At 35.1% G+C, this 60,948-nt stretch overlaps 3 protein-coding genes and 2 long non-coding RNA genes across 6 annotated transcripts in view; all 5 read left to right on the plus strand.

Moving 5' to 3' along the window:
* The window catches only part of LOC127904008 (uncharacterized), a 6,220-nt gene extending 196 nt beyond the window's left edge, over positions 1-6,024 (plus strand). Inside the window, 5 exon segments of the mRNA XM_052445408.1 lie at positions 147-903; positions 1,063-1,364; positions 1,506-2,113; positions 2,523-3,045; positions 3,047-6,024. Coding sequence (XP_052301368.1) covers positions 147-903; positions 1,063-1,364; positions 1,506-2,113; positions 2,523-3,045; positions 3,047-5,842 — 4,986 coding nt within the window. The 3' untranslated portion in view covers positions 5,843-6,024.
* A 13,921-nt stretch (positions 6,025-19,945) lies between these two features.
* Positions 19,946-20,383, plus strand: LOC127903971 (uncharacterized). Its single transcript, XR_008056769.1, has 3 exons — positions 19,946-20,056; positions 20,151-20,219; positions 20,312-20,383. It is a non-coding gene; the product is annotated as an uncharacterized LOC127903971 (long non-coding RNA).
* Positions 20,384-27,015: 6,632 nt separating this feature from the next.
* On the plus strand, positions 27,016-28,416 carry LOC127903973 (uncharacterized). The gene is made up of 3 exons (XR_008056771.1): positions 27,016-27,066; positions 27,143-27,184; positions 28,114-28,416. It is a non-coding gene; the product is annotated as an uncharacterized LOC127903973 (long non-coding RNA).
* Positions 28,417-32,934: 4,518 nt separating this feature from the next.
* LOC18108679 (probable LRR receptor-like serine/threonine-protein kinase At1g07650) lies at positions 32,935-35,584 on the plus strand. Of its 2 annotated transcripts, XM_052445204.1 has the most exons (8): positions 32,935-33,067; positions 33,386-33,406; positions 33,490-33,618; positions 33,768-33,886; positions 33,981-34,191; positions 34,307-34,550; positions 34,646-34,796; positions 34,890-35,584. In XM_052445204.1, the coding sequence occupies exons 3-8, from the start codon at positions 33,564-33,566 to the stop codon at positions 35,301-35,303; spliced, it is 1,194 nt and encodes a 397-aa protein (XP_052301164.1). In that variant the 5' UTR covers positions 32,935-33,067; positions 33,386-33,406; positions 33,490-33,563; the 3' UTR covers positions 35,304-35,584. The 2 variants fall into 2 exon arrangements, with proteins under 2 accessions (XP_052301164.1, XP_052301163.1); XM_052445203.1 differs by lacking the exons at positions 32,935-33,067; positions 33,386-33,406 and having other exon boundaries at positions 33,429-33,618; positions 34,313-34,550.
* A 5,814-nt stretch (positions 35,585-41,398) lies between these two features.
* Positions 41,399-60,722, plus strand: LOC18103176 (probable LRR receptor-like serine/threonine-protein kinase At1g29720). Its single transcript, XM_052445409.1, has 27 exons — positions 41,399-41,542; positions 45,204-45,396; positions 45,503-45,574; positions 45,816-45,887; positions 45,985-46,056; positions 46,182-46,253; positions 46,354-46,425; positions 46,495-46,566; positions 46,651-46,722; positions 46,866-46,931; positions 47,024-47,089; positions 47,565-47,627; positions 47,730-47,795; positions 50,958-51,011; positions 51,452-51,496; positions 52,006-52,049; positions 52,493-52,881; positions 52,975-53,050; positions 54,176-54,525; positions 54,641-54,766; positions 55,450-55,506; positions 58,893-59,055; positions 59,228-59,346; positions 59,463-59,673; positions 59,778-60,015; positions 60,125-60,299; positions 60,435-60,722. Exons 1-27 carry the CDS (start codon positions 41,443-41,445, stop codon positions 60,720-60,722), a joined length of 3,393 nt encoding a protein of 1,130 aa, XP_052301369.1. The 5' UTR covers positions 41,399-41,442.
* Positions 60,723-60,948: the final 226 nt, after the last annotated feature.

Here is a 60,948-nt window from a genome sequence, read left to right on the forward strand (position 1 = left end):
AAAGACCCCATACGAGATACCCTTCAGAACAACTGCCACCGCTACCCATGCCTTTGAAGGACATGTACGTCAAACTGTTGAGCATTGGGCACATAGCTCCTATCCCTACACTACCATTACAACCACCATTCCCAATTTGGTACAAGCCCGAGTTAACTTGTGAGTACCATGCGGGTAATCCCGGGCATGGGATTGAAACCTGTTACGCTTTCAAGAAAAGATTGCTGGAGCTTATTAAGATAGGATGGGTATCCTTTGAGGACAAGCCCAATATTAATTCAAACCCGTTGCCTAAACATGCCTCAAGTAGTAGTGGAATAGGCATGATAGAAGTTGGAAATCAATGCAAGGTGCTGAAGGTGTCTATGGAAAAGATGTACTACATGTTAGTACGATCAGGATTTCTAGAGGCAAATATGGAAGGCCATTCGGAGGGAGGTAGTTATTGTGAGTTCCATGGAAGAGATGGACATTATATTGAGGATTGCATCGAGTTTTGCGAAAAGATTGCAAAAATGTTAAAAATGGGGCAATTGAGAATTGAACCCATGGAGAACAGGGGTGAGGTGAGTATGATGGAAGATCAGATGGAGATGACAGGAGTATGCAGGGTCCAACAAACAGCTAATGGTCCCCCAAGGCTAATCTTGGTTAAACCGTCCTACACAAAAGGGAATCACAATGTCATGCCTTATAATTATGGTTATGCCTCCAACGTTCAAGCTCCTCTTCCTTTGTTCCAGACTGAGATAAGTGGGTTGACCAGGAGTGGTCGTTGCTTTACTTCCGAGGAGTTGAGGAAGGCAAAGGGCAAAGAAGTGGTAGATCTGGACCAAGCACTAGAAGTTAATAAGCCCGTAACGGAAGAGGAGTCGAATGAATTCCTGAAGTTGATCAAGCATAGTGAATATTGCATAGTAGATCAACTAAAGAAGACTCCAGCTAGGATCTCCCTTATGTCCTTGATACTCAGCTCTGAGCCGCATCGAAACGCCTTGCAAAAGGTATTGAATGAGGCATATGTACCCCAAGACATTGAGCATAAAACCATGGAGCATCTAGTGGGGAGGATCCATGCAACTAATTACCTATACTTCACAGCAGATGAGCTCGATACTGAAGGTACCGGACATAACAAGCCCTTATACATTACGGTTAGGTGCAAGGACTGCCTCATAGGAAAAGTACTCATTGATAACGGCTCGGCCCTTAATGTGTTGCCAAAGCACATGTTGGAAGAAATGCCGATCGATGAATCCCATATAAAGCCAAGTACTATGATGGCCAGAGCGTATGATGGCTCACCTAGGCCAATAATTGGGACTCTAGAAGTGGAGCTATATGTGGGACCACAAATGTTCCTAGTAACACTTCAAGTTATGGATATCCATCCTTTCTATAGTATGTTGTTAGGAAGACCTTGGATTCATGCAGCGGGGGCAGTAGCTTCATCATTGCACCAATGCCTGAAATATATCATGAATGGGATGTTGGTAACTGTCAAGGCTGAGGAGACAGTATCCATGATAAAGAATGTAGCTGTGCCTTTTATCGAAGCGAATGATTGCAAGGATAACAATATCCATGCCTTTGAAATTGTGAACACTGACTGGGTGCCGGAGAACACAGTGCTAAGAAGGCCAAGGATCTCAGAAGCAGCAAGGATGGCAAGTCTATGCTTTTTGAACCGCGGGATCCCATTTCAGTATAACTTTATTATCAGGATACCAGAAGGGGTTAATCTGGCAAGGATGAAAAGTGCTGCTCAAAAATTTGGGTTAGGGTACCAACCTAACCAAAAGGATTATCAGTGGGCTGCTGGTCGGAGAAGGGCAAGAAGGATGGCTAGAATTAAAGGAAGAGAGCCTGATGAAGAAAAGCTAGAAATCCCTCCCCTTAGCGTGTCATTCCCAAAAGCTGCATACATAATGCAACATGATAAAGAAGCCGAAAGCCTTGATCAAGAGCTGTCAAGCATGAGCATAAATACCTTGGGGGAAAACAAGGTGGAAGGAGATGACATGAAGACAGTAGCAAGAAAGGGAGACGAAGCACTCCCACAACTGACGGTCTACACCATAGAAGAAGTCTCCGCCAAGACCTTTGTGCGCAAGTTGGCTCAAGACGAGAAGTTTCAGAATTGGGTGACCCAAGAAGCTCCAGTGGTTTTCAAAATGTAAACCAATTTTGTTTGTCTTAACATGCTTTTGTCATTGCTTTGTTTGGTTTTCATTTATTTTCACTAGTCGACAATCAAGGCTCAATTGTCGGTTAGACTTTATGTTTGTCATGGAGCCCACTTTTTCTTTAAATAAATTGTGAGATCATGCACTTTTCACAAATTGCCTTCTTTTTTTTATGCATTTACACCAAACACTTCCCGCTTTCAGGAATCCTGAAAGCGGATCTCCTACAACATCACATATATTTAGCATCAAGAATAAATGGCCAAACTTGAACGAGCATGTGGTAGCTATGGAAGAAGAAGAATGGGATGAAAGCAATATTAGTGAATTCACCAGGCTAGTAGAACAACAGGAACAAACTTGGAAACCTGCTGCAGAGGAACTCGAAACCATCAATGTGGGTAATGATCAGCTCAAGAAAGAGTTGAAAATAGGTACCTTAGTTACTTCTGAACAAAGGACAAAAATGATCGCCCTGTTACAAGAATATGCAGATGTCTTTGCTTGGTCTTATGAAGATATGCCCGGTTTGGACACAAATATTGTAGTACACAAGATACCGTTGGAAGAAGGTTGTAAACCAGTCAAGCAGAAGCTGAGGAGGGCCCACCCGGATGTCTGGATCAAGGTTAAGGTAGAACTCGAGAAGCAATGGGATGCTGGCTTTCTAGAAGTAGTTAGATATCCACAATGGGTATCTAACATTGTTGTGGTGCCTAAGAAGGAGGGGAAGATTAGAGTGTGCGTGGATTTTCAGAATTTGAATAAAGTTAGCCCCAAGGATGATTTTCCTCTACCACACATAGATGTTTTGGTGGACAACGCGGCCCGGAGTTCCATATATTCCTTTATGGATGGTTTTTTCAGGATACAACCAGATAAAAATGGCTCCGGAGGATAAGACGAAAACAACTTTTGTCACACCGTGGGGAACATTCTGCTATAAGGTCATGCCATTTGGATTGAAGAATGCAGGAGCAACCTATCAAAGAGCAATGGTGACTTTGTTCCACGACATGATGCACAAGGAAATTGAGGTGTATGTAGACGACATGATTGCCAAGTCTAAAAGAGGAGAGGATCATGTTGAAGTTTTGAGGAAGTTGTTTGAGAGATTGAGGAAGTATGAATTAAGGCTCAATCCTGCAAAATGTTCATTCGGGGTTAAATCGGGTAAGCTGTTAGGATTTGTGGTAAGTGATAGAGGTATAGAGGTGGATCCAGATAAAGTAAAGGTCATCCAAGCTATGTCATCCCCTAAGACAGAGAAGGAAGTAAGAGGATTCTTGGGAAGGATAAACTACATTGCTCGGTTCATAGCTCAGTTAACAACGACGTGTGAACCAATATTCCGACTACTAAGGAAAAAGAATCCCGGAACCTGGAATGAGGAGTGTGAGGAGGCATTCAATAAAATCAAGTATTATTTGCAAAATCCACCTTTACTGGTCCCTCCGGTATCGGGAAAACCTCTAGTATTGTATCTAACAGTGACTGAAGCAGCTATGGGATGTGTATTGGGTCAGCATGATGAAACCGGGAGGAAGGAAAGAGCTATTTATTACTTAAGTAAGAAATTCACTGAATGTGAGTCTAGATACACGGAGATAGAAAGGCTTTGTTGTGCATTGGTGTGGGCAGCAAAGAGGTTGCGGCATTATATGTTATACTATACCACTTGGTTGATTTCAAAAGTAGATCCTCTGAGGTACATTTGTAACAAGCCATTTCTCTCAAGTCGAATTGCAAGGTGGCAAGTTCTATTAGCAGAATATGACATTGTATACATGACAAGGAAAGCTGTAAAAGGAAGTGCAATCGCGGACCATCTGGCCGATAATGCTGTTGAAGATTACGAACCTTTGGATTTTGACTTCCCTGATGAAGATATATTGTTAATAGAGAAAGAAGAAGAGAAGACAGATTGGTGGACAATGTTTTTTGATGGTGCAGTGAATGTATATGGTAACGGGGCTGGTGCGGTAATAATCTCTCCTAATAAGAAACAGTATCCAGTTTCGGTAAAACTACATTTCGAGTGCACCAACAACACAGCTGAGTATGAAGCTTGTATCCTTGGTCTAGAAGCGGCATTAGAGCTGAAGATAAAGAAGTTAGATGTGTACGGAGATTCAATGTTGATTATCTGTCAGGTTAAGGGGGAATGGCAGACCAAAGAGGAAAAGTTGAGGTCGTACCAGGAATACCTGTCCACACTAGCAAAGGAATTTGAAGAAATTAGATTCACCCATCTGGGAAGGGAGGGGAACCATTTTGCAGATGCTTTGGCCACGCTAGCTGCTATGACTACCATTGATCTCAAGTGCAAGGTACAACCGCTACACATTGATATTAGAAACGACCCAGCTCACTGTTGCTTAGTTGAAGGAGAGATGGACGGACAACCTTGGTATTATGATATCAAGAACCTTGTGCAAAATCATGTATATCCGGTGGGAGCTTCCAAAACGGATAAGAAAACCTTGAGAAGGTTAGCTGTAGACTTCTATCTAGATGGAGAGATTTTGTACAAAAGATCATTTGATGGAACCCTGCTAAGGTGTTTGAATGAGGAAGATGCTAGAAAGGCATTACGGGAGGTCCATGAGGGGATTTGCTCAACCCATGCTAGCGGGCATATGATAGCAAGGAAAATCCAAAGGGCTGGTTATTTTTGGATGACACTAGAGAAAGACTGTATCGACTATGTCAGGAAATGTCATAAATGTCAAGTTTACAGTGACAAGGTCAATATGCCACCAGCTCCGCTGTTTAATCTAATATCTCCTTGGCCATTTGCAATGTGGGGAATTGATGTAATTGGTCCGGTTAACCCAAAAGCTAGCAATGGGCATAGATTCATCCTTGTGGCTATTGACTACTTCACCAAATGGGTGGAAGCTAATTCGTATGCCCATGTAACACAGAAGGTAGTGAAGAGGTTCATAGAAAAGGATTTGATTTGTCGATATGGTCCTCCGGAAAAGATAGTGACAGATAATGCACAGAATTTCAATGGCAAAATGATAGTGGAGCTGTGTACTAAATGGAAAATCAAGCATTCGAATTCCTCACCATACCGACCAAAAATGAATGGCGCAGTAGAAGCCGCCAACAAGAACATCAAGAAGATTATTCAGAAAATGGTAGTCACATACAGAGATTGGCATGAGATGTTGTCATTCGCTCTTCACGCATACCGCACTACAGTTAGGACCTCGACGGGAACCACTCCATATTCTCTGGTGTACGGTATGGAAGCAGTGATGCCTTTGGAAGTAGAAATCCCGTCGTTAAGAGTATTGATGGACTCCGAATTAGAAGAGGCCGAGTGGGCCAAAGTGAGATATGAGCAACTGAACCTGATCAGTGAAAAGAGGATGGCCGCAATATGTCATCACCAACTGTACCAGAAACGAATGGCCAAGGCATATGATAAGAAGGTTAGACCACGGTTGTTTCAAGAAGGGGATCTAGTATTGAAGAAAATATTGTCACTACCTGGAGACGATCAAAGCAAATGGGCACCGAATTACGAAGGTCCTTACATAGTAAAGAAGGCATTCTCAGGAGGAGCACTGAAGTTGGCTAGAATGGATGGAGAAGACCTAGCTCGACCTGTGAATTCTGACTCTGTAAAAAGATATTATGCTTGATGTAGGCTCCTAAATCAATAAAGCAAAGTTTGGCCATTGACTTCTTTCTCTTTTGCATTGATCTCACAACAGTCATTTTTGCATTAATCCCAACAGTGCATGTCTTGTGTTATCTCATTTAAAAAGTTTAGCATCGGCTGAACGAATTTCTTCTCTCTATAAAAGCCTAGACTAGAATCACACCCCTACACTGGGGGCAATAAGAGATATTTTCATGTACGAAAGCCTATAAATTTTAAAAACCAAGCTAAAACATTTGACAAAAGCATGACAAAGAGGCAATGACAAGTCATACATTTTGGAAAAAAGACTATTTGAAGAAAGTCAGAGATTTCTTCTCCAAGAATATGATCGGAGGCAACACGAGAGAGGAATCCAGCATACGACTTCAAAAGCAAGCTCATGTTAAGAGGGAGTCTCATGAACTCGAAGAAGATGATGGGGCCTATGTTTCAAAACCAGGTACGAATGCATGCATGGCATCTAATCATAAATCATTGCATATATGTTTTTTTTTTATCGTTACAGGAGGAGACCTTAATACATTCCAACAAAATTGGAGACGAAGAAAGAATCATTGAGTTGATTCTAGAACAACAAGAAGAGAAGATAATAATGTTCAAACCCTGCCATCGGGAAGAGCGACATCGAGCAATCGGTAAAAGGGAATCGCTAGAAGGGATTCCAGGTTAACAGATTTACAAGATAGATTTTTTGGTTTTTGATTAAAGGAGATCGCCAGAAGGGATCTCATTATTTCAGCTTCGAATAAAAGGAATCGCCAGATGGGATTCCAAGTTGATGGAGATCGCCATAAGGGATCTCATACTTCGCTATTTGGAGGTCGCCAGATGGGACCTCATATTACCTGTTGAGATAAAAGGAATCGCCAGATGGGATTCCAAGTTGACTAAAGGAGATCGCCAGAAGAGATCTCGTGTTTCACTATTTGGAGGTCGCTAGATGGGACCTCGTATTACCTGTTGAATAAAAGGAATCGCCAGATGGGATTCCAAGTTGATTTAAGGAGATCGCCAGAAGGGATCTCGTGTTTCATTATTTGGAGGTCGCCAGATGGGACCTCGTTTTTCATTGAATAAAAGGAATCGCCAGATGGGATTCCAAGTTGATTAAAGGAGATCGCCAGAAGGGATCTCGTGTTTCACTATTTGGAGTTCCGTTTAGGGTTTATCTTTATAAAACTTACTGCGCAAAACCTTTGCTCCGTAAGCATTATAAAGAGGGGGCATCTGTTGTAACCCATTTTTGGGTCCCCACAAAATATATATAAAAATATGTATATAGCCAAAGGAGGTTAAGAAAAAATAACAGGAGGCAGAAGCGCTCAGAAAATGATTGGAAAATCGATCAATAAGGTTAAAAATACAAAGATTGGATTTTTGACAGTATATTCTTGAAGGGGGAGAGCCCTGTTGAGAAGGAAAATTTGAAATTTGAGGAGAAAAGCCCAAATTTGGATGTTTATGGACTTAATTTGATTTTTAAAATGAATTTATAGGGGATTTGATTGCAAGAAAAATTGATTTTTAAGTCAATTTGGGCTTTAATTAGAAGAAATTTAAGTTCTGGGGCCAAAATATATTTTTTAGGAATTTATTAGGTCAAATCAGGGGCCTAATTGCATAAATATTGAAGTTTAAGGGCCAATTGGGGACTTAATTAAGAAAATTCGAAACCAGGGACCAAATTGGAAGAGGCGCGTAAATGGAGGGGCTGAAATTAATTGATTCAGGGGCCTAATTGAAGAAATTAGAAGTTTTTGATCAATTAAGGGCTCAATTGCATAATTCAGAGGCCAAGGACCAAAGTGAAAAACGCGGCCAAATATAGGGACGGGGTTCGAATTCGGCAGGGATGCAATTGAAGGGACAAAAGATAATTGAGGGCTGATTTGAGATTTAGCGCATTTTTGGCGCCACATTTAAATGAAACGGCGCGTTTTCGCCAAAACGACGTCGTTTCATGCATTAAAAAAAAAAAAAAAGAAGAAAGAGCAGAAACGGTGTCGTTTTGAACGACACTGTTCATCTTCTTCCCCCGATCACGCAGCGGGGAAGAAGGGAAAAAGGGTTGCTTTTTTTTGAATTTTTTGCCGGCCACTCTCGCCTGGAGCCCACCGACCGGACACAATGGCCGACCAACCACCGCGCACCACCCACCGAACCTCGGCAGCCGCGCCCAATGGCCGACCAGCCGGCTGCCCCCCATGAGAGCTGTAAAAAACAGCGTCCTTGGCCTCTATAAATAGAGGCCAAGAACGCTGAGAGTGGGGGGAAGAAAAGAGAGGAAGAAAGGAGAGAAGAGAGACCGGGAAGAAGGAGAAAAAAACAAAAAAAAAACAGAGGAGAGAGAGAGGAAGAACCGACAGAAGAGAGAAACCGAGAGGAGAGAAAAACGTAAAAAAAAACAGGGGAGGGAAAACAGACTGAGAGAAGAGAGGGAGGGGAAGAAAAAGAAAAGACCGAAACATAGAAAAAAAAAGGAAACGGACGTCCGGAACAGCTGCAGCGCCGCCTGGAGCCGCCGTCCGTGGGCTACGCCACCGCCACAGCCTCCGCCAGAAACGACAGCGCCACCACCTCCTCCGCGCCAGGTACCCTTCTCCCTCCCCTATTCTGACGTTTCCTTATTTCCTTCTCTGCATGCAGAACGAATAGCGTTCTGCATGCAGGGGCGGGGGAGAAATTAATTCTCCCCCCGCCCGTTTTGTTGCTGGGCCAGGCGGGTCCTGGCCCAGCCCAGTCTTCTGGGCCGGGTTTGGCCCAGAAGAGAATTGTTTTTTGGGCCGAGATCGGCCCAATACGTTTTTGGGCCGACCTCGGCCCATCATTGTCCAGCCCAGTCTTCTGGGCCAGGTCTGGCCCAGAAAAGATTTTTTGGGCCGACCTCGGCCCATCATGGTTTTGGGCTGAGTCCGGCCCAGTGGTTTGGGCCGGCCCAGCCCGATTTAATATTTATTATATATATATATATATATATATATTATATTTTGTATTATTTATATATATATATATATATATATATATATATTTATATATATATATAAAAAATTATAAAAATTTGCAAAAATTATAGAAAAATATATGTGATTTTGTTGTAATTTTATTATTATATTTTGATTAATATTGGTTGGTATTTTATTTTGTAAAGATACAAAACTCGGTATTAAAATACCCGGTTTCCATCAAAACATCAAAGATTTTCAAAAACAAAAAATGTCTTTTGCTTTCAAAAATTTTCTAAAAATATCTTTGAAAATATTGTTGATTTTTCGGCATTTATTTTATCAAAGTGGATTAATATTTGGTTGTATTTTTTACAAACCCAGTATTAAAATACCCGATTCGCGTCAAAGCGTACAAAAATACATATTTTTTAAAAAAATGTTTTGTTTTAAAATACGGCCTAGTCTCTCCAATATATATATATAAATATTATAACATCATATTTTCACAACAAAAGAAATTTCAAAACAATATATGTATTAGCACGCATTTTGGCTTTAATAACCAGTTTATTCAAGTCATGAGAACTAGGCCAATATTTCAAAAATTCTAAAAAAAAATCTTTTTGTCCTTGGGATTACTAATTTATACATAAAACGTTTTCCTGATATTAAAAATGTTTTTTTACATAGACATTAGAACGGTTAGGTTTTACCCGATAAGATAAGGACCTCCTTATTGAGGAGGACTTTTCTTGAACCATAGACGGACCAACAACTAGGAAACACAACGAAACCTTAAATTTTATCAGACAATAAAACGATGCAGCTTACCTTAGGTAGGGCGTATTTGAGGTGCTAATACCTTCCCTTTACGCAACCAGTCCCCGTACCCGATCTCTGAGACCAGTTAGGGTTCCTAGTGACCAAAATACTAGGTGGCGACTCCCACACCATTTTTCACTGCTAAGAGACAACGAATTCCTTGTCTCCCCACATTGACCAGATATATATATCCCCCATATTATTTATAATACATTTTTGGGTGGACGATCGCCGCAACGTCGCTCACGTGTGACAACGTGCGACAGTAGTCTATATCAAAACTGCCTTCATAAGAATATTTTGTTTTGTCGATACATCATAAATCAAAACCCCAGAGAACTACAACTGTGTCAAGTTATCAATCAACGGTCGAATAAAAACATCTATATTTTGGCCCAGACTATTAGGCATAGTTTTTAAACCCGACCCGGTGGCCGGCCCTGTCCAAGGCCCGGGTTCCGGGTTTTGACCGGGTCCCGGGTCGGCCGGGTCAATCCCTATTTTAAAAAAATTCAAAACGTCATCATTTTAATAAAAAAAAACAAAAGTCAACAGGTTGCAACTGGGTTTGGCCGGGTCACCAGGTCAACCCGCCGGGTTGGCCGGGTCACATCGGGTCATGACTTTTCCTATTTTTTATCAACCTGACTCGGTTCCAGCCCCGGGTCGACCCGCCAGGCCAGGCAGGGTTTCAAAACTATGCTATTAGGACCAGGTATGACCATAGAAAAAAACATGAACTTTAGCCTCACACACATAACTTTGGTTCTGGTTAAAGGTGACCGCCAGATGGGATCTCAGATTAACCCAACCATGCATCGATTTAGCTTTGGTTAAAAGGAGTCGCCATATTAGATTTCAAGTTATTCGAGCTACACATAGACAGATTATGATTCTGGTTAAAGGAGATTGCCAGATAAGATCTCAGGTTAACCCAACCACACCATAAAATTTAGCTTTGGTTAAAGGAAGTCGCCAGATGAGATTTCAGGTTGACCGAGCTGTACATAAAATTTCGGTTCTGGTTAAAAGAGGTCGCCAGATGAGATCTCATGTTAACCCAACCACACATAGAATTTAGCTTTGGTAAAAGGGAATCACTAGATGAGATTTGTTTTGGAGTTTGTATATAGCACATTGGAAAGCCGACCTTTCAATGTAAGTTTGTTTTGGAGTTTGTTTTGATTTGAGTTGGTTTGTGTTTAACAATTTGTGAACAACTAATATTTAATTAATTGTATTGATTTTCAGGTTCATAAACATTGAGGCCGCCTGAGTAATAACATCGGTGTTTAAATTGTCGATAGAAATTCTATTGTTTCAATTGAGCCAGGTTTGCAGGCATCCTAATTGGAAACCTTATATTGATGCATGGTTTAGAAGATTTAAGGTTAGTGTTAACTTAAAATTTTAACTATTTTTTATGTTATATTGAAATTATTGATTTATTTTTTATAAATTTTTTATACACAGAACAAATTCGAGTGGGATAACATAAATGATAATCTTGCGAGGACAATGTGGGAGAATCACGCTGCAACTCGGTAACATAAAAAACAATACAATATATTTTTTTTAAACAATTTATATATTAAAATCTAATTTGTCATTAACTTATATAAAATACATTTGTATCATGTAGGTTGCATGACTTTTGGTATAAAGCGCAAAAAAAGCTAAAAAATATGCTAGAGATAATGCTCTACCAGACTGGAATAACGTGGTGGTTTGGAGGAATTTTAGGTTGCCATATATCTCGGAGGATATATGGGCGTAGTATATTTAGCACATGATGTCCGAGCGGTTCACAAGACTCTTACAGTCTAGTGCCGAGAACCAGAACCAAAAAATTCACGGTTCGGTTACCACACACACCAACAACTTCGTTCCATTCATTGCACATGTGAAACGGATAGTAAGATTAATTTTAATGACATCCTAGATATTTGCTCCTGGGTATATTTGTTTATTTTTTAAGATAAATATCTTATAATTATAAGATATTTAATACATCCTAGATATTTATAAAAATATGTATAACGTACAAAATACCATATAGGCTTAATTGGACTTGATATTAGAGTGCTGTTGATTTTATCAATAATTTAGGCTGATCAAGGAAAAGAGAAGTGGAGAAATTACAGTGCTGTTGATATAAGATGTTTCTGATGCTTCAGCCTCCGCATGGACTTCTTCAGTTTTGCAGAGTGAAAACATTTTACATTCACAAAGTATTTTCTGAAAAATAACATTCGACTATTTTTTTATAATACATGCGCAACTCACTGGTAGGTAGGTAGACAACTATAATTATTATTAATTTTTATAATACATGCACAATCCACGTGTCACGAGACTAGATTATTTTTGTGTTATAACGAGAGTGTGTCACAGTGATATTCAAAGCAAATGATGACTAACAGAGGCATTAAAACCGAAGTATGAAGTGTTTTTTAAAATATTTTTTATTTAAAAATATATTAAATTAATATTTTTTATTTTTTAAAAATTATTTTTAATTTAACAACATCAAAAAAAATCTAAAAAAACATAAAAAATAATTTAAAACAAAAAAAAATAAAAAATATACTAATGGGCACGAATATATTTCTCAGTACTCTTTACAGCAGTATGGAATGGACTTCAAGCAATGTGGGTCTCTTTGAGTAATCACTTCTGTACAATAAATTGACTTTTCCCATGAAAATGCTTTTTAGCAGCCGACGCTATAGTGATATTAATCATTCAACATAATAGCTTGTAGTCAATAAATTTGTGGCTCAAATGCCTCTATACGTGCCTGCCTCCTTATCTTTTAAATTTCAACATCTTGCAACCTGCAACTAACTAGGAGAACCCAAGAAAATACGAGGTGAAGATTTATATGAGAATTATTATTTTGATTTTCAAAAAAAATTTGAATATTTGAATATATTACATTTAGTAATTAATCAAGTAAATCTAATAATATTTCATTTAAAAAAAATTCAAAGTTAAAAACTATTTATGAGATAATCATCCACCAAATCAATACCTCTCTGTAAATTTTAGAGTGGTTTTTTATACTTGTCAGACAATATATATTAATGTAGTGATTAATTACACTAGTTGGGCCTGCTTTCTTCTCACATTTCTTCCTCCCTTTCCTTCTCCCCTTCTCTCATTTATCATCTCTTCGAGTTTGGACCTCTCTTCTCCTCTCTTTTCTTTCTCATTTCCTCTCCTCTTTCTCTCATTCTTCCTTGTTTGAGCTCGGTTGAACCTGCCTTCTTCTCTCATTTCTTTCTCTCTTTCCTCCTTTTTGAAATATTATTAATGGAGTATTTTTGCTAACATTCATTGAGAAAGTGAATGTAGGGTTTTCTATTCTGTGTAGATTTCTTAAATAAATATAGGGTTTTTGTCAAAACATTAATGTGTTCAATTATTAAGTATAAAAATAAATAAAATTAGAAGAGGATAAAAATAAAATCAGAATAAAATAACTAAGAAAGGTTTAGTGAGAGAGTGAACGAAATTAGTTGCTTACTGGGACTCAATTGATTGTGATTTTAAATTTGAATCTGGGTAATTGCGTGATATTATTATTTCTTTTTATTTATTTATTATTATTATTTTGAAAAATAAATTATGTTTTTTATTTGTCTTTTGATGTGATTGTTTATTTGTAAGTGTCTTCTAAACTTTTTAATAGGTAAGAACAATAATTTAGCTAGTATCTAGCTGAAATTGTTTAGCTAGAAATATTCAAAATGATATTTTTTTTTGTAAATATTAAGAAAAAAAATATTAGATTGATTTGGATTAACTCGGATTAACTTGTCAAATTCCCGTCCCGGGTCATGAGATCGTGATAACCCCATAAAAATAAAAATAAAATAAACTCAATTCTTAATCAGCTCAATCTTGAATGATGAAATTGAAAACAAGAGTCAATAAAAAAAATAACAATTTTTTTCTGCTATATGCTCAATCTGTGGACCATTACTCTTAAATGCAAATATGTTGTGTAATGCTTTTTATTTATTTATTTATTGTTGCTAAATAGAGTAAATAATAAAAGGGTAAACAAAAAGAAAAAGGCATAGAAAAATTGGTTCTTCTTCATTAAAAATTCAAAATTTCACGAACTTATTCATTGACGTCAAAGTTAGGAATATCATATTTTTTTTGGGTTTGTGCAATATTTACCAATCCCAGAGTTGGAAATATTTGCGGGCACTATTTATTGACGCTAGAGTCAGGAACATGATAGGAAAAACGAAAAAAAAAAGGAGGACAAAACACTTAGCAATTTTAGACAAAACCAGCAATGCAGTCTGCCTCAAGGAGATACTTAAAGGGTGATAGCATCTTCTCTTTCGCATAACTAGTCCTGGATCATAGAATCTCTGTTAACCAATTAGGGTTTCTAATGATCATAATACTAGGTGGCGACTCCTTAAACGAGATCGTTTTTCTAAAAGAACAAGATGCTAGATATTTATTCTTTTTCCATGAAAAATTGTAATGGTCGCTGCGATGTCCGGGTGATACAAAAGTTGTTTGTGGGTGTAGCTTTGGGGCATAGCCATAGACATAGGGCATCATCGTGGGTGTTTCCTTGGGTGTAGCCACTAGCATAGCCATATGGGGCGTAATCTATGGGCTTAACCGCTGGTTTAGCTGTTGGCATCACATGTCATTGGCTTAGCTACTAGCATCATGTGTTGTTGGCGTAGCCATAAATATATTGTCAGCTATGAAAAAAGTTTTTAAAAAACATGAATGAATTGACTTTTTATTTATTTTTCACAGACGATGCCAATTGATGAGGCTGGAAAAATCCTCAAGAGAAATATTGTGGACGCTTTTCATGGGCTAATAAAACTAGATCCGGAGGACTTGGTGGGCCTGGTGACACCTACAAGAAAACATTTTAATGCTTAAGTCAGTATAGTGTTTGTACAGGTGACGTGCAGGAAGAGTGAGTATTCTCTAGACTGGAATGTTCCTTAAACTTTATTTAAGTTTTATATTAGAGTTATGTTGTCTAGAGAGATTGGCTCTGGCCTTCTAGCCTCTTTTGTTATGCTTCTAGGGATATTTGTTTATATAAACTTTCTTAAGATAAATATTTTATAATTATAAAATATTTAATATAAATACCTTAAAAATATCCTAGATATTTATAGAAATATTTATGAAAGTATAGATATTGTATAAAATATATACCATAAGCTTGATTGGACTCGGCCAAAGAATTATTATTACCGTGTTGTTAATATTTATTCTTTTTCCATGAAAAATTGTAACGGTCACTGCGATGTCCGAGTGATACAAAAGTTGTTTGTGGGTGTAGCTTTGGGGCATAGCCATGAAGCATAGCCATAGACATAGTTGTGGGCATCATCGTGGGTGTTTCCTTGGATGTAGCCACTAGCATAGCCATATAGGGCGTAATCTATGAGCTTAACTGCTGGTTTAGCTGTTAGCATCACATATTGGCATAACTGCTAGTATCACATGTTGTTGGCATAGCTGTAGATGTATTGTCGGTCATGAAAAAAGTTTTTAAAAAACATGAATGAATTGATTTTTTATTTATTTTTTATAAACAATGTCAATTGATAAGGCTGGAAAAATCCTCATAGAAACATAATTAATTACCTGTTGGGCCTGAGGACACCTTAAAAAAAAACATTCTAATAAAATTAAACTTATCCAACTCATAGTTAATTACCTGTTGCGATATTTACCGGTTGGTAACTTCTAATCAACCCTAATCGGTTCGGAGAGATAGAAATGAAAAGGAATCAAATCTAGTGGCGAAAGGTCATTCTCACCAATTTAAGAATTTGTCCCCACGTACGTCCAGTATAAATCAAGTACGTACCTCATAAAATGAAAACTTATTCAAGCTTCTTTCCTACTCCTGCATGGACTTCTTCAGTTATGCCGAGTAATGGTGGTCGTGATCACTCTTTTCAGTTCAGCTACTTTGGTTGTCTCATATCAGTTACATCCAGACGAAGGTAAGAGAGTAAGCTTTGTTTTTATTGCAATAATGGAGTGTTGTAATTAATAATCTGAGCTAATTAATTTCCACGACTTTCCATTCATTGGCGTGCTAAGTCACATATCCACAGATTTGCTTACAGCTACAACCTCATAATTTAAGATTAAGAAATTCATTAATGTAAATTTATAGTTCATTGCTTATTAATTACTTTATTGGAGAATCATTTCATCACTTTACAGTACAGCTACAGAAAAACAACTCATGGGGTAAGAACATAAAAGGAAATTCTGGAAAAAAAAGGGCTCAAATCCGTACATTCACTCTCAACTGTGCATCCAACAGGAAGTAGCTCATGTGGGGATGATATTAAAGATGAATAAATTATTTAATGTGTATCAGATTTCTTTTTTCTACAAATTACAATAATTCTCGAGGTATTTGGAAACTACAAAGAGTATGAAAAAAAGTTTGAATATTTAATAAAACGTCTCACTTTTAAGAAAATATTACAAAAACCCTTTTTATACCAAAAAAATGCCCTTAATTATTATTGAACTAAAAAAAAAGACTTAAGAGAAAACGAATATAAGAAAATGGGGCATGATTTTTCAATATATGAATAATATTAATATTATTATTTAGTTCAAGTTAGTTTTTAATTTTTGAGTTTCCTTGTTAGTATTTTGTCCTCTAATTTTTAAAATTCCCTTATTTAACTATTGTTATTTATTTATTTATTATTACTACCTTTAATAGGTTAGTGTTTTCGTAGGTAAATTATTTCCTTCCTCGTATACACAATCTCACAAGTCTCTCGTCTGTTGTTTTTTTAAAATAACTTAAAAACGAGAGTTTTCAACCCTTTCATGAAACCCTTTTTATTTATAGGTTTTCTAATTATTAAAGTTTAAGTGATTTTTTATTTTTGTGTTTTAATAAAAAATATTATTTTAATATATTTCTAAAATAAAAACACTTCAAAAAATAACCGTTATCACACTTTAAAACATTATCCTAACTTCTTACTTCTTCAAGCTTATATCATCCTTAAAAAGACTATAATATTAGGAGGTTTTCAATAAGATAAACCTAAAATTTAATCTAAATTAAAAATTTATATTTAAAAATGTAAATAACAGTGTTTAGAAGGATTGTATCACATTAAAATACTCAATCAAAAGGGAAAAAATTTTATACATGAAATTTAACAATAACAGTGTTTAGAAGGATTTTATCACATTAAAATACTCAATCACAATCAAAAGGGAAAAAATTTTATACATGAAATTTAACCCTAATCCTTAAATTTTTTATGATTTTTCCTTTGAAACTCCTGATTATATATATATATATCAATCGGCTATATTTCAGAACTTAAACAAAATGTTAAATATTTTGTTAATATTTGTTATATCTAAAAAAAAAATCCTAACTTTTCTAGAGTTGATTGGGTTTGATTTGAACCCAATGTAAACAACAAAAATTATTATTTTTTACATAATAATTTGAGTAAATAAAACTTAATTTTGATGATTTAATGTTTGATTTTGAAAATTCTAATTGAGAAAAAATTGGTTGGTTATAAATTTGTAGTGCGTGCTATCCATCAATGGGAATTTCTAATTTCTAATTGATTTTATTAATATAAGTTAATTTTGTAGGTTTTCATCAAATAAAATGGAGTCATGCTCACTAATTCGTTCTGCTCTCTTTGTATATCTTGCTGCATAATCATGATTCAATTATAATCCGGAATTTGGCTTATGATCATAAATTTTGGTCCAACACTAATGGGTATACTCCACTCATGTATTTTTTTTTAAAATTAATTTTAGTTTCTTGTTTTAACTTTTTTAGTCTTTTGTTTTTTATGTATCTCAAACATACATATGTATATATGTTTTTAATTAAACAAAGTGGTAATGTGGTCATAAATAGCTTTTATCTTTATAAAAAAAATTCCAAAAATATGGAATGTTAAGTGAAGTTATATATACAAATTACAGGAATACATGATATTCAAGGTAATTTATCTTGCATTTAATCATGTTATGACATTTGCCCTCGACTGATGGTAAATAAAAATATTCTACTACTAATATTATTGTTAACGGAAACAGACGGAGTGACCATGTTAATTTTTAACATTACGGTGGGCATGGATTGTCCTAAAAAAAGAATTACAGATCATATAGAGAAAAACCCTGAATTCGGAATATTAGATTTTTCAAGTTGTTTTTTTTTAATGTATTAAAATAATATTTTTTAAAATTATTTTTGATATTATTATATTAAAATGATATAAAAACATAAAAAAATAATAATTTTTTAAAAACTTTTAAAATACAAAATAAATCAGGCTCCAAAGCACACTTGTCGAATCACACCTCTTATCTTTTTAACCCGAAATGGCTGTTGAAAACAAGGTTGCCATTCATTTGATAGCCACAATATGGCCATACCTCTATGAAATATAAAATTGCTTTTACAATTTTGGATCCAATATTAAAAGAAAAACAAACAATACGTATTTGATATTAAGAGTAAACAAACAAAATTAATTTAAAATAATAAGTGGGATTAAAAAAATTAAAACATATAAATGAGTTAATAAAAAAGTGTTTTTTGATTTCCAATTCTCCTAAAATACATGCAACAAATTGAAAAGGAGAACTTTGAATTATTTATAATTAAATTGTGGAGTTAATATACAATCCGTTTACTTTATTTATATATTTTCATTATTTATATCTATTTTTACTGGATTTGTGCTCAAGATTCCGACCATTTTATTGTGTTAGAATACCACTTGAAAACGATTAGTTTTTTTTTTGGGTGATATGAGTTAACATTAACCGATGTTATGTTATGGATATGGATATTTTGATAAAATTTTCCGTGGATTGATCCTTCGAGGTGGGCGATGCTTGCAACCAACCAGGAACTCTGCACGATATGAATCTGTCGAAAGATTCACAAGCCAATGGCACCGTCATGTGCAATTGCACCCTCAACCTCAATAATGATGGTTATTGTCATATCACGTCACTGTAAGATTTTTCTTCTTCTTTTTTTTTTTTTTTTTTTTTTGTCTTCTATGTCTATTTGAATACTTGATGTTAAAATATATAAATGTTTTGGTGTTGAATTAGTTGCAGTATGCAATAGATTGGATACATTGCTCATACATTGCTCCTATGTTTAAATTAATTGTCTGAAAATATCTCTAATCTTAAAGTTGTGTTTGGTATTGGATGAAAATTAATTGTTTAAATTTTAAATCTGAAATGTTATTACGCCAACCCTTCGAGGGTTGTAGTTTTGAGTTTGTTTTTCAATCATCTAAATATTTGTTTATATATTGATGGTGTTTTTTTCTTTCAATAACAGATATCTAAAAACGCTCAGTTTTTCAGGCGAGCTCCCGCCTGAAATAACCAACCTTACATATCTTGAAATTCTGTAAGAACCTTTTCAGGATATATTTTATTTGTGTTTCTATGTGTATTGATTTTAGAATCTCAAAGTAACTTTTATCAACTAATTTATAAATTGTGGAATGGAAATACCTTAATAATAATAAAAAAAAAGGAAGCATATTTGACGTAGCTGAACCTAACAAATAAGAATAAAAAAAATATATAATTTTTTAAAGACATGATCACACATAAATCTTAATTCATTGTTTTATTATTGAATAATTTCTTTCTAATAATCTTAATAATTAAAAACTCAATATTACAACTCTTAAGGCTATTTGTATACTAAGAAAAATAATTAAAGAGTTAAACATTAATAGGTTAAAAAATTCTAAATTAACTAAAAAAATATAGTAAATCTTGAAAAATAATGTTTAGGTTTACTATGTTGTAAAAGAAACTTTACTTTCAACAAGCAAGGTTTATACTCCAAAGCAATGTCTACTTGACGTTTTATAAAGTTGAACAAGTTAAATTCTCAAGTATTGATGCTAAATTATCTGTTACAGTGACCTAACTCGCAACTACATTTCTGGCAATATTCCTGAGGAATGGGCTTCAATGAAACATTTGACATACCTGTAAGTTCATTCACCTCATCTTTGCTTACCAGTTCATACACAAGGCAGAATTCACCATAACTAGATAACATTTTATGCATGCAGCTCACTTACATCCAATCGCTTGTCAGGAAATATTCCTGGGTACTTGGGAAGTTTTCGTAGCCTGACTTACTTGTATGTATTGAAGTCATAAATATATGTTCTGCCGATTTATCGTTTGTTTGTTTTCTGTTTCTGTTTTTGACAATGCTAGCTTACTTTGTTCACTAATTTTATTTTTGTCAATTAATCAAATACAAATACATGAAGGTCCCTTGAAGCAAATCAGTTTTCTGGTACTATTCCTTCTCAGCTTGGTAATCTTGTCAACTTAACAGACCTGTAAGACATTTACCTGCTCATCATTATTAAACCAACGCAAGCTAGGCATTTTAGTTGCAATCTTTGATGCTGTGCTTTGAATTAATGGTTGCAGGATACTTTCCTCCAATCAGTTGGAGGGAACCTTGCCAGAGACTCTCGCTAATCTAAACTTGACTAATTTGTAAGCAATCAATTCCTTTCTTCTTTAAACACATGCAGTTTTTGATAATTCAATAGCATCTGGTTTCCTTAATTTGGTTTTGCAATGTGCAGTCGTGCAAGTGATAATAATCTTAGTGGCAGAATACCTGATTTCATTGGTAACTGGAGTAATCTTGATAGACTGTGAGGATCTTTATCTGCATGAGATTTTCATTTCTCTGCTACATGTTGCACAATCTGATATTTTGTTTTTCCTCTTTGGACTAACGAAGTGAATTATACGCAAGTGGACTAGAAGGGCCCATACCTACTGCCATTCTTTCTTTAGAGAAGTTGACAGACTTGTGAGTCAAACTACTTCCTCAGATGCATAGCAATATATAAATACAATAATTTTGGTGTTTCCTCTTTGAAGAAGACAGAAAGAATAAAGGGAACTATAACACATTCTTTTCTTTTCAATGTACAGGAGGATCACTGATATGTCTGGACCAGAGTTTAATTTAACCAACATCCCTCCCATAGTGAAAAAATTGTTCGTCAACTGTCCGTAAAATGTCTAAAATAAACTTGAGAACATGTTCTATTGAGAACTAATTAAGCCTATCTTTAATTTCTTTGAAGGGTTTTGCGAAACATCAATTTAACTGGAGTGATCCCAAGAGATGTGTGGACATCGGGTTCTCTGACAACGCTCTAAGTCTTAACACCTTCACTCATCACTTTATATGTGGTGCAATGTGATACAAGTTAAAAACATGAATATATTTTAATAACACCGCAAAATTTGCCTCACTACCTGGTTATGATCTCCATGCACTGTATGGGAAGCAAATTTCTACGGAAATCCTCTCATAACTTGCTCAAAGGTAAGAAACAAGCAGAAATCTATTCGTCGGGATATGTTACTGATGGGTTTGAAATTCTAATACACTAACCATCTACTACGAGACATGTGGCATTAATTCTCATAGCAGGAAGTTTGAGAGAGCTCCATACGACTATACTCTCTATCCTAACCAAATGCTCTTCTGGACTATAGCCAGCCACCATGACCAACAGTCCTGTGATCATTTTTTTCCCCCTTTTGATAATTGCCTGTGAATCATATTTACTACACTGAAAAGGGCTTAATTCATGAAACATGTTTCTCAGACCAACACTCGTACATAAATATATAGTTTCTTGAAGCACAATCCCGATACCCTTTGCACCTCTGAAATTCCATTCTGTTTCTTTAAGAAACCACCATCAAATTCTCGTAGGTGGTCTATTGCATTTCGTTGATCAAGTTACTCAGCCTACTGGAGATTAATTAGAATCAGGACCTATTTCAATCCAACCCTGGTTGCATGCATCGGCTAAAGTGCTACAAGTGGCCTAAAGGGTATTCACTTAATAATCGCCCCCCCATTTCATCAAATTCTTTTTTTTCCTGGTCTGGGACTATCATCTCCTCAAGTTTATCCTCTCTGTCACTCCTATTCACTAAATGGAAAGAAATTGCTGAACAATTTTATCTTCTTGTATTACAAAGATTTTGAAAAGAAAATTGTGGTTTAGTGTTGAAAGTAAAACATCTGTGGAATAGGATCAATGCAAGATCAAAAACTCAAGAACAAGAAGAAAATTGAGAGGAAGAAAAACTTTTTGTTTAATGTGTCTCTCTATGTTCTTTTAGTTATTCTCAATACAGTAATGCAATCTTGTAATGCATGTGTGGTATAGGATCAATATAGTAATGCAATCTTGTAGATAATGAATTCTTATGTCAATATGTTTACTTTTATCATGAAATATTAGATTCTTTGTCAATGCAATAACTAATGAGTTATTCACATAAATTTCAGTAAGCTTCTCTTATGGCATTCACAATTCCTTCAATAATCTCCTTAGCTATATGGAATGACAATGACATGTTGTAGTAGCTACATATTCATCTTCACGTGTTAACAAAATTACTATAGATTGCTTCTTTGAATTCCATGTGAATGTTGTATCTCCCATGTAGAAAAAAAAAACTCGTAATGCTATTTCTATCATCCACATCTCTAGCCCAATCACTATCACTATAATCTTTTAAGTTCAAAGCTATTAGAATAATCATAAAATAAGTCAAAATCAACAACACCTTTGATATACCAAAGAATTCACTTAAAAGCTTTGAAGTGTGTTATGGTAGGTGTCCTCATAAACCTTCTTACAAGTCATACTCCAAAAAAAATATTCGGATGAATGCATGCCAAATATCTCAAACTCCCAACTAGGCTTTTGAATGTTGTAAAATTTATCATCTCATCTTCATCATTATTTGAAATTTTTACTCCATACTCAACTGGAGTATTCATTTTTGTACAATCCTCCACCCTGAACTTCTTAAGAACCTCTCTTACAAACTTCTTCTAATTTATAAAGATTCAATCTTTTTCTTGTTTGATATCAATCCCTAAGTAGTAGGACATGAGACTAATATACGTCATCTCAAACTCCTTGATCATTGCTTGTTTAAATTCTTCAAACATCATTGGATTATTTGCAATAAAGATTATATCATTTACATACAAACATACAATAAGAGTATCACCATTTTCTTTGATCTTTACATAGATATCATATTCATTAGGGAATTTAACAAATCCACTTTCTAAGAAATATCCATCAATGCGACTATAGCAAGCCCTTGGGGCTTTAATCCATACAAGACTTTGTTCAATTTTAAAACCTTATTTTCATGTTCCTTTACTTCATAACTCATAGGTTGCTTAATGTAGATCTCTTTCTCAAGAAAACCATTGAGGTTAATTTGACATATATTTGATAAATTCTTCTTTTTTGTTGGGCAGCAATGACAATGATTAATCGAATGGTCTTCAATCTAACAACGAGGGCAAATACCTCATCCTAGTCAATCTCATGCTCTTACCTATAGCCTTTTATCACTAACCTTGCCTTGTAACTCTTCACCTCTACTTTGACGATCTTCTTTTCTTTGTAGATTCACTTGACACCTATTAGCTTTTCCTATTTGGTCTAGGAACCAATCTACATGTGTCATTCTTCTCAATTAAGAAAATCTCCTTATCCATAATAATTATTCATTATATATCATTTATTGCTTCTTCAAACACTATAAGATTAAATTTAGCAAAGTGACAATATAGTTTTATATAATCAATAGGATTGACTACCTCATATAAGTCATCAAGCTCCTCATCTTTCTTGGTGGACTTGGTGGAGAGTCGCTACTTGAGCTTCCACTAGAGGAAGAAGAACAAGGACAAGTTCAGCTCGTTGGTGTTTGTAGAGGTGTGACTATAGATTCTTGATGATCTTCATATCTTTTCTCCTATTCATCAAGAATCAGTAAGAAGTCATATTACTCACCATCATTTATCTTCCAATAACATGCTCTATTTTCATTAAACTTAACATCTCTACTAATCACTATATTTCCTTTATTAGGGCTGTAAAGCTTATATTCTTTGGACTTTTGATCATAGCCCACAAAGATCATCTTTTTACTCTTGTCATCTAGCTTGGTTTTTACTTGATAATCTATATGCACATAACCAATGCTCCCAAAAACTTTCAAGTGAGAAACACTTGGCTATCTTCCACTCCATACTTTTTGTGGAGTTATGGCATTCAAGCCTTTAATAGGACACCTATTTAAAAAGAAGATAACACAATCTATAGCTTCGACTCAAAACTCTTTAGGCATCTTCTTGGTTTTAAGCATGTTTTTTGCTATGTTGAGGATGCTTCTATTCTTTCTATTCACCATACTATTTTGTTGTGGAGATCTAGGCACTGTTAGGAGTCTCTTAATATCATGATCTTCACAAAACTCATTAAAATCATTAGAACAAAATTCACCTCATATCTATCTTAAGTGATTTTATAGAATAACCATTTTTTTCAATTAATGTCTTAAACTACTTAAAACAACTAAAAACATTAGACTTTTCTTTTAATAAGTATACCTAAGTTGTTCTACTATAATCATCAATCAAAAATAAAAAAATATAAATTTTTACCAAATAAACATGGTTTGATAAGACCATAAACATTGACATGTATTTCTTATAAGGGTTAACTTCCTCTTAATGTAGATTTCTTTAGAAAACTTTTATGAAATTTCTAGCCCACTAAACATCATTCACACAATTGATTTGGATGTATAATGAATGGTAGACCTTTCAACATCTTTTTTTGTGTCATCATTTTCAAGATATGACAGTTTACATGCCCAAGTCTTATATGTCAAAGTCAAGTTTCATCCTTCACACATGTATTTAAGCATTTAGGCACATCTGTCTCTATGTTTAGCAAGAACATTATATTCTTTGTCATGGCTACCTTTACAATCATAGCTTCTTTAGTATTAAGTAATGTCAAAGTACGATATTTCATCTTTATCTCATACCCATTCTTCAACAATTGCCCTAAGCTCAATATGTTGTTTTTCACCATTGGTATATAATAGACATCATCAATAAATTGATTACTTCAATATTTCAATTTAATTAAAATTCTACCTTTTCCTTTGATGACAACTTTTAAATGATCCGCAAAGTTGACATTGCTTCATCAAGCTTTATGAACTTGTCTTTGTCTTCACACATGTGGTTGCTAGCTCTATTTTTTAGATACCATCTGTTCTATTTGTCTTGTATTCTCTCATTATGCACTTATAGTAGAGTGGCTTGCTTCTTTTCTTCTATTATAAGATTTGCATTCTCCTCAACCCTCTTGGTTGGACTCTAGCAATCCCTAGTATAATGACTTGCTTTTTGACAATAATGTATTTAACTTTTGATTTGTCAAACCTAGATCTTGGATTGCCATTATTAGTGTAACCGATCGACTAATTTGTTTTTTGGGGTCGAGCGATTTACCTGTTGAAGCTGCCTCGACCTTCTTTTTCCAAATCTGTCTCTTACTCCTTTTCTTTTGCTTTGTCAACATTCTCTACCCCCTTGGAAAAATCCAGAATTATCTTGCTTTGAAATAAGTGCTTGTGCACTCACATCCTTTTAAATCTTATTGACTTTTTCCTCATGGGCTTGTAATTTTCCTATGAGACCTTGTATTGAGAGAGCATCCATATTTTCCTATTCCTCTATCGCGATAACCACATAATAGAACTTTTTTCGTAGTGAGAGTAGGATCTTCTCTACCACACGTGTCTCTTCCATCTTCTCTTTATACCTCTTCATTTGATTGTATATGGTCAATACTCTTGCAAAGTATTCTGAAATATTCTCTGATTTAAGCATATGTAACTTTTCAAAGTCACCACGTAGCTTTTGGAAACGTAACTTTCTTGCCTTATTAACTTCTTGATTTAATTCTTGCAAAACTTCACATGCATGCTTGGTGGTGGTTGCCTAGGCCACTATCTTAAAAATGGCATCATCCAGACAGTGGTGGGTGATTGTGAGTGCTTGTTGATTCTTTCTTCGTGTCTTTTGCATGACCTTCCTCTAGGTTGAAGTCAACGTTGTTCAATCTATAGGCTCCTCAAAGCCTTTTTCAACTGTCTCTTATACATCTTGGGAACCTAACCAAGTTTTTACTCGAATACATCAAGTTTCATAGTTGTCCTTTGTCAACCTAATTAAAGTGAGAAGTTTGGATAGACCATGTCAAATAATCAAACCTAAGATCTGAAATCACTTATTGGAAGTCAAACAGGTGTGTTATAAGATCAACACAATAATGCAAGGCTAAAAACTCAAGAACAAGAAGAAGCTTGAGAGGAAGGGATATTTTTATTAAGTGGTTCTCTTTAAGCTCTCTTAGTTATTCTCTCTCTTTCTGTACTTATAATAATGATGAATTACAAGCCTTTTTATTGGTATAAAGTCCTAAACAATCAAGGAATTAAACTAATACAAGGAAATCCTAATCTGAACAGGAATTGTATTCTACCGACTAAACTGGTTGACCATCTTTCAAACCGGTCAACTGATTCATTTAATCCAACCAGTCGCTCTGTCTCAACCGGTCAACCGGTTCAACTAATTTCCAGCAATTAGTTTACTTTCAACATTTAGAATCTTATCTCTAAACTTTCTTCCTAACATTCTACACACTTTTACATCCTTGACATTTAACTTGGTTTGTGTTTAACCATGAACCAAATGAAACCTAAGTAAAAATAATGCAGGTATTTGCATTTCGCAGAAGCTCCGGCTTGTCTATTGCAAAACTACTTACAAAGGTGCAAGGGATATTCTGAAAACTAAAGCTGGAAAGTCTTTTACTGTAATCTTTTGCAGGGATTTAACTTTCAACAAGTTGGAAGGAGAAATTCCTCGAAATGCAAAAACACATAAATTTATGTAAGTATTTAAATTTGAATATTTGAAATCTGACCATGGATGGAGTGAATTATGCTGAAAGAATCTATCTGGCTTTTGAAAACCAGGTTTTTGAGTGGAAACAATCTGACTGGAAGTGTCCCAGACTCATTTCTCAAAAAAGGCAAAAATATGTACGTATGTCTCTGAAATGTATCACTGGTTTCAGTTATTTCAGTTTAGATATTCTGTTCAACTTCTCTGCTCTCTTGTGAAGATATAACTGCTGATGATTGATCAACCATTAATATTTATAAAGTGGTCTTCTGAGTGAATCTTGATAATCTAAGGCTACATATATATTCATGCCATATATAGGGCCTCAACGAAAGCCTAGTTTCTGAAAATATGTGGGTTTTTTTAATCTTGCTTAGCATTTCATTTGTTCCACTTATTTTTAATTTTTTTGAGGTTCATATTCATATTTATGATTCCCTTGGCTTCTTGCAGTGATGTTTCCTACAATAACTTTTCATGGCTGCCAAGCTGTCGCGATGCCCTGTAAGGATATCTATGTTCTTAAATTTGGGATACTCCTTATTGCTGCGAAACTTAATGATTTGAATCTATAAACCAGGCGTATAAACACGTACAGGAGTTCATTCATCAAGAATAACTTGTAAGGCTCCTCTTATACACTCTGGAGAGCGATATTTTTGGTATTTCATGTTGTTGGAGATCCAATCTGGTAGTTGTCAAACCAAGTCCAATAATCTTGTTCCAAGGAAAAAGAACCACAACTGATACAACCTAAAAGAGGTGTCTATATGCTTAGCAGAAATCTAGGATGAAATGAGGTCCCCATGGATAACCTTAATTTGGAAATGGAGCTCTTACAGGATATTTTAAAGGAATTTCTTAAATGCAGACAGGGATACCTGCGTTAACAGAATATGCTGCTAATCATGTAATCCATGTCATGTTCATATATAGTTTTCAGGGGAAAAAAATACATTATATATCAGATGCTAAGCAGGATTTTAACTGAATATCTTTGGAGTTGAATCTGCAATTTATATTTATATCTTTAAATCCTATCCAGATTTTCTTTCTCAGCACAAACATGGTATCCTAGGATCAGATATACCAGGCCATGTCCTTGTAGCTTTTATGCTCAAAATATTTTTACTATTTCAAATCAGTTATGCAAATTTTATATGTTTTTAAATGCATGTAGGAGTGAAACATATATATGCTAACTTGTGCATTTTGAACTTTTTAATTTAGATCTTCCAGCATATATCCAATAGAAAATCATCAATTATATACGTTGCTGATTAATGCTGAATGAATGAAGAACATAAGAATGTGACATGCTTTATTATTCATTTACCCCAAGATATAAGCACAAACACTCATGAAGAGGGAACAGCCATGCACCGATTTTCTCAATGAGCAAACATAAAATGAATATTTTACTTGAATAGTATGATATTTTTTATGGTGGTGAAATAATGCTAATAATATGATAAAGTTTTGATATCTGATTCTTATATTGCAGTTTGCAGAACCATTTGAAATTCTTACTAAAATTTCCATGTCTTACAGAAGCGGACTTCTTCCATGCTCAAGCATACATGAGTGCCCCAAAAGTATGATATTCCTTTCCCTCCTTAAATGAGAAGTAACGAAGTTCTTTAAAATCAAAGCACATCTGTTTCAAATTTATCAACATACCGAAATCAGTAATCTACGATAATATCAGTGTCTGTGTATTTATTTGAGCACGAGTACTAATTTCAATGTAGATTTTTTTGCCTTAATTCTACATTCTATTCTGCACACAGATTTATTAAGGATGTATTCATTCTCAGTTTCGTTGGACAAGTAAGGATTTATCTGTAACCAAAACATGGCCTCCTCACGTTTTCACCATCAATATCACTAATCGGAAACCAAAGGTTGATAGAACAGCCTCCATCGACTCGAGTGGAACACTGATTGTGACAAGCCACTTGGAAAAGTATTAGCCAATGACTAATCGATTTGAAGCTATATAGTAGAGTAATAGCTCTTGTTGTAGAGCAAAGGGATCCAAAAATTTCAACACTTACACGCCCCTACGATATGAGAAGAATATTTGCAACTGTTCTAATGGTGTACTGATTTGAGCATTGTAGATTGGTGTATTAATTTGACGTATTGCAGGTTATCGTTCATTCCATATAAACTGCGGTGGACCGGATTTAACCAGTGAGAGTATCTTGTATGAAGGTGACGGAAGCTTTGAAAGCACTGATGCTGCTACGATTTATTCCAAAGAAGGATCAAACTGGGGATTCAGCAACACAGGAGATTTTATGGATGATAATGAAGAAGGCCCCGGATATATACTTCGTTCAAACTACTCGACTGAACCGTTGTTTTCATGAGCAGAAGATTGTAAAGCGAAATGGAGATAAGGCCATCGAGCATGCCTTACAAGCAAAGTTGTCTCTCAAAAACAGATATGAGCAAGGGGAGACTTCAACAAGTGGATATACCACTCAAGCAGGAAGTCAACAATCCAGAGGAGGATTCCAGAGATTCCAAGGAAGAGGTTCTTGGAATACAAGCTTTAGAGGAAGAGGTGGTAGAAACACCACCAGAGGAGGTAGAGGACAACAAGCATTCACTCCTAGAGGAAGAGGAGGCGGTTACAATAACCGTGACAAGAGGAATATCCAATGTTATAGTTGCAATCAATTTGGGCACTATAGCACTGAATGCAGAAGGAAAGCTCCGTTGGAGATACGTGAGCAAGCCAACTATGCAGAGAAGGATGACATAGAAGCTGCATTTCTTGTCCAACAAGAACTTGGCGAGAAACAGGAAAATATATGGTATCTAGATACTGGAGCCAGCAATCGCATGTGTGGCTACCGAGAGTTATTTAGTGATCTAGATGAGACCAAGCAAGGTCTAGTTACTTTTGGAGATACCACAAAGGTTCCATTCAAAGGTAAAGGCAGCATCCCAATCAAGTTGAAGAACGGCGATTCCAGCTACATCGCCAATGTCTATTATGTCCCAGCCATAAAGCAGAACCTGATCAGCTTAGGTCAACTTTTGGAGAGAGGATATACTTTTTACTCGAAGAATTGTCATCTGACAATTAGAGACAACAATTGGAGATTAATGGCCTATGTGAAAATGTCCAAGAATAGGATGTTTCCTTTGAACATCCAGTATGATGCAGCAAGGTGTTTGAGTGCCATCACCAACAGTGAAGAATGGCTTTGGCACCTGAGGCTTGGACATCTGAATTTCACGAGCTTGAAGATGCTAGCAAGCAAGAAGATGGTCAAAGGTATGCCTCACATTGATCATCCAGATGAAGTCTGTGAAAGTTGTGTCCTCAGCAAACATCACAGATCCAGTTTTGCCAAAGAAGTCAACTGGAAAGCAAAGAGGCCACTGGAGTTAGTACACACAGATGTGTGTGGCCCAATAACGTCTATGTCGACTGGACAAAATAGGTACTTCCTCACTTTTATTGATGATTTTAGTAGAAAGACGTGGATATACTTTCTGAAGAGGAAGTCAGAAGTATTCAATTGTTTTAAAGATTTTAAAGCAATTGTGGAGAAGCAAAGTGGCTACATGATCAGAACAGTGAGATCTGATCAAGGTGGAGAATATACAGCAAATGACTTTGAAGCCTATTGTACACAACAAGGCATCAGACATCAGACAACACCAGCTTATACACCACAGCTGAATGGTGTAGCTGAAAGGAAGAATCGCACGATTCTTGACATGGCAAGAAGTCTGCTCAAAGCAAAGAAGTTGCCCAAGCAATACTGGGCTGAAGCTGTATCATGTGCAGTGTATCTACTGAATCGCTGCCCAACCAGAAGTTTGCAAGGAGTCATTCCAGAAGAAGCATGGAGTGGTCACAAACCAAGTGTTACTCATCTACGAGTCTTTGGTTGTGTGGCATACGCAAAGATCCCAGATGCAAGAAGGAGAAAACTCGATGATAAAAGCGAGAGATGCATCTTTGTGGGATATAGTGAGAGAAGGATGGGATACAAGCTGTATAATCCCATCACGAAGAAGGTGATTATGAGTAGAGATGTTATCTTTGAAGAAGATAAATCTTGGGAATGGACTGATAATAAAGAAGCAGTCAAATGGATCACCACTGATTTGATCCTTGAAGGTGAAGAAGTACCAACAGTACTTGCAGAAGAACAGATTGTGCCAGCAGCTGAACCACAAAGTCCGGTACACAGATTCCCTGTATTCAACAGGAGGAACACACCAGGAGCATCATCATCAACACCACCATCAACATCCTCATCAGAAGGACCAAGAAGGATGAGGAATCTTGAAGAGTTGTACGATACCACTCAGGTCATGGAAGATACAACTCTGTTTTGTTTCTTTGCAGATAGTGACCCACTAAGCTTCGATGAAGCTATCACAGAAGAGAAGTGGATAGAAGCAATGGATGAAGAAATACATGCCATTGAGAAGAATGATACCTGGAAGCTGACTTATCTACTAGAAAACAAGAAAGCAATAGGTGTCAAATGGGTCTACAAGACGAAGAAGAACGCCAAAGGAGAAGTGCAAAGATACAAAGCCAGATTAGTGGCTAAAGGCTACAAACAGAGAGAAGGCATTGACTATGGAGAAGTATTTGCTCCAGTAGCCCGGCTAGAGACAATCAGACTGATGATCTCACTAGCTGCACAACATAGATGGAAGATCTATCAACTCGATGTGAAGTCAGCATTTCTGAATGGCTTCCTAGAAGAAGAGATCTATGTTGAACAACCACTTGGATACATTGATGCTGAAAATGAAGGCAAAGTATACAAGTTAAAGAAGGCTCTCTATGGTTTGAAGCAAGCTCCGCGTGCTTGGAATACCAGAATTGACATGTATTTTCAAGATAATGGATTTGAGAAATGTCCATATGAACACGCCATATATGTGAAGAAAGGAGCAAATGGCAGCATCTTATTTGCGTGCCTGTATGTTGATGATATTCACCGGCAACAACCCTACCATGTTTGACGACTTCAAACAAAACATGGTACATGAGTTTGAGATGACTGACATTGGTCTAATGTCACATTTTCTTGGCTTGGAAGTAACGCAGAAAGAAGAAGGGATTTTTGTATCCCAAAGCGGTTACGCCAAAGATATTCTTGAAAGGTTCAAGATGGAAAGTTGCAATCCGGTATCAACTCCAGTTGAGAATGGAGTGGAATTGAGGAAAAGTAAGGTTGGAAATGTTGATCCAACTTACTTCAAAAGCTTAGTAGGAAGCTTAAGGTACTTGACATGTACCAGACCGGATATACTCTACGGAGTCGGACTCGTTAGCAGATACATGGAGACGCTAGACCAGTCTCACTTGAATGCAGCCAAGAGAATTCTTCGCTACATCAAAGGCACAATGAATGAAGGTATGTTTTATACCTCAAGTAAAGACTTTAATCTTGTAGGCTACTCGGATAGTGATTGGGGTAGAGATTTGGATGAAAGGAAAAGCACAACAGGGTTTGTCTTTTTCATGGGAGACACATCTTTCACATGGTCATCCAAGAAGCAATCGATTGTAACATTATCAAGCTGTGAAGCTGAGTATGTTGCTGCCAACTCAGTCGTATGCCACTCAATATGGTTAAGGAATATGCTGAAGTTTTTGGGATTTCCTCAAGAAAATCCTACGGAGATTTATATTGACAATCGATCAGCAATCGCATTGGCAAAGAACCCAGTGTATCATGAGAGGAGCAAACACATTGATACACGTCATCACTTTATCCGGGAACATGTGAAGAATGAAGAAGTCCAACTGATATCTTGCAACACAAATGATCAAGTTGCTGACATCTTCACAAAGCCATTAAAAGGAGAAGTATTTATCCGATTAAAGTTCATGCTTGGCATGACATCCCTCGATTGAGTTTAAAGGGGAGATTTGTTGAATATTAAACTCAATCTAGATGGTCAAGGAAGGCAGCCACCAGCTGTCACCGCCCAGCCACCAACCGGCCAGCCGCCAGCCGCCAGCCACCAGCTGTTTTCCGCCACAGCCGCCAGCCGCCTTCACACTTGAAGGTTGAATTTTCTTGTTTCGAATTCGTGTATAAATAGCAAGCTAAGCTTATGTTATTCTGTGTGGAGAGAGTAGAGAGAAACACTAGAGAGAAAGAGAGAGGGCATGTATTGTGTTAAGCTTTTGTGTTAATTGTTTGTAAGCTTTTGTTCTTGAAATAAAACAGTGTGTTTTATCCCCTCCGAGTGTTTCAAAGCCACCACCAGTGGTTTCTCCCACCAACACCTTTTAACTTGGGATTTGTTTTCCAGGGGAAACTAGAGGAAAAAGATTTTAATATTGAGGAGGCTGCTACTGGATCTAACAAAGCTTCTATAGTATTCAATGCCAATGTAACAGACACTACCTTGGAGATCCGTTTATACTGGAATGGAAAAGGGACTACTTGCATTCCAAAAAGAGGAAATTACGGTCCTCTTATTTCTGCAATAACTGTATGCTCAGGCATGTTTTATATATATATTCCCAGAATTTCATTTGAAAGTAACTGACTTTGCGATTTCATTCATATACAATGACCTTTATCAATTAAGTTAAAATGAAAACCGAGCAATGATATCATAGCTTTGTTGATCAAGAACTTATGAATTCAAATCTCATCACCCCTTAGACTTAGCCTTGGTCATTTCCCCCACCGGTTACATAATTAACAAACAAATTCTTCCTTGTGAACCAGGCTTTGATTTTCATCATAACTGTATGTAAGCTTCTACTCAGTTCATTATACCATCTAAGAAGCACTTTATGGTTTGTTGTTTTCAGGCCAGAGAACTTATTGTCCAGGTGAGAAGTAAACTGCTGCCCTACAGTGATTTATTGTCCCATTGGCTTTCTGTGTTTGTACGTGTAACTTTGTTTAATTTCAGAACCTGGAGAAGCAAGTAAAAGACCTATCGTGGTTGGAGTTGTCACTTCAGCCTTACTCCTTGTTTTCTTGGTAATGGGTGTCATTTGTTGGAAATTCTATTTTAGAGACAAGTTCATGAGAGAACGAGGTACATTGAAATCAATCATCTGCGTGCTAAAGCCTTTTCCTTAATTAGTTAATTAGCAGCTATTACACACGCAAACATCTAGAATATAACACATCCGCGCATTGATGATGTTGAAGCATTTCCCTTGTGTCACCAACAATTATGTGCAGATCTCAAGGGGCTAGATCTGAAAACTGGTTCCTTCACTTTGAGGCAGCTGAGAGCTGCCACTAACAATTTTGATTCTGCTGGCAAAATTGGAGAAGGTGGATTTGGCTCCGTATACAAGGTCTGTCACTCTAATATTCTCTTGCATATTATCCCAGTTGATCATTGGACCCTTTGTTTTATCATGCAAAATGTCTACGATAAATTCAATGCAGGGTAAATTGTCAGATGGAACTTTCATTGCTGTTAAGCAGCTATCTCCTAAATCCAGGCAAGGAAACCGAGAATTTGTGAATGAAATAGGCATGATATCTGGTTTACAGCATCCCAATCTTGTAAAGCTTTATGGATGCTGTATTGAAGGAGATCAGTTGCTTCTAGTGTACGAATACATGGAAAACAACTCCCTCGCCAAAGCACTTTTTGGTAACCATAATGGCATCTGATTAATTTCCAGTAAAATCTTCTTCTTTTTTCAATAATAGCATCGACTAGCAAAGTTGAAGTCATTTTATTTAGTGCACCTCCTTTACTGGATTAGCTACAGGTTCAGAAACAAGTTTTCTGATGCTGGATTGGCCAACAAGATATAAGATATGTGTTGGAATAGCCAGAGCTTTAGCATTTCTCCATGAAGAATCTGCAATCAGGATTGTTCACAGAGACATCAAAGGTACAAATGTATTACTGGACAAAGATCTAAGTGCCAAGATATCAGACTTTGGACTAGCTAAGCTCAATGAAGAGGAGAACACTCACATGAGCACTCGTGTTGCTGGAACCATGTAAGTTTTAATCAGACTTAATTTGCAGCTTCCTTTATTCAGTGATCGCAATATACTCCGTTAGAGTCACTAATCTGGCATGGTTCTTATTTCAGAGGATATATGGCTCCAGAATATGCGCTGTGGGGTTATTTAACAGACAAAGCAGATGTTTATAGTTTTGGAGTTGTTGCTTTAGAAATTGTCAGTGGAAGAAGCAATTCGAGCTACAGAACAACAAATGAATTCGTATGTCTTCTTGACTGGGTAAGTTACGAGTATGTTCTTGTTGCTATCTTGAATCCATGATGCATTAGGCACTACTCCTCTCTGCAAATACTTTACTTTTTGCTTTCACAGGCCCATGTACTGCAAAAAAAGGGAAATTTAATGGAGATAGTGGACCCAAAGCTGCAGTCTGAATTCAACAAGGAAGAGGCTGAGAGGATGATCAAATTGGCTCTCTTATGCACCAATGCATCTCCATCTCTAAGGCCTGCAATGTCAGAAGTGGTGAGCATGCTTGAAGGACAGACCAGCATCCAGGAGATGATCTCAGATCCTAGCATTTATGGTGATGATTTACACTCCAAACTTCTCAAAGGCCACTATCAGCAGGTCATAGACCAGAGTTTAAACAGCACACAAGACCTCTTTCCTCCATCTGATAAATCATGGATTGGAAATTCCTCTGCATCTGCCCATGATCTTTACCCCATCAATCCCGAGTCCATAAATTTAAACATCAGTGAAACCTCGACTTTAATTGAATAAAGCCAAAGACATGCTTGGAGCTTCGTTTGTAATCATATAATGATGATGCTGAGGATCAAGATTTAGACGTGTACACAACGTCTTGTTGCTTACCATCCATCTTGGTATGCTTATGGATTTATAATTCTATATAATGTAAACGGTCTATGGAAGCTATCTCCGTGGTTGTGAGAATTCAGGACACTTTTCCTGGCCAGTGATTATTACTTCCGATTTATGGGGATGGATATTATGAATATTTTTAATAAAATTTAAATTTAAAGAAGGAATCAGCTTGTTTTTGTATGAGATTTTTGAATTTCATATGACTACGGACTCTTGAATTATAAATATAGACTTCTGTATAAAGCTTGGGGGCCAGAAAGAAATACGCATAAATTATGTCCAGCATTTAATTCCAGCCCCTTTCTTGCCGAATCAGCCCTTCCTCACAAACACAGCCCTCCCCACCAGCACCATCATCTTGCCTCCTCCATTCACTTCCTCTCACCAAAACCTGCCGTAGCCAGCCATTAACCCACACTGTACACTCATCTTCTCCACAAATGGTGATTTCTTATCCATTTTTACATTCTAAACTTCATTCGTAATGTCGGGTGCGAAATCGACATTAATTGAAATTGAAAAAATTACACTTTATTAAAAAATTTGGAAAAATTAAATTAATAAAAGAGACAATTGGATGCGAGCCATAATGGGGTCAGAGGGGCAATTGCCCCCTTAATTTTTTTTTAAAGTATTTATTTACATTAAAATATTATTATAATAGCTTTTCAAGGTTAATTTTTTTTTTTTGTTAACTACTAATTAAGCTATACTCATTTTCTTTTTTTACTATTGCATATTTTTTCTTTTCTACAAAATTTCTCTTCATTACTTAAGCTATTAATTAGTTAAGCAAGCAACCTCTTATGCTTTATGCTTTAGGGAAGTTTCCTTCATCTTTTCTATTTGTTTCATTATCTAATTTTAGTTTTATTTTTTTATAATTAGTTATTGAAAATGTTGGAGTTTATAATAATTTATGGGTTTGTTGAATTAATATGTGTATAGGTAATATTATATGCTAATGGATATGAATTGAAATGAGTTTTGATGAATTGATAATTATTTTGCTATGAATTTCATATGAAAAATAATAATGATGAATTTACTAATTATTAAAAATAAAGTACAAGAAAAATTAAAAAATTAGGGACATAATAGATAAATTAAAAAAAATACATTTAATAATTATATTTAATCCACTTGTACAAAACAACAAGTCAGCAAGAATAATATCAATTTGCATAGAATTGTTGCAAAAACTTTCTTAGTCCTTGGAAGATTTAGAAATAGATAAATAAAAGTTTGTTGTATATATTGAGAAAGATAATTTTAATGAGATTAAAAATAAAATCATTATGAAACAGTTTTAAAATATAAAATCTCGAAGAGAACAATTATAATATAAATTTTTTTTATTTTAAAAGTATTCTTAAATTAATTTTACTTGACTTGAGTTGGTACATATATTTTAAATTAATTTATTTATGTAACACATGTTTGTATAGTATATAATATCAATATTTGTTAGTAATTTGTTCTTTTATTTAAAAAATTATGGCTCCACTATTTATTCGATAAATAATAAAAAAAATTATATTCACAAAAAAAAATTACACTTTATTGAGAGTGTGTTCATCTGATAAAAAATTTACATTCACAAAGTATTTTCTGAAAAATAACGAGACTATTTTTTATAATACATGCACAACCCGCAGGTAGGTACGTAGACAATTACAATTATTAATTATTATTATTTATAATAAATGCACCATCCACGTGTCACGAGACTATTTTTGTGATATAACAAAAGTGTTCGTTTGAGAAATAAATTTGCTCACGGTGATAGTGTAGGAAAAAAACTCAATATATATTCAATTAGCAAATGATGGCTAGCAGAAGTATTAAAACCGGCGGCTTTATAAGATATAAACAAATGATGGTTTTGTTTAAAAATATATTAAAATAATATTTTTGATATAAATATATTAAAATGATATAAAAATTTCAAAAAATATTAATTTAAAATAATAAATAAATAAATAAAATTTTAATTTTTTTCTAAAACCATTCTTCAAACATAAAAATAATTGCAAGTATGAAACTGTCAATTATGCACCAACCAGCTATATAATGGAGTCTATCATAAACTTCAAATAGCTTGTCGTTCTTTAGGACCAGGTGGAAAAGAGATTGGTCATCAGTAAGTATTTGCGAAAAGAAAAGGAAAAAAGAAGAGCAGAAAATTCTACTTTGAATTAGTGAACAATTGATGATGAAGTCCTTAGTGCACTTTACAGCATTGAAAGAAAAAAAACCTTTCTGTTCTTAGTGCACTTTATAGCCAGTGGTCAACAATCACGGATTATAATTTAATTGTGGCTTTGCAGGGTGCTTTTTACAGCTTTTGATTATTCCTCTGCTTTTTCTTTAAGTTGCTTATATATATATATATATATATTAAAATGCAAGGGAAAATGATGAAAACCTCGTGAACACATGGTCTCGCAACCCACACGCAAAGACATCAATTCCTGAAAAACTAAGTAAATCAGGTTTTATAGGAATGTGACACAAAGATAACTCGTACTTAGGCATTAATACTATTGAAAATGGAAAACCCTCACCCAACGAATATTGATTCGTAAACGAGAAGTATAAGGATGACGCCACGAAACCAGTTGTTCTTCAATAAGTTATTTTCAGTTCTTTAGAGAACCATGAAAAGAAGATTATCTCACCAACACATACACACAAAGTGCGGCAAACAAGAAGTTTTATTAATCTGAATTGTCTAACTTACATGTCTGATTATGCCTTTATTTATACTAACTCTAGACTTAAATAAACCATAACGGACCCCTCTTAGGTGGACTTATATGAGGCCTACTTTCAATTGACCCAAATAAGTAATAATAACTCAAATATTCAGATGAAAATAATAAAAATCTGAAAATTATTATCCTAAATATGCTAGAATCAGATTTGTCACCAATAAAAAGTTCCAAATAGACTAGGAAATCTAAATATGAAGGTACAATTAATTATGAAGTCTTCTTTCCTTGTTGTAGCTAGGATGAATAAGGAATCCTTATAAGAAAAGGATTTTGAAATATTTATGAATCCTTACCACACTTGGAAACTATATTGCGTCCCATTAAAGATCTTTGTAGAACTAGAAGATTCCCAAAACAAGCTGCCACATCCTTTTAGAAAAAGAATACTAGCCAAATAGAAAGTCCACAAGTCAAAGGAAGTAAATAACAAAATTCATACAGCCTCTGTTTACCAGTATTGCGGTGCCTTTCCGAACTCCGATTGATATGATATTTTAACCCAAGGTAGGATAATATGTTAGGAGACTCCACATAAAATTTCAGCCTGATTCAACGATCGGATTGAGAATTATGACTCTTGCGTTAAATTGCATAGTTGCACATTTTACATCAAAATCCGAATTTGACCTTGTCTGGATCGTATCAGAAAAATATTGTGCATTTATTATGGGCACAAACTTATTGCATCGTGGACGACAATATAGACATAGATTGTTTGCATTGTAGCGCGTTTGCATTGTAGCGCCTATGGGGAGCATTGTTTTTTATGTTTGTAAGTCAGAAAGGGTTTCTAGGTCGTTGTAGCAAAACTCAATAGTGTTGGGTCCTGCTGCCACCAGGATCCAATGGAGTTGGGTCCTGCTGAACCCATTAGAGTTGGGTCCTGCTCAAGACTTTAATTTTTTTTTTACTTTCTCATATGGTAAAGAGAAAATAAATAGATGATAATTTTTTTTTTGCATTTGAGGTTGGGTTGAATTTCGTTATTGAAGCATGTTTGCTTTTTCCTTTAAAAAATGCTTCTAAAAATGAAAAAAATATTTTTTTCTTTACTTCAAATTAAGATTTTTATTTTTTTTCCTCTTGAATTTTTTTTAAAATAAAAGCATTTAGAAAAATTATAATTATAATATTGTCATATTAAAGTTGATGAATCTCAATTCCTAATAAATTCAATGCTGAATGATAAAATTAAAATAAAATAATTAAAAAAAATATTTTGAGTCAACCCGAATTAATCTTTCAAACTTGTGTCACAAGGTTTGCATAACTCCATAAAATATAAAATAAATTATGAAATCTAATTCCAATTAACCTAGTGTTGAAGGAGAAACTGAAAAAAAAATATTCAATGAAAACAATGACAAAAATAAAAAATAAATCAAGTTAATCATATTAATCTGCAAAACTCATGTTTCAGGTCATAAGAATAGAATAACCTCATAAAAAAAATTAAAACAATTATAAAACTCAATATCTAATAAATCTAATGTTGAAAAATAAAATTTAAAATTAAATAAAAAAAATCATCATTCCAATTAACTATGAATTCTAAGGAGAGGTTAGTGAAGAACCCTCCTTTTTTTTAGTACTTGTTAATTATTATTATTATATAAAATAATATGAATATATAACTTTTACAAATAAAGTTTACTAATGGTGTGTTTCTTGCATTAAACTTGAAGAGATTAGTCTATCGTACAATTAAATAACATTAACCAAAACTTTAAAATGTATGGTGAATTCACTATAATAATAGATTCAGTTTATTATAAATTGCTATAATGAATTTATCTTTATATCCCTCGTTGGAAAAGTTTGAAGACTAGAAGACAGAAATATTTTGATCTTTTTAAATTAATTCATTAGTCATTAAAAAATTAAACATAGATATTATTATATTTACAAATTATTTTGTATAATAAAAATATTTTTCTATTTCTAGAATCAATAAAATTTAAACTCGTTAACCAAAAATATTTTTGACTTTACACAAACTTGAAAATCAATAAAATACATCTCCTGTAGGTTAAGATAAAATAGCATCTATGCGAAATTTTATTTTATATAATTAGGTTCATTTATAGGCATCTGAATTTTTTAGCATCTAAAAAGTTGTGATTTTGTTTTGTATCTAATTCTTTTTCAAGAAATGACATCCTCACTGTAGAATTTGAACTCATGATTCCTTTCTTTCGTTTGATCATAAACCAATTAAGATACATCTACCGGTACAATTAACAATAAAATACTATTTATACATAACAAATTCTTGTCATCATTCACTTACTTATAGTAATAATCCACCAATTCTAAAATATAGTTTTTAAACACCATTTTATTAAGGAGTTAACCTGGTAATCAATAACTACAACATTTTATAATTTTATTGATATAATTTTTTTATTGGCATAAAATTATCATTTTATTAATAAAAATTTTACTAACTAATTTACTGATGGAATAACATTCATCAATAATTTTATTATTTGTCACTAATTCTATCAGTTAAAAACAAAATTCAATTTCTTTCTAAAAATATTTTTCAAACATAAAAATAAACCTCTGCAAGTGTTTAACTGTCAATCATGCACCAACTAGCTATATAATTGAGTCTATCATAAACTCCAGATAGCTTGTTGTCCTTTAGCACCTGGTGGAAAAGAGATTGGTCTCTGTCTACATCAATCAGTATTTGCAAAAAAAGCAAAAAGAAGAGCAGAAAATTCTACTTGCAATTAGTGAACAAATTGATGATGAAGTTCTTAGTGCAGTTTACAGCAGTATTGAAACAATGTATACAAGGATAAATCCTTTTTCTTTCTCTCTTTTCTGATTGGAATCTCTCTCGTTTTCAGTACGTTCTTAGCAGGTTTCAAGTGAATAAACTGACAAGTCGGGTTTAAATATCTGAGACGTTTTCCATGAAAATGCTTTTTGGCAGCCGACGGCGCTAGTGATGTGAATTGTGAATCATTCAACATAATAGCTTGTAGTCAATAAATTTGTGGCTCAAATGCCTCTATATGCGCCTGCCTCCTTATCTTTTAAATTTCAACATCTTGCAACCTGCAACTAATGAATTCAAATATCACCCAAGTAATAACGTAGGATACAAGTACGCGCGTAGGCACATGGATAGTGACGTTTTAAGATTTGGCAAGTATAAATCAAATTAAGTAACCTCTCCTTCCCTGCCTGTCTCATCACAAATACAAAAACTTATTCGAGCTTTTCTAGCCAATTTTCAGCACAAGATGTTAATGATGTTTCAGCTTTGCCAAGTTATGGTGATATTGATCAGTTTCTCGAGCTCTATTACTTTGCTTGCTTCTGCTCAGCTACATCCAGGAGAAGGTAAGAACAACCTACCTAGCACTGTTCTTTGTTTTCACAGTAATATATATATTGAGATCAGATCAGTGAGGTCTTATAAGTATACAGCAAGTCTTTCAAACTTTTCAACTCATCTGATCAAAACCAAGTCTCAGGACCATTAATTAAATATCACTATAAATTTTATTATTTTAATACTTTATTATTGTTTTATGATGCGATGACTTTACTATTAAAGATATGTGTTAGGAACTAAAAAGTACTGTAATTATAGATATTAATCTTAGTTTGATAATTTAGATTCTTCAAAATATAATATTTAAGAAAATATATATAGTAAATTTTAAAAAAATACAAATATTAAAGATAAAATACAATCCTTAAAATATAGGTTTTCTTTGTTACTTCTTCTTTTTTGTAATTTTTTTTCTTATTATTATTATTTTGAGAGTAGTATTAAAAGGAATTTCTTAGAAGTTAAAATTAAAGAGTAATTAAGACATATATTTAATTATTATATTTTAGACTTTAGTAAATGGAACCAGAATAACATAAAAAAGGGTGAAAACCAGAGTTTTTAAACCCGGCCTGGTCCAAGGCCCGGGGTTTCGGGTTTTGACCGGGTTGCCCGGGTCAATTTCAATTTTTTTAAAAAATCAAAATGACATCATTTTAGTTTTAAAAAAAAAGCAAAAATCAACGGGTTGCAACCGGGTTTTTGACCAGGTCTTGTCGGGTCACCAGGTCAACCAGGTCACCCCGGGTTTTGACTTTCCCTATTTTTTCTTAAACCAGACCCAATTTCAACCTCAGATCGGCCGGGTCCCGGGTTGACCCGCCAGACCAGGCCGAGTTTTAAAACTATGGTGAAAACTAGGCTTTTGGCCAGATGAAAGTTCCCCCTTCACTTCCAACTATCATCTTTGTTTGAATTTGGATAACTAGGTTAACAATATTTGGGGTCCATTGGGCTTAGTCATATCTAATTTTTGTAACCCTTTCTAACTATGCAATATATAGGCTTTTTATTGTTAGAGAAGCTCAAATTATTTATTTATTATTAGTTTTTTGAAAAAATATTATGTTTTCTTTTTATTTATTTATTATTAATTTTTTGAAAAAAAGATTATGTTTTCCTTTTGTCTTTAATTTGAGATGATTGTTTATTTGTACGCGTCTTCTAAATTTTTTAATAGGTAAGGACAGTTAGCTAGTATTTGGTTGTAATTGTCAAAGCTAGATTGAATGAGATCCAACCCAATTTAGTTCAGGCAATATGCACCTTGACTCAATAGTTTATTATCATATTATCATCTCTCGTTACACTGCAAGTAAAAAAAAAAAAAAAATTGAATGTAAAAAAATACTCACACATTACTTACATTTTTTTAAGGAAAAAAAAATTAATCACGTGTAGATTGACTAGATGTGATCCGATCTAATAAAAAAATAGTTTAACTTAAAAACTTAAGATGATATTTTTTTTTTAAATATTGAGAAGAAAATATATTAGATTGACTTGGATTAACTCGGGTTAACTTGTCGAATCTTCATCCTGGGTCATGAGACCATGATAACCCCATAAAAAGTAAATAAAAAAATGAAGCTTAATTATTAATCACCCTAATGTTGAAGGATGAAATTGAAAATAAAATTTAATAACAAAAGAACAAAAATATAATTTGAGTCAATCTGGATTAATCTGTTGAACGGGTCATGAGACTGAATAACCTCATAGAAATTGAATTGAGAAAATTTATAAAGATCAATTCTTATTATTGAAGGATGTAATTAAAAAAAATCAATTAAAAAAAGTAAAGTAAAATCCAAGACACATGTCATAAGGCCATAATAACCCTATAGATAATAAATAGAAAACACATTATGAATTCCAATTCCTAATAAATTCAATGTTGGAGGATAAAATTAAAAAAAATAACTTGAGTCAACTCGAGTTAACCTTTCAAACTTGTGTCACGAGGTTAGAATAACTTCATAAAAAATGAAACAAATTATGAAATCTAATTTCAATTAACTCAATGTTAATGAAGAAACTGAAAAAAAATATTCAATTAAAAAAATAACAAAAACAATCAAGTTAATTAAATTAATCTACAAAACCTATGATCCAAGTCATAAGAATAAAATAACCCCATAGAGAAAAATTAAATTTTTTTTTATAAAACTCAATCTCTAATAAATCTAATGTTGAAAAATAAAATTAAATTATTAAAAAAAATCATTATTCCAATTAAAATTGATTTGTGAGGAGAGGTTAGTGAAGTACTCTCCTTTTTTTTTTAAGTTCTTGTTAATTATTATTATATCAAATAATGTGAATATATAACTTTTACAAATAAAGTTTACTAATTGTATTTCTTGCATTAAACTTCAAGAGATTAATTAGCTGAATGTTGAAGGATGAAAATGAAAATAAAATTTAATAACAAAAAAACAACTTGAGTTAATATAGATTAACCTGTCGAACTTGGGTTATGACACCAAATAACTTTATAAAAAGCAAATTGAGAAAAATTATAAAGATCAATTCTCGATATTGAAGGATGTAATTATAAAAAAAGAAATTCAATTAAAAAAAAGAAAAGTAAAATCTAAGACACATGTCATAAGGTCATGATAACCCTATAGAAAGTAAATAGAAAAATAATTATGAATTTTAGTTCCTAATAAATTCAATGTTGGAGAATAAAATTAAAAAAAAAAGAAAAAAAATAATTTGAGTCAATTCGAGTTAACCTTCAAAATTTGTGTCACGAGGTTAGGATAACTTCATAAAAAAATAAAACAAATTATAAAATTTAATTTCAATTAACTCAATGTTGATGGATAAATTAAAAAACAAATTCAATTAAAAAAATGAAACAAAATCAAGTTAATCAAATTAATTTGCAAAATCAATGACCTATATTATAAGAATAGAATAATCCAATTGAAAAAAATTAAAAAATTTATAAAACTCAATCTCTAATAAATCTAATGTTGAAAAATAAAAATAAAATTATATATAAAAAAACAAATCATTATTCCAATTATCAATGATTTATGAGGAGGGGTTAGTGAATTACCCTCATTTTATTTTATAATTTTTGTTAAATATATAACTTTTACAAATAAAGTTTACTAATTGCATTTCTTGCATTAAACTTCAAGACTTTGCAAATGCTTGAAAAACTGTAAAATATATCTTTGGCCGTATATAAAACAAAATAGCTTCTACGTGGTGTTTTGTTTTTTTTTAATTAGAGTCATTTATAGGCATCTAAAAAGTTGTGATTTTGTTTTGTATCTAATTCTTTTTCAAGAAATGACATCCTCACTGTAGAATTTGAACTCATGATTTCTTTCTTTCGTTTGATCATAAACCAATTAAGATACATCTACTATCATCATAAGGTAATTAACAATAAAGTATTTAAACTTAACAATTGAGTTAATTTAGATTGCTTTTTATTTTAAACTGATTTAAAAGTTAATATAGTTAAATTTAAGTTAACCCAATTGAGTTAACAAATAATATTTTGTTTTTAATTTTTATTTAAAATAATATCGTTTTAGAGTTAACCTGCAATTAATCTAGAATTTGATTTAAACTGCGTTTTATTTTAAATAGTGCACATTCCTCATTAATTAATTTTTTTTTTTAAAAAAAAAACCCCACCAGTTGAAGCGTTAAGACAAATCGGTAAGACAGTAAACGAGGATGGCCAACTATCCTTGAAGTTCGTCGATCGTTGTCAACAGAGTGGAGTCGTTGATACAGAACTGACTTCTGCTCCACCAAACTTAGAACAGAACGGCACCATCGAATGTAACTGCAGCATCACTGATGATAATTACTGTCACATTACTTCATTGTAAGCCTCTTAATTACTTTACATTCTTATGTTTTTCTTTGTTATATATATATCTTAGCTTTCCTAAACAGTGACCAATGACGTCTCTCTCCTGCTTGCAATAAAGCCAGCTCAAAGATTACAGTCTTCCAGGCAGGCTTCCTCCGGAATTGGCCAACCTTACTTATGTCCAAAAAATGTAAGAACCCTTAATTAAGGACATATATATTTGGCTCATGCTTCTGCTTCGAGGCCTCAATTCTGAAATGATTATGAATCTTGAGATGCCTCGATGATAATTAATACTCATTAGATGTTATGTGATTATGAGTTTGCCATTCTGTCACAGTTTATATTAAAATTTCAAGCGTTTATATTATTTTTTGGAGCAATTTTCAAGATGGAAAATAATTTTTATACAACAACATTGTCTATGACAGAGATTTCACTCGCAACTATCTATTCGGCACAATTCCGGTGGAATGGGCTTCGATGAAAAATCTGTCTTTCATGTAAGCTCATTAATAAATTCACCCCTCTTCTTGGTTTATCTTATTTTCTATGTGAGAGTGAGCTTAAAACTTCCTTCCTAACTAACCTCTTGTGCAGCTCGCTTACTGCAAATCGCTTGTCAGGAAATATTCCTGGACATTTGGGAAGTTTTACTGCCCTCACCTACTTGTATGGCTTGAATCTGTTATAGTGCTCTACCTCTAGTTTGAGTTATTCGAATATTGCAAGCAATGCTAGTTTACTTTGTTCTCTAATGGTTATTTCACTTTATCAAATACAATTATAAAATATAGGAGCCTTGAATCAAATCAGTTTTCTGGTGTTGTCCCACCTGAGCTTGGCAAGCTTATCAACTTAAAAACTCTGTAAGACATTTAACTAAATTCTTCATTGTGAAGACTTGCTAGAGATTTCGTTTTCATTAGTTGAAATCTTTGCTTTGATGCCGTGAATTATCAATTGCAGGATACTCTCCGGCAATAAGTTAGTGGGGACCTTGCCAGAGGCACTTGCTCAGATTAAAGACTTGGAGGATTTGTAAGCCCTCACTTATTTTCCTTAAACACTTTATTTATTTATTTATAATTTAACATATTCATTGTGCAGTCGCGTAAGTGATAATAATCTTAATGGCACCGTACCCGAGTTCATGGGGAACTGGACTCAACTTCGAAAGCTGTGAGATGTTTATCTTCACAAGATCTTAATTCATTCTAATGCAACATGTTGCCCTTTATTGAGTTCTTTTCGTGACTAATGAAGTGAATTGTACGCGACTGGATTGCAAGGACCCATACCTCTTGCGATTTTTCAGTTGGAAAAGTTGTCTGATTTGTGAGTAAAACCACTTTCTTGTGCTGCATACCTCCTGCTGTATTAATTATTGAAGAATTCTCTTTGTGTGTGAGGGATAGGGAGAGATAAATGAACGGAATTGAACATTTAACTTGTATTCAAGGTCTCTTACTGTTATGCAGGAGGATTGCTGATATGCCTGGACCAGAGTTTCAGTTACCTAACTGGCCGATTGAAAGGCAATTCTTGTATGTGAACTGCTTCATGCATAACTTTTCATAGTACAGTTGAGGATATGTTCTGTTCAGAACTGTTTAACCAACCTGTAACTTGTTGCAAGGGTTCTGAGGAACATCAATTTAACTGGAACAATCCCAGAAAACGCATGGAAAGTGGAAAAAACACTGTAAGTGTGAACTTCACTCATCGCCTTACATCTGCTGCTAAGCAACATAGAATTTCCTTTTATACATTTCAATTCTGCCACATTTTTCCATTATGATCTCCAAGTACAGCTGGTGCGTGGGATCTGCCTGAATCATCAGGTCGTTAGGATAAGTTCAAAATCCTACATTAATATATAATCCTGGGTATATAATAACTAAAGTCCTGCTAGAGTGAGTAGAAGAATCACAACTAGCTTCTAACATAACATTGGCTTGTTTGCATAACCGATGAGCTCCTATGAGAAGGTAGTGATTTCAAGCAACTGCAACTCTCCAAGGAAGAATATAAATAGAGGATTACTTCAAAGAATTTAATAACCTTTAATTATGAGACATATATATATATTCACCTGTTTATTGCCATTATATTTACAAAGATGTAAAATCTTCTTCAGAGACTGAGCCTAAAATTTTGTTTGCTGTAATTTCTTGCAGCGACTTAACTTTTAACAAGTTGGTTGGGGAGATTCCTCCTAATACAATACAACGACAGTTTACGTGAGCAATGTTAAAGTCTGATAATTTGGAATTTGGTTATTGAAATCTTATCAACGATGGCGCAATAAATTATGCTGAAAGTTTGAGTGTGGTTCTTACCAGGTTTTTGAGTGGCAACAAGCTGACTGGAACAGTGCAAGACTCATTCCTCCAAAATAGCCCAAATCTGTAGGTTCCTAAATTACACCCATCATTGGATTCAGTACTTAATTTCTATGGGTGATTTTATTAGGAAAAAATAAATAGTCAAAAAATCATTAATTATCACCGCATTAAAAAGTAAACACTAGCAATCTATCGATCCGTATGTTACCGAAAGACTCACGGATAGAAATGGTCTATCGAAAAAACTATTGTCGGTAATTTATAGATTGTCGGTGAGTCTATCGGTAATAAATATATCGATGAATTTACAGACGGATAAAGCATATAATTTTTTTTTAACAATCGAATACAATAAATCTAAAATAAAGACAGCAATGGATGAGGAGGAGGAGGTAGGTTGTCACCGGGAACGTAGGGGCAATTAAGGGGTGCACATGAACTAGGGGTGATCATTTTCAGTTCGGTTCAGTTTCTACCTATAAAAACAATCAAACTGAAATTTTGTAAAAGAAAAAAAAACAAAAATCGAACCGAGACCGGTCTCGGTTCATTTTGGTTATTTTAAGTTAAAAACTGAAACTCAACTGAACGGTTTCGGTTCAATCTGATTTGATTCGGTTTCGGTTCGGTTTGGTTATTTGATATTAAAAACTGAAAATTATATTGTTTTTTGGGTTTTTTTGGACTTTCTAATGAGTTTCTTCGGTTCAGTTCGGTTTTTTGGTTTGGTTTGGTTTATTTTTTAACTAAACTGTTTCGATTCAGTTTTTAAATTTCAAGCTTATGAAACTGAAACCAAACCGAATTTTTTTAAAATATTCTAATTGGTGTAATCAGTTTTTTTTCAGGCTTCGGTTTTTTTGGTTGTTTGTTTTCTGATTTTCTCGGTTTAATCAGTTCGTTGGTTTTTTTGCTCACTCCTAACATGAACCATCCATCTGTGATCTCATCTCCATTACCAATCAACAAAATTCTCCATAACCAGTAGTGAGTCATCATATTTATCATTAAGATAGGTTGTCTGATCTTGTACCTGTTGGTCTAACATCACTGTGAACTCCAGAGTTTGATTGTTTAGAATTGATTGCGTGCATCCAAAAGTACTACAGGTCGTTCATAAATTCTCAGTCATAGTGTCAGAGAGTCCATACATTCGATTTCTATCAGGTCCACCAAATAATTCTCCCTCCAACCACAAATCCGGACCGATATCCAAATGGGTTGAAGGCTCATCCTTGTATCTCTCCTTCAATCGGCTGTTATATGTATCCTATAAAGAAGAAATAAATTCATCAAATTCAAGGACATAATAACTTAAGAAAAAAATAATTAAAAACCAACATACCACAAAATATTGAGCTCGGCTATTAACAAACTGCTGCACCCTTTTTTGACGATCATCACTCCACACATGCATTTTAACAAAAAGTTTCATCAAGCTTGGCTCGCATACAAAAACTATAGCATGCAATAAAAAATGTTGTCAATTCAATATATTTATAAAAAACAACTAATAAAAAAATGGATATGGTAAAAAAAATCGTATCATCAAGTGAAATGTGTGGACGTCATATACTGAATGTATTCTGTCAATACAGCCTCTGAGATGTATGACAATCCAAAATCTTTCCAAACTATCACGTCATTCTAGCTTGGAAGCTCTCTTTCTTTCACATATTTTTGGTTTTCTTTTGTGCCTCATACCAAAAATCATGCAACCTATATGGTACAAATTAATTATCTGTTAGTAAATGAAAAATAAAATTTTAATATTTAGAATAAAAAATAATTTTGGATTGGATCTTTCATAATTGGAGCGTGATTCTCTCAAATCTTCCTCGTAAAATTATTATAAGCTCTCTCCCATTCAAAATTTTCCTTGAAATAAAAATTTATAAAAGAAAATTTTCAATAATTTCAATAAATGGTCCAAATTAACATTAAAAAATATTTTAGTTAATACTATCCTTAAACCTTGAAATTCATGCATCGACCTGTGGTTTACATTTAAGATGTTTGGAAACTTGACTTCATTGAAACAATGAAATTTTCATAAATGATTTGAAAGCTAATGTTATTGTCTATGTATATATATAGAATACTGGTATGTGTATTATGTAAAGTTTGCAATATAATTGTTCTTTAGAAAATAAACAATATGTGCAACAACTACTCTCATTATATATTTGAAAGAAGTTGGAGTTGCAAGTGGAGGTGGGAAGGGGAGGGGGAGGAAAATCTTTTAAAGATTCAAGACATATCCAAGGGAAGAGAAAAAAAGAAAGCCAAAAGGAAAAAAAAAAAATGGTTTTCATCCCTAATGTGTATAGCTCGAATGGAAGAACTATATTTGAGAGATAAAATAACATTTCTATATTGGGGAGCTATTCCTACATATTGATCAAAAGAGTTAAAAGTTAATTTAATATACTTTTATGCAAAAGAGAGATTTTGATTGGAGTTGTATTAGTTAATTATAATTAATAAATAGTTGTATCAATTTTAAATATATTAAAATATAATTTGCCTTTCTAAATGATTTTTTTTTTCATTGGAGTGCATATATAAAAAAATATCATATTTACATTATCAATTTGGCTCTTCTAAACAGTTTCTTTCCTTAGAGATGCTCTTTTAAGAAGGAAGATAATGAGTTGACATGTATATCATCATCTTCTCCTATTGCTTCCTATTTCATTCTTCATATTGCGCCTCTATTTGGGCCCTTAGATTGGCCGTCACAACAATAATTTCTTATTGAACCAACTCCTAATTGACTGTTGATTTGCTGGCTCGAGCTAGATCGTAGGATATTTATGATAGAGACACTACAGTCTGCTCTCATATCTCATACTCTATACCTGATTCCTATCGGGTATACCGGTTGCATCAATTTATTCAATCTAAATTAATACAATTTAATTGTCATCAATTCTATAAAAAAAAAAATCAATATTTTTTAAAATTTTCAACCTAACAATAAAATTGACAAACTATGATTGATACCCCTTAAATAATCCATCAATTCTAAAAGAAATTAAGAAACCATTTCCCTTGAAAACAATTAAATCTTAGTCATCCAAGCCATCACCATCAATAAGAGAAAAACCATTATATGAAAGCGAGTGCATTTCTAGCGCTTGCATCGTGAAGTTTATATACTCTTTATTTGTTAACCTTGTGGAAGTTTGTATTTAGATTTATGGTTTTCTTGATCTTTTCCAGCGATGTTTCGTACAATAACTTTTCACGGTCACCAAGATGCAGCAGCAGTAACGAGTAAGGATGTTCATAAATATTTGAAATGGGATATGATATGGACAAACAGCCCATCATGCATACCTGCGCCATGCAAAGGGTCGTGGGGGGGAAGTAACCACAACTGGTCGTGGGTTGTGGGGATTAATTAGTTGCAGTTACTTTTCTTAGATGTCTGTTATGCGGGGAATTCATGGGCATTCATGACCACGTGTGAAGTGGAACAGCCATGATCACTTAGTGGCGCATATTCCTCTTTTATTGTTTTTAATCTGCTTGTAACTTCCAGAACCAAAGGCCTATAAAAGCTGTGGCCTACGGGAGAGAAGATATCATGAAATAAACTGTTCTTCTTTAAACTCTTCTTTCCCTATTCCTTTCTCTCAAATTCTGTTGTGTCAAGTACACATCAGGATATTCTTGGTGATTTTGAAACTGAATGATTTGAGTTTATAAATCAGGAATAATATAAACTGGTTTCGAAGCTCGTCCAGCAATAATAAATTGTAAGGCTCTTCTTTTATACTCTGTGGACTGCAATGTTTTTCGTATTTATATTTCTGAAGATGAAATTTAGCAATAGAGATTCTGCTGTATGTGATTTCAAAAAATCCCACAGGGTGAAAAGAATTACTAGCAAGATCTTGTACCTATTTGCGATAACAACATATGCTATCATGAGTACAGAGTTGCAGAGACAGATACAATTACTTCAGATGAACGTGGAATTCAGACAAAACATATTATGATATTGTAACTAAATAATAAACTATACTACATCTTTAAATCCTACCTAACAGAATAGATAGATATCCAGAATTAATTTATGCTCAGAGTATAATGCTTATCATTTTTTCAAAGAGCAAACACATCTTGAATATTTTCCTTGGGTGATACAGTTTTTTTAAGCATGTTTTGATTCTGATTCCGAGGCTTTTTTCTCATACCAGATTCTTAGAATTCATTCTACTAAACCATTATTATTCTAACATACTATAATTTCCATGATATACAGAAGCGATCTTCTTCCATGCTCAGGGATATCTCGGTGCCCAAAATGTATGGTTTTTTATTTTATTTATTTTCATAAAATCCGAGTGTGCCATTAAAGTTTATCGATGTACCATATTTATTTGTGTGCGTGTACTTCAATGTTTGAATGACATTGATGATTGTTAGCTTTTTAATTAGATTCTATCTCGAAAAACTAATAAGGTCAATTCATGGTCACTTTGTTGGAAAATTTATACATCAGAACGTGGTTTGAAGTAGAACTTGACCACTGGTTTCACCGTCAGAAACCAAAAGTTGACAGAAGGAATTCATTGAGTTGAACTAATCTGACAATGGCAAGCCACTTGATGAAGTGTTGACCAGTGACTAATCATAGTTTTGAAGCTTTGTAGTAAAGTAAACTCATTCCCCATTGATATGCTTCTATAAGTATGACAAAACGGAAAATTGAAACATGTCTAATGGTATACTAGTTTTATGTGCTGCAGATTATCGTTCATTCCATATAAACTGTGGTGGACAAGATGTAAAGAATGGGAAAATCTTGTATGAAGGTGATCAAGGTGGTGGAAGTAATGCTGCTGCAAGGAGTTATAATAGATCAGGATCAAACTGGGGATTCAGCAGCACAGGAGATTTCATGGATGATGAAAGTTTCTATGATAACAAATATACGCTTCAATCAAATTCTAATATTTCTGTAGTTGACTTAGAATTGTATGCAACAGCACGTAAAACTCCCCTGTCTATCACTTATTATGGATATTGTCTAGAAAATGGGAATTACACTGTCAGACTCCACTTTGCTGAGATAGAATTCACATATGAAAAACTGTACAACAAAGTTGCAAGGCGCGTTTTTGATATTTACATTCAGGTAATTAATTATCTTTTCCTTCCGAAGAGATTGTGGATGTCTTTTTTTTTTCTTTTTCAAAGGAACCCTTTTGAGTAGGAAACTTTGTTCCAGGGAATACAAGTGCAAAAGGATTTTAACTTTACAAAGGAAGCCCAGGGATCGAGCAGAAGTTTCACAAGAGCATACTGTTAGCTATTTGGAGACAAGCAATGTCCCACCTCCACTATGTGCTTAGTGGGAATACCTAATCTCCACTTAGCACAAGTGGAGGCAAACGGTGGGCATAAATCATGGCATGATTTATGCCCTTCACTCCTAGCTTTATATATATGTATGCTCAGTGAAGAGCTGGTGTGTGGGTGAGTGAAGAACGCAGAGAAGAGTGAAAACACAGAGAGAAAAACGTGAGAGAGAGAGCTTGAGTTGAGTAGAGAAGATTTTCTCCTCCTCCTTGTTTTGTTGTTTGTATTGTTTCTAAGCTTGATTAATACAAACCAGTAGCTCCGTGGAGTAGGCAAGTTGCCGAACCACGTAAATTTGTGTGTGTTTGAGTTCTGGAATTACCCAACAACTGGTATCAGAGCTTGTTCTTGAAAAAGAGGGTGTTTGATCCAAACTCAAAAATCAAAGTTCTCAAAACGTGTTTTTGACATTACCATCGCGTAGAGGAAGTAGAGACGCATTCACTGGTGAAAATCCGGCGAAGAACCGACGTCCTGCATGACCGCACGCTCCAACACGCGCCGACGACAGCACTGCCCACGCGCGACCACTCGCGCCACGCTCTCCACGCGTCGTCTTCACCCGATTGTCTGCAACTGAACCGGGTTGACCCGCCACGCAAGCAGCCAGTCATCAGCCACGCCAGCCATTCTGCACAGTCATCCGACACGTCATCAGACCAGTCAGCAAACACGTCATCACCTGCCACGTCAGCCAAAAAAGTGCGTGCATTTGCCACGTCATCTAAGGTGGGTCCGGATTTCTGACGTGGATGACACGTCATCTATCCACGTCATCATAGTGGGTTTTGATTCAGTGTTTCGCAGACACTATTTCCGCCTGACACGTGGCTTCATCAGCACCGTCTGTTGACCTAAAACTTTGACTGTTAAGATCTGAGCCATCCGAAGTCCGATTGGGGTGATCTCAGTGTCGTTTCCAATAGTTTTGGCCGTTCCGGACACATCTGTAAGGTCAGATTTGACAGATTTAAATCCGAGACATATTAAAATGGCAGATGAAATAAAAGCTGCGGGAATTGAAAAATTTGATGGAACAGATTTTGGATATTGGAAAATGCAAATTGAAGACTATTTATATGGGAAGAAACTTCATCTTCCTCTGTTGGGGAGCAAACCAGAAAATATGCCAGAAGAAGATTGGCAACTTCTTGATAGACAGGTTTTGGGCATTATCCGGCTATCCTTATCGAGAAGAGTTGCTCACAATGTTACAAAAGAAAGATCCACTGCAAGACTAATGGAAGCTTTGTCTGGGATGTATGAGAAGCCCTCAGCAAATAACAAAGTGCACCTGATGAAGAAGTTGTTCAACTTGAAGATGACAGAAAGCACCTCTGTGACACAACATCTCAACAACTTCAATACCATTACAAATCAATTGTCATCTGTTGAGATTGAGTTTGATGATGAGATCCGTGCACTCATTTTGCTAGCTTCACTTCCAAGCAGTTGGGAAGGTATGAGGACAGCCGTGAGCAATTCAGCTGGAAAATCCAAACTGAAATATGATGACATCCGAGACTTGATTTTAGCTGAAGAAGTGCGAAGGAAAGACTCAGGTGAAAGTTCAAGTTCAGGATCAGCTCTCAACATTAACACTCGAGGGAGGAGACAGGATAGAGGCTTATCCAGAGGCAGATCCAAATCAAGATACAGAAGTAAAAGCAAGTTCGGACCCAGAAAGCAGGTTGAATGTTGGAATTGTGGCAAACCTGGTCATTTCATGAGGAATTGCACAAAACCGAAAAAACCTGAAGCTGACTCTGCAAACGCCACTACAGACGAGGTACAAGATGCTTTGATTCTTGCTGTGCATAGTCCTGTTGATGATTGGGTTCTTGATTCTGGTGCTTCATTTCACTGTACACCACACCATGAAATGATGCAAAACTATATTGCTGGAGATCACGGTGTAGTCTATCTGGCCGATGGACAACCATTGGATATTGTGGGTTTAGGAGATGTACAAATCAAGACAATGAATGGATCTATATGGACCTTGCAAAATGTAAGGCATGTTCCTGATCTAAAGAAGAAGCTGATCTCGGTCGGACAACTTGATGATAGTGGTCATTCAATCCTTTTTTCTGGAGGTATGTGGAAGGTATCAAAGGGAGCAATGGTTTTGGCTCGTGGAAAGAAAACCGGCACCCTGTATATGACCACAAGATTTGCAGACATTATTGCCTCTACTGAAGTAGAAAATCAAGCACATCTATGGCACTGTAGACTCGGCCATATGAGTCAAAAGGGGATGAAGATACTTCAGTCGAAGGGAAAGCTGGCAGAATTAAAAAATGTCGATCTAGACATTTGTGAAAGCTGTGTTCTTGGAAAACAGAAAAAGCTCAGTTTCTTGAAGGTTGGCAGGACTTTAAGACCAAGAAAGCTAGAGCTGGTACACACAGATTTATGGGGACCGTCTCCAGTAGCATCTCTTGGAGGTTCTCGGTATTACGTGACTTTCATTGATGATTTCAGCAGGAAGGTATGGGTTTACTTTCTGAAAAATAAATCTGATGTGTTTGAAACATTCAAGAAATGGAAGGCTATGGTTGAGACTGAATCAGGTCTAAAGTTGAAATGCTTAAGATCTGATAATGGAGGAGAATACATTGATGGAGGTTTCAAGGAGTATTGTGCTGTCAATGGTATCAGAATGGAAAAGACCGTTCCAGGCACACCGCAACAGAATGGCGTTGCTGAACGGATGAACAGGACCATCAATGAACGAGCTAGAAGCATGAGGTTGCATTCAGGGTTACCTCAAACATTCTGGGCCGACGCAGTTCATACCGCAGTTTACTTGATCAACCGTGGACCATCAGTTCCTTTGGAGTTCAGACTGCCCGAGGAAGTATGGAGAGGAAAAGAGGTACAACTCTCTCATTTAAAGGTCTTTGGGTGTGTTTCCTATGTTCATATAGATTCTGATGCTCGCAACAAGTTGGATGCCAAATCCAAGAAATGTTTCTTCATCGGCTATGGAGATGAAGAATTTGGCTTTCGGTTCTGGGATGATCAGAATAGAAAGATTATCAGAAGCAGGAACGTGATCTTCAATGAGAAAGTTCTGTACAAAGACAGATCAAGTGCAGAAACAGATAAGGCTGATTCAGATACAAGGCCACAAGGATCTGAATTCATAAGATTAGAAGGCCTTCCCGATGTTACTGAGCAGAACAACAATCAAGAGTCTTTACAAGAAGACTCAATCATATCTGTACCCGCTACTACACAAGAAGATGCGGAGCAAATTGAACCAGCTGTTCGCAGGTCTTCGAGGACGATAAAGCCCCCGCAACGGTTCACACTTTTACTGAATTACATTTTGTTGACAGATGGTGGTGAACCGCTAACTTATGAAGAATCCTTACAAGATGGAAACTCAAGCAAGTGGGAGTTAGCCATGAAGGATGAGATGAGTTCGTTGCTGAAGAACAAGACTTGGGAGCTAACCACACTGCCTGAAGGAAAGAAGGCTTTACAAAACAAGTGGGTTTACAGAGTGAAGACTGAGCATGACGGAAGTAAACGGTTCAAGGCAAGACTTGTTGTCAAAGGGTTTCAACAAAAGAAAGGCATTGACTACTCTGAGATATTTTCTCCAGTTGTGAAGCTCACAACAATCAGAGTTGTTCTGGGGATAGTAGCTGCAGAAAATTTACATCTTGAACAGTTAGATGTAAAAACAGCATTCCTTCATGGTGACTTGGAGGAAGATATTTATATGCAACAACCAGAGGGGTTTGCAATGCAAGGAAAGGAGAATCAAGTCTGCAAGCTACAGAAAAGCCTATACGGTTTGAAGCAAGCTCCAAGACAGTGGTACAAGAAGTTTGACAACTTCATGTGCAGTTCCGGATATACAAGATGCCAAGCTGATCATTGTTGCTATGTCAAACATTTTGACAACTCCTACATCATTCTACTATTATATGTAGATGATATGTTGATTGCAGGATCCAGCATTGAGGAGATTGATAAGCTGAAACAGCAGTTGTCAAAACAGTTTGAAATGAAGGATCTGGGAGCTGCTAAACAAATACTTGGCATGAGAATCATCAGAGATAAAGACAAAGGCATACTAAAGCTCTCACAAACAGAGTATGTCAAGAAGGTTCTCAGCAGGTTTAGTATGGATAATGCTAAACCAGTAAGTACACCTCTGGGGAATCATTTCAAGCTCAGCAAAGACCAGTCACCACAAACTGAGCTAGAATGTGGATACATGGATAAGATTCCATACGCCTCAGCTATCGGCTCTTTGATGTATGCTATGGTCTGTACCAGACCAGACATTGCCCATGCAGTGGGAGTTGTAAGCCGATATATAAGCAATCCTGGAAAGCAGCATTGGGAGGCGGTCAAATGGATCATGAGGTACTTAAAAGGTTCATCGGAAACTTGTCTTAGTTTCACAGCTGGTGGTTTGAAACTTGAAGGTTTTGTAGATGCTGATCTAGCAGGAGATGTTGATAGCAGAAAGAGCACTACAGGATATGTTTATACTCTAGGAGGTACTGCTGTTTCCTGGAGTTCTACCTTGCAAAAGATCGTTGCTCTTTCAACAACAGAAGCTGAATATGTTGCAATCTCAGAATCTGCAAAAGAGATAGTATGGTTGCAGAGTTTCCTGAAGGAATTGGGCAAGTTGAATGGAAAAGGTACTTTGTATAGCGACAGTCAGAGTGCAATCTTCCTTGCCAAGAATCCAGCATTTCACTCCAGGACGAAGCATATTCAGATCAAATATCACTTCATCCGACAATTGCTAGACGATGAACAACTGATGCTAGAAAAGGTCTGTGGAAGCAAGAATCCAGCTGACATGTTAACCAAAGGAGTTACACTTGATAAACTGAAGTTGTGTAAAACTTCAGTTGGTCTTCAAGGATAAATGATGATTTCATTGTTTGTCTCCAAGTGGGAGATTGTTAGCTATTTGGAGACAAGCAATGTCCCACCTCCACTATGTGCTTAGTGGGAATACCTAATCTCCACTTAGCACAAGTGGAGGCAAACGGTGGGCATAAATCATGGCATGATTTATGCCCTTCACTCCTAGCTTTATATATATGTATGCTCAGTGAAGAGCTGGTGTGTGGGTGAGTGAAGAACGCAGAGAAGAGTGAAAACACAGAGAGAAAAACGTGAGAGAGAGAGCTTGAGTTGAGTAGAGAAGATTTTCTCCTCCTCCTTGTTTTGTTGTTTGTATTGTTTCTAAGCTTGATTAATACAAACCAGTAGCTCCGTGGAGTAGGCAAGTTGCCGAACCACGTAAATTTGTGTGTGTTTGAGTTCTGGAATTACCCAACACATACAACACCACCGTGACAGACCGTACCCTGGAGATCCGATTATACTGGGCTGGAAAAGGCACTACTGTCATTCGAATAAGAGGAAATTATGGTCCTATAATTTCTGCTATATCCGTATGTTCAGGTATGTTGCATGTTCTTTTTCTGCCTCTCATTTCAAACTTACAGACTTCAAGGAGTTTAATTTATACAATAGAATGACACCATTGAATTCATTTCTATTTCAATTTTCTGAGCTTTCTGGGTTTTTTTTTTCCCTCCCCTAACTGATAAGATTAAACACATTTAATGTTTCTCATAAACCAATCTGCATAAGTGATTAGCCTGATTTTTGTTGTCACTGTAACTGTAAGCTTCTTCCACTCACTTCATTATCCCATCTAAGAATCTTTCCGTGATCTGTGGTTTTTCAGGTTACAGAACTCATTGTTAATGTTTATTATCCATTTGATGGGATGTTTAGCCTTCTTTGCGTTTGCAATTTTATTTAATATCAGAACCTGAGGAAGCAAGTAAGAAACCTATTGTGATCGGAGTTGTCACTTCAGCAGTATTCCTTATTTTCTTGGTAATGGGTGTCATTTATTGGAAGCTCTGCTACGGAGACAAATACACAAGAGAACGAGGTATTGTAAAATCAGTCATTTCCGCACACTGAGTCTACTCTTAATTTTCTAAATAATGGCGAATCACACTAAAGAATGCGCGTAGTGCATGGATATATGATTTTCAAGGATTTGTATTATTTCACGATATGTCTCCTGACTGTCATCCTCCCATACCAACTGGTACGTGCAGAGCTTAAAGGGCTGGATTTGAAAACTGGTTCCTTCACCTTGAGGCAGCTAAAAGCGGCCACTGACAATTTCATTTCAGAAAACAAGATTGGAGAGGGTGGTTTTGGATCCTTATACAAGGTTTGTCATCTAATGAATTTTTTATATTATCACAATTTTATTATTGGAATCATGTATGGGTGAATCCGCCCCAAAAACACTATAGCATTTAGATGCGTGATTGACTTCCAATGCAGGGTGAATTAGCAGATGGTACTATTATTGCTGTTAAGCAGCTATCTCCAAAATCCAGGCTAGGAAACCGTGAATTTATGAACGAAATAGGCATGATATCTTGTTTACAGCATCCCAATCTTGTAAGGCTTTATGGATGCTTTATTGAAGGAGACCAGTTGCTTCTGGTGTACGAGTACATGGAAAACAACTCCCTCTCTCGTGCACTTTTTGGTAACCATAGTAGCATTTGTTGATAAATTTCCAGTAAAATATATTTTTTATAACACTGCATCAACTAGCAAACATGATCTTATCAACAATCCTATTAGGAGCAGGTTCCGGAACAAGTGCTCTGATGCTGGATTGGCCAACAAGGTATAAGATATGTGTTGGAATAGCCAGAGGTTTAGCATTTCTCCATGAAGGATCAGCAATCAGGATCGTTCACAGGGACATCCAAGGTACAAATGTATTACTGGACAAAGATCTAAATGCCAAGATATCAGACTTCGGACTAGCTAAGCTCAATGAAGAGGAGAACACTCATATTAGCACTCGAGTTGCTGGAACTATGTAAGTTGTATTGAGACTAATTTAATTCCTGAAGTTTATTGATAGTAATACTCCTCAAGACTCTGAAGGGCACTAATTCTGCATTTTTTTTTAAAATAAAATATTTCAGAGGATATATGGCTCCAGAATATGCACTGTGGGGCTATCTAACAGATAAAGCAGATGTTTATAGTTTTGGGGTTGTGGCCTTAGAAATTTTCAGTGTAAAGAGCAACTCAAGTTACTGGCCAGAGAACGAAAATGTTTGTCTTCTTGACTGGGTAAATCATCGTCAGTCTGTTTCTGTTGCTATCCTGAATTAATGACGCATGAGGCATCAGTTCTCAATGCAAAACATGGTATATTTGGTCAAATATCTTAGCTTCCTTCTTATTTGTCTTAGAAATTGTCGTCACCGGCCCATGTTTTGCAAAAAACAGGGAAATTTAATGGAGATAGTGGACCCAAAGCTGCAGTCTGAATTCAACAAGGAAGAGGCTGAGAGGATGATCAAATTGGCTCTCTTATGCACCAATGCATCTCCATCTCTAAGGCCTGCAATGTCAGAAGTGGTGAGCATGCTTGAAGGACAGACCAGCATCCCGGAGGTGACCTTAGATCCTAGCATTTATGGTGATGATTTACACTCCAAACGTGTCAAAGGCCACTATCAGCAGGTCACAGACCAGAGTTTAAACAGCACACAAGGCCCTCTTTCCTCCATCTGATAAATCATGGATTGGAAATTCCTCTACAATATCTGCCCCTGATCTCTACCCCATCAATCCCGAGTCCATAAGTTTAAACCTCAGTGAAACCTCGTCTTTATTTGAATAAAGCCAAAGAAATGCTTGGAGCTGTTGGGGATTCCGGCTCCCCTATGCGCGGACCGGTGGTGTATTGATCTGCCCATTGGAGGCTAAGCACACTAATACACAATATTTAACGTGGTTC

The sequence above is a fragment of the Populus trichocarpa genome, chromosome 11 (assembly GCF_000002775.5).
Source record: "Populus trichocarpa isolate Nisqually-1 chromosome 11, P.trichocarpa_v4.1, whole genome shotgun sequence".
NCBI lineage: Eukaryota > Viridiplantae > Streptophyta > Magnoliopsida > Malpighiales > Salicaceae > Populus > Populus trichocarpa.

What these genes read in the sequence shown, in the direction of transcription:
- LOC18108679 (XM_052445204.1), top strand. Translation starts at nt 33,564, where the DNA reads ATGGGTGTCATTTGTTGGAAATTCTATTTTAGAGACAAGTTCATGAGA. An exon ending in GATTTGGCTCCGTATACAAG is followed by an intron (nt 33,887 to 33,980) that starts GTCTGTCACTCT and finishes AATTCAATGCAG; the next exon opens with GGTAAATTGTCAGATGGAAC. An exon ending in ACTCGTGTTGCTGGAACCAT is followed by an intron (nt 34,551 to 34,645) that starts GTAAGTTTTAAT and finishes TTCTTATTTCAG; the next exon opens with AGGATATATGGCTCCAGAAT.
- LOC18103176 (XM_052445409.1), top strand. Translation starts at nt 41,443, where the DNA reads ATGTTAATGATGTTTCAGCTTTGCCAAGTTATGGTGATATTGATCAGT. An exon ending in CTCCAAAATAGCCCAAATCT is followed by an intron (nt 47,796 to 50,957) that starts GTAGGTTCCTAA and finishes GATCTTTTCCAG; the next exon opens with CGATGTTTCGTACAATAACT. An exon ending in GTTTTGGATCCTTATACAAG is followed by an intron (nt 59,347 to 59,462) that starts GTTTGTCATCTA and finishes CTTCCAATGCAG; the next exon opens with GGTGAATTAGCAGATGGTAC.